General features: G+C 35.8%; 3 protein-coding genes and 1 non-coding gene across 5 annotated transcripts; 2 read left to right on the top strand and 2 right to left on the bottom strand.

Moving 5' to 3' along the window:
• Nucleotides 1-46,475: 46,475 nt before the first annotated feature.
• On the top strand, nt 46,476-49,198 carry PMP (putative type 1 membrane protein). Its single transcript, XM_079008211.1, has 11 exons — nt 46,476-46,677; nt 46,755-46,826; nt 47,235-47,330; nt 47,414-47,489; nt 47,567-47,665; nt 47,740-47,822; nt 47,934-48,041; nt 48,134-48,271; nt 48,340-48,445; nt 48,535-48,737; nt 48,835-49,198. The coding sequence occupies exons 1-11, from the start codon at nt 46,603-46,605 to the stop codon at nt 48,901-48,903; spliced, it is 1,125 nt and encodes a 374-aa protein (XP_078864337.1). The 5' UTR covers nt 46,476-46,602; the 3' UTR covers nt 48,904-49,198.
• A 925-nt stretch (nt 49,199-50,123) lies between these two features.
• Nucleotides 50,124-52,576, top strand: PTAC5 (plastid transcriptionally active 5). Of its 2 annotated transcripts, XM_079008209.1 has the most exons (7): nt 50,124-50,857; nt 50,975-51,070; nt 51,208-51,300; nt 51,387-51,609; nt 51,882-51,919; nt 52,048-52,134; nt 52,396-52,576. In XM_079008209.1, exons 1-7 carry the CDS (start codon nt 50,237-50,239, stop codon nt 52,420-52,422), a joined length of 1,185 nt encoding a protein of 394 aa, XP_078864335.1. In that variant the 5' UTR covers nt 50,124-50,236; the 3' UTR covers nt 52,423-52,576. The 2 variants fall into 2 exon arrangements, with proteins under 2 accessions (XP_078864335.1, XP_078864336.1); XM_079008210.1 differs by lacking the exon at nt 52,396-52,576 and having other exon boundaries at nt 51,387-51,628; nt 52,048-52,229.
• A 391-nt stretch (nt 52,577-52,967) lies between these two features.
• Nucleotides 52,968-53,039, bottom strand: TRNAC-GCA (transfer RNA cysteine (anticodon GCA)). The gene has a single exon. It is a non-coding gene; the product is annotated as a tRNA-Cys (tRNA).
• A 660-nt stretch (nt 53,040-53,699) lies between these two features.
• LOC145059992 (uncharacterized) lies at nt 53,700-69,126 on the bottom strand. The gene is made up of 11 exons (XM_079007738.1): nt 69,023-69,126; nt 68,854-68,930; nt 65,011-65,560; nt 64,775-64,913; nt 64,585-64,692; nt 64,277-64,489; nt 64,091-64,198; nt 63,759-63,953; nt 63,577-63,661; nt 61,943-61,999; nt 53,700-53,758 (listed from the first exon to the last, which is right to left on the bottom strand). The coding sequence occupies exons 1-11, from the start codon at nt 69,124-69,126 to the stop codon at nt 53,700-53,702; spliced, it is 1,695 nt and encodes a 564-aa protein (XP_078863864.1).
• Between the last annotated feature and the right edge of the window lie 2,963 nt (nt 69,127-72,089).

Below are 72,089 nucleotides of genomic sequence, written 5' to 3'. Positions count from 1 at the left end.
ATTTCAGAAAGAAAACCAACATTCAATTAGTAAACCAAATTTTCCCCAGTGTTCATTATCATGCATCACACAGTTGGAAGAACACATACATAAAGTTATACACATCCATGGCTGACAATGGCGGAAACACATAATTAATCTACATTCTTTAAACCCACATCAATTACTTAATCATCACCGGAGCAACTCTACTACCGCCATTAGCCACTAAAATCTTATTCTTTCACCTGTTGGAATCTGGGTTTGCACCACTAGGAACTTCATGTGCAGCTGCAAGAAACCATCCAAGATCACCGGTGGTGACGGTGGTTGTAGGTGGTGGTGAATAATCCAACAGGTGTCTCGCTGGAATCTCGAGAGGATGAGAAAACAGAGGAAAAAGAAAGAGGACACCAATGAAAAGAACGAGCTTTGGGTTGCTGCTACTAACATCCGCCATTAAAGCTGAAATTTGAAGCTTAAAAAGCAACAGCACCACCAAAGAAATGTGTGAAATATCAATATCCATGAACTTTGGAAGAAACCCAGTGTTTAAAATGAAGAAAATGCTTAATAATTTTGGTGTTTGGATAGAGAAATTGGATTCAACAGACTCTTTGTTTCATTACTATAAAAGAAATTTTGAAGAAGACAACAAAAACTTGCTATTGCTTTTCAAAATTTCCAAGTTTGTCCTTTTCTCAATTGTTAATTTACCAAAAGATCCTCTAAATTCAATACCATTTTTTTGTATATATTACTAATTATTTGTACTTTATGTGAAATAAGCACGTAAATGTAAAAGCTAGGTACTGATTCTAGACATGTAGGCCTAACAAAAGTGTTAGGTATTGTTAAGCAAGCGTAATCAAGAAAAGCATGAATATACTACACAAGAATTTACTTGGTTCGGCCTTAGCATATAATTTAAGTGTCACTATGTCTCATGCCTGTTGAAACATATCGTTACCCGTCACATGGTCTACGTGAAGCTAACGAGTAATCTATATCTACATATGTATGCGTGGTTGAAAGTATTATGTGTGTAGAGATATTTTGATTTGTTTGGGATGTCGATGACATGGTTGCTGACATGGCCGCTGATGTGGTCGTTGACGTGGTCTGCATGGATGAAATGTTGAATGATGTGCACTACATGTGTCTTAAAAATATGTGGGGAAATAGTATTATTTTTTAAGAGTAGCCATATATTAAAACGAAACTCTAGCAAAGAGCTAGAGGAAAAAAAGGAAACATTACAAATTGTGTAATGGGTAGTACATCCAATCAACCCATTTAAAAGTATGCTTAGGAAATGTATTGCTAACCCAAAGAAACGAAAACTCTCTAATAGAATAAAAAAATGTATCTTTTCGCATCTTACCATCTCCACAAACATTGTTATTACAAAACCTCCATATGTACCAAGTCGAAGTAGCAACAACATCGTCAATAACATTCTTCTTATGTGTGCTACACTTTAGTGCATCCACCTGGTCAAATAAATTCATAATAGAATCCAACCGATTAAAAGTAACATCTAACCACTTCAAAAATGGCATTCCAAGTCCTAGTTAATAGTGTTTTTATGTCTAGGTAATATTAATATTTGTGTAGATATTGGCTTTGGCATGTTTTTGGTAAAAATATATTTACATGTGGGTATTAAAAATGATGTATATACATTCACAATATTGTCCGTTTTAGGCTCCCGACACGAAAACTTCTTAGGGGGTCACCCATCCCTGGATTGCTCTCGCCCGGGCACACTTAACTATAGAGTTCTTATAGGATCTGTTGCCCTCACGGCTTTAAAACACGTTGTGACAAGGAAGGTATCCAAACCTCTTATAAGGAATGTTTAGTTCCTCTTCCCAATCGATGTAGCGGTGGGTTGCACCTTGATGCAGAACTTATGGGCCTTTCTTATATGGAAACTTGGGACAGAAAAGGCAGGAAGTAGCTCGAAAGCCTTTACCCCTCCTGGAATTGTTTTAAATTTTATCTAGTTTTTTGCTTTAAGTTTTATCTCGTATATTTTATTATTTGAATTACGTCCTTATCTTCTTTTTGACTTATCTGTTGAATTAGTTTTCTATGGGGCGATAGTTTCTATAAGACAAGTTTGAACAATTGGTTTAGGGGACTTTTTCTGGAATGAATATATTAATATTACAATAGACGACGATCTCTTTTGGGTTTCTTTCTCTTTCCTATATTGCAGCCTACATCAGTTGGTATCAGAGCCATTTCCAACCGCCCCCACCACCATGGCGCGCAGAGGCCGACGCGGAGGCTTTGTTGATCGTGATGCTGATTTAGATGATGTGTATAGACGTGAGGATCTCACCAGACTTTGTCAACAGGTAGAAGCCCTAACCCGATCTGTGGCCACGCTTCTCGAGCAAAGGCCACCTGCAAAAACCTCCCAAAATGGATCTTATATTGATGATGAAAACCCATTTGCATCAGATCACATCAACTAGGAGAGAAACTCACGTTGGGAATCGGCTTTCAAAATGGAAATCCCTGAGTTCCATGGCAACATCAACGCTGACGAATTTCTTGACTGGCTTGTTGCGGTAGAAGAAGTTTTGGATTTCAAGGTAGTTCCCGGGGATCATCGGGTCTCTCTCGTAGCTACACGCTTTCATGGCCGTGCGGCTGTGTGGTGGTCCCAAACGAAGACACAACGAGCACAAAACGGAAAAACGAAAATTACATCTTGGGAAAAATGAAAAAACATATGAAAGTTGCCTTCCTCCCTTACAACTATACCAGAACGTTATACCAGAGCCTGCAAAACCTTCTTCAAAGTACAAAATCGGTCACAGATTACTCAGTTGAATTCTTTATGCTCCTCGCCCGTAATGAAATCACAGAAACAATGGAATAGACAATCTCCCGATACATCGGGGGACTACGCGTTCAAATTTAGGTCGTGTTAAACATGTTCGATCCTACAACAGTAGCTGAGGCGCATCAACGAGCCTTAGCTATCGAGAAACAACAAACACGTCGTTTATCCAACCCGACTATTACAGTTACACAACAGCCACGCCCTATTTCTACCAGTGTACCGCGCACAAACCCGACAGCCACCCCGACCCCACTTAATGCAAACCCAACCCCACCCTCTACTGTTAGTGGGAGCCTTCGTTGCTTCGATTGTGGCGAAGCAGGTCATCGGCGGAACAACTGCCCACGTAACCAACGTCGCAGTTTATTAACCAATGAGCCCTATGAGACCTTCGGAGGACCGATTTATGACACCGAAACAGAAGTAGTGGAGGAAATTAAAGAGGTCACAGGTGACGTAGGTCAGACACTCGTTCTTCGCTGGAACTTCCTCACCCCACCAATCACGACGAAAGTTGGCTACGCAAAAATATTTCCCAATCGACCTGTACCATCGGCGATAAAGTTTTTCGTTTTGTCATCGATTCAGGCAGTTACGAGAATGTCGTTGCTGAAGATGTAGTTAAAAAGTTGGGTCTTGAACCAGAAAAACACCCAAAACCATATAAGTTAGCTTAGCTCAACACTAGCACAAATGTAACCATCTCCCAACAGGCCCTAGTGAGTTTCTCCATTGGCACTACATGTCGGGACAAGATTATGTGTGATATTGTTGCAATGGATGCGTGTCACTTACTTCTGGGTCGACCGTGGCAATTTGATAGACGCTCGACACACGACGGATTCACTAACACATATAGTTTTTTTTCGGGGGTAAAAAAATTATGTTACTCCCATCCAACCCAGCAACAACCCCATCTCGACGGCCAACTACAACACTTATGTCACGGTCAGAATTCGAAGTTGAGGTTTCTGAAACCGGCATCATTTATGCACTATTTGGCAAACCCATCTCCGACATTACCCCGATTCCAGATTCTGTTCAACCGCTAATTGTCGAGTTCGCCGACGTCTTTCCACAAGAACTCCCATATGAACTCCCACCCCTCCGTGACATTCAACATCACATCGACTTCATACCTGAAGCGACTCTTCCTAATCGTGCTCATTACCGTATAAGTCCAACCGAACACGAAGAACTTCGCCGACAGGTCGAAGAACTCCTAAAAAAAGGTTTGATCTGTGAAAGTCTTAGCCTGTGCGCAGTATCTGCCTTACTTACCCCCAAAAAGGATGGAACCTGGCGCATGTGCATTGATAGTCGTGCTATTAATAAAATTACCGTTCGTTACTGTTTCCCCATTCCACGGCTCGACGACCTTCTAGACCAATTAAGCGGTGCTTGTGTTTTTAGCAAATTGGATCTCAAGAGCGGGTACCACCAAATCCGCATTCGACCCGGCGACGAGTGGAAAACTGCATTCAAAACTCGTGAGGGCCTATATGAATGGTTGGTCATGCCGTTTGGGCTCTCGAACGCACCGAGTACGTTTATGCGTGTGATGAACCAATCCCTACGCCCATTCATCGGTAAGTTCGTCGTCATATATTTTGATGATGTTTTGATCTATAGCACTAATCCAGAGACCCACATGCGTCATCTTCGTGAGGTTCTAAACGTGTTTCGTAATCATTCTTTCTATGCTACAATCAAAAAATGTGTTTTCATCAACGATCTTGTATTGTTTTTGGGGTATGTTGTCTCTGCATAAGGACTTAGTGTCGACGAAACGAAAGTACAAGTTGTGGTTTCTTGGCCACAACCGACTACCGTGACAGAAGTACATAGTTTTCATGGACTTGCATCATTCTATCGACGTTTTATTCCACATTTTAGCTCCATCATGGCTCCCATTACCGAGTGCATCAAAACAGGCCGTTTTCATTGGACACCTCAAGCAACGGAGTGATTCGAATTAATTAAGACCAAGATCACTAGTGCACCAGTCCTCGTGCTCCCTGACATCAATCAACCGTTCCTCCTCCACTGTGATGCCTCGAAGGTCGGTATCGGTGTTGTCCTAAGCCAATCAGGTCGCCCAGTTGCTTATTTTAGTGAGAAACTCACAGGCCCAAAAACCCGTTACAATACATACGACATCGAGCTCTATGCGATTGTGCGCGCTATCCAACACTGGCGACACTACCTCTTTCAAAAATAGTTTGTTCTTTATACGGATCATGATGCGCTCAAACATCTCAACAATCAAGATAAGATATCATCATGTCACGCCTCTTTGTTTGCCTTTCTCCAACAGTTTACCTTCTCAATCAAACATAAAGCAGGAATTTTAAACTGTGTGGCCGATGCATTGAGTCGACGACATACTTTACTCACTGTGATGCGTGTGGAGATTCCTGGTTTTAATATGCTGACCGATCTCTATGCGCTTGATCCGTTCTTCTCCACTGTCATACAACGTCTCCAGGAAGGAAACCACATAGAATTTTCATGGTCAGATGGCTTTCTTTTTCATAACACACAATTATGCATTCCCGATAGTAGTTTACGCCTCAAGATCATCCGCGACTTACATAATGAAGGCCATATCGGGCGTGATTGTACTCATCAGCTAGTGGCGGCTTCTTATTTCTGGCCTTCTTTAAGGAAAGATGTTGCTCGCTTTTTCGATCATTGTCGAACATGTCACTTAGCCAAGGAAAAAGCTACAAATGTTGGTCTCTATATGCCCTTACCAATTCTGACACAGCCGTGGGTAGACATTAGCATGGATTTTGTGCTTGGTCTTCCATGCACACAGCGAGGCCATGACTCCATATTTGTAGTCGTCGACAGATTCTCCAAAATGGTCCATTTTATTCCGTGCCGGAAGACAACAGATGCGGTAAACATTGCATCTCTTTTTTTCCGTGAAGTGTACAGACTATATGGCCTTCCAACATCGATCGTCTCCGATCGTGACACTAGATTCCTAAGTCATTTTTGGCGAACACTGTGGCGGTTGGTAGGCACTCGCCTCGACTTCAGTAGCACGTACCATCCTCAAACTGACAGCCAGACCGAGGTCGTGAACCGGTCGCTTGGTAATCTCCTCCGATGTCTTGTCGGGGAGGCTCTAAAAACATGGGATTTGAAGCTCTGCTAAGCAGAGTTTGCGCACAACCATGCCACTAATCACAGCACCAGATTCAGTCCATTTCAGATAGTTTACGGAGTAGTACCATGTTGCCCTTTGGATCTCACTTCAATTCCTGATCAGACTCGCGTACATGGTGATGCAGCAGCACTTATCGAGCAGCTCCAGGCGAACCACCGTGAAACGGTTGCTCATCTCGAGGCAACTACTGCCAAATACAAGGAGGTTGCCGATAAGAAATGGCGACAAGTCGACTTCGAGGTTGGAGACTTTGTTTGGATTGTCCTTACTAAAGAACGTGTTTCATCCCATGAATACAACAAGCTTAAACCAAAGACAATCGGGCCTGTCGAGATTTTGGAGAAAATTAACTCCAATGCTTATCGTTTCAAGCTTCCATCCCACATCCGCACAGCAGATGTTTTTAATGTTAAACATATTATTCCATATACCGGTGATAACTCAGACGATGAGGTGGCACAAAATTCGAGGGCGAATTTTCCTGCCCATGGGGAGAATGATGCAGAACTTATGGGCCTTTCTTATATGGAAACTTGGGACAGAAAAGGCAGGAAGTAGCTCGAAAGCCTTTACCCCTCCTTGGAATTGTTTTAAATTTTATCTAGTTTTTTGCTTTAAGTTTTATCTCGTTTATTTTATTATTTGAATTACGTCCTTATCTTCTTTTTGACTTATTTGTTGAATTAGTTTTCTATGGGATGATAGTTTCTATAAGACAAGTTTGAACAATTGGTTTAGGGGACTTTTTCTGGAATGAATATATTAATATTACAATAGACGATGATCTCTTTTGGGTGTCTTGCTCTTTCCTATATTGCAGCCTACATCACACCTGATCCCACATCGGCTTAGAAGGAGAACGAAACATTTCGTTATAAGGGTTGTGGAATTCCTTCCTTGTCACAACACGTTTTAAAGTCGTGAGGGCAGCAGATCCCATAAGAACTATGTAGTTAAGCGTGCCTGGGCGAGAGCAATCCAGTGATGGGTGACCCCCTGGGAAGTTTTCGTGTTGGGAGCCCAAAGCGAACAATATTGTGATACGTGCCAGAGGGCGGTGTTACAAATGGTATCAGAGTTGGGGCATGCGTCGATGTGTTCGACAGGGATGTCGAACCCTATAATGGGGGTGATGGTGGGTTGCTCCTGTGGTAAGGAGCAGGTCTTTCCAGTTGACGGCCGAGGAGGCTCGCATGACACCAGATGTGGTGATGGGTATGTATCTTCTCCTTATCTATTTATTTATATTGAATTGTTGCTTATATTTTGTGTTTTATTTTAGAATCATTCCTCATGAACGGAATTTTTGCTTTGGTGTTGTTTGATTCAGGAGCTACCCTATCCTTTGTATCCCTTGCGCTTAGCAAGAGGTTTGTCGAAGCTCCGGTGGAGCTAGATTGTCCATTAAATGTCGAGATCGCAGATGATAGATCTGTTCGGGTTGCGAGGGTTCATCAGGGTTGTACTCTTTAGTTGTTTAGTGATGAGTATTCGATTGATTTTGTTCCCGTTCCGTTGCGTGTGAACAAGGTTATTATGGGTATGGATTGGATGAGCCCCAATGAGGTGGTGATCGATTGTGAGCAGCAGTTAGTCCGGATTCGAACCCTAAGTGGGGGAGAGTTGGTGGTTCAGGGGAGAAAGCTCATAGTGGACCGATGTTTTGTTCAGCAGCGAGGGCCAGACGCTATTTTCAGCAAGGTTGTTCAGGATTTGTCGCCTATGTTATGGATAACTGGGATAAGGTAAAGGGAACTATGGAATATATGCCGATTGTACGTGATTATACCGATGTGTTTCCAGAGGATTTTCCTGGGGTGCCTTCAGAGAGGTAGGTTGAGTTCAGGATTGATCTGGTTCCAGGTGCGACTCCGATAGCCAAAGCACCGTATCGATTGGCTCCTCCCGAGATGCAGGACTTATCTACACAACTGCAGGAGCTGTTAGACAAGGGATTCATTCGATCGAGCAGTTTGCCATTGGGAGAACCGTTCTTGTTTGTGAAGAAGAACGATGGGTCTCATCGTATGTGTATTGACTACCGGGGGTTGAATAAGGTAACGGTGAAGAACTGTTATCCACTCCCACGGATTGATGATCTTTTCGACCAACTTCAGGGTGCATCTTGTTTTTCCAAAATTGATTTGTGATCTGGTTATCATCAGAAGAGGGTTAGCGAGGAGGATGTGCAGAAGACAACTTTCCAGACTCGTTATGGTCATTACGAGTTTGTGGTGATGCCTTTTTGGCTCAACAATGCTCCAGCCGTGTTCATGGATCTCATGAGCGCGTATGCAGGCCGATGCTGAATCGGTCTCTGATTGTATTTATTGATGATATCTTGGTCTATTCCAAGACTCGGGAGCATCACGAGGAGCACTTGAGGGAAGTATTAGAGACTTTGAGGATGGAGAGACTTTACGTAAAGTTCTCCAAGTGTGAGTTCTGGTTGCGCGAGGTGCGATTTCTGGGGCACCTTGACAACCAGAGTTATATTCTAACCGATTCGGCCAAGGTCAAGGTTGTGATGCAGTGGGAGGTTCTGAGGTCTCCATCTGAGATTCGGAGTTTCCTTGGTCTTGCAGGTTATTATCGAATATTTATCCAAATTTCTCCAAGATAGATGTTCCTTTGACTCGTTGACAAAGAAGAAAGTTACATTTCGTTGAGGGCCTAAGCAGCAGGAAACTTTTGAGATCTTGAGACAGTCGTTGTGCGAGGCGTACCCTGCCGGAGGTTGTTCAGGATTTTGTGGTTTATTGTGATGCGTCGTTCATGGGTTTGGGATCAGTGTTAATGTAGAGGGGTTGAGTGATCGGTTACGCTTCGAGGTAGCTAAAGCCTCATGAGGCGAATTATCTTACGCATGACTTGGAGCTAGGGGCTATGGTTTTATCCCTCAAGATTTGGCGGCATTACCTCTATAGGGTCCGTTGTACCATCTATACGGATCACAAGAGCCCGGTACCCTTAATGGATCAGCTGAATCTGAATATGAGACAACGCCGATGGTTGGAGGTGGTGAAGGATTATAATTGTGAGATCCTTTATCACCCAGGGAAGGCCAATGTGGTGGTCGATGCTCTCAACCACAAGGCAATCGCGGCTCCGATTAGAGACATATGTTTGAGGATTATCGTGATTACTCCACTTTTGGAGCGGATTCGTGAGGCTCGGGTCGAGGTTATGAAAGAATAGCATCGAAAGAGTGAGCATATTGTGGGTCAGGTGGCTTCCTTCGAGTATGATAGTCGTGGATTGTTGACCCTGCATCGGCGGGTTTGGGTTCCGTATTAGGGAGGTGTGGGTCAGGTTCTGATAAAGGAGGCGTAAAAGTCTAGGTTCTCCATTCATCCTGGGGCAACGAAGATGTATAGGGATCTTCGTCCTGATTATTGGTGGCCTTGCATGAAAGGGGATGTGGCTTGGTATGTGGAGCGGTGCTTGACTTGCAGGAAATTGAAGGTCGAGCATCAGCGACCTCATGGAAGGATGCAACCGTTGGAGATCCCTGTATGGAAATAGGAGGATATTACCATGGACTTCATCACGAAGTTACCATGGAATTCGTGTGGAGTGAATTCGATTTGAGTCATCGTGGATCAGTTGACCAAGAACGCACATTTTATTCAGGAGAGTATTTCTGCAAAGAAATTATCTGAGATTTATATCAGGGAGGTTGTGGAACGTCATGGGGCGCCGGTTTTGGTGGTTTCTGACAGAGATGTCCAGTTCACTTCCAGGTTTTGGATGAGGTTCCATGACGATTTGGGTAATCGTCTCCATTTCAGCACAACATTCCATTTGCAGACCGATGGTCAAAGCAAGCAGACTATTGAGTCCCTAGAGGATATGATGCGGGCGTGTGTTTGGATTTGGTGGGAGTTGGGATACATATATTCCCTTAGGGGAATTTTCGTATAACAACAGTTATCACGCCAGCATTGATCGACCTCCTTTCGAGATGCTCTACGGGAGGAAATGCAGGACCCCGATTTGTTGAGGCGAGGTCGATCAATGGGTTATGGGGAGTAACAAGGTGGTACTCAAGTCCATTAAGCTACTTTTGCAGGTTCGAAGTAGGCTCCAGACAACTCAGAGTCGTTAGAAGAGTTATGCTAATAGGCTCCGATCACACTTAGAGTTCCAGGTGGGGATATGGTTCTCCTAAAGTTGTCACCTTGGAAAGGTGTTATCCAATTCAGGAAGAAGGTCCAGCTAGGCCCCAGGTGTATTGGTCCTTTTAGGGTTTTGGCTTGGGTGGGCAGGGTTGCATATCGCTTTGATCTTCTAGATGAGCTCGGTCAGATTCATAACACGTTCCATATCTCTCAGTTGTGGAAGTGTTTAGTGGATGATTTTATAGTGATACCGTTGGAGGATATTCAGGTGGATGACCACCAGAACTATATTGAGAGACTGGTGGCGATTCTTGGTCTGAAGACGAAAACCTTGAGGAACAAGGTTGGTGGGTTAGTGAAACTGCAATGGCGGCATCACAAGGGTTCAGAGTAGACTTGGGAGCCGGAGAGTAGACTTGGGAGCCGGAAGATGAGATGAGGGAGCACTATCCGAAATTATTTGGAGCAGCAAGCTTCAAGGACGAAGTCTGATTAAAGCGGGGGATAATTTTAACACTTGAATGTGGTATGTTTCCATTTAACCCTTTTTATTGTAAAACATTGCATTGAGGTCCTTATGGCTAGTACGCTTGGTGTACTAGCTGGAGTTTGATCGTGGGTTTGAACCACGTAAGTTGGGGGTACATAGGTTACGTTGGGCGTACACTGGCCAAGGGCAAACCCTAATTCTTAGGGTTTGTGCCCTTTTTAAAATTCATTGGTAACTCGATGTTATAAAACGTGCATTTGTGTATGATTCAACAAGTAGTAGAAAAAGCATATGAGTCGAAGTTTATTTGTTCCTTCTAGTCCTTGGAGGATTAGAAGCGATATCTGGGCCCCTCGATGATTTTGTTTTGACCTATGTACCGGGCCCGGTCAGAACCAAATTGATGTGTTCAGTTTAGTTCTATGTCAAACAAATCGGAAATCGGGAAACAAACTGCTAGACAATAAGTACGACATTGTTCCATGTATTTGTTCGGCTGATATCTAGAACAGAGGATTATATGATCACTTATCTTAAATGGCGCATCATCATCTCAGTTCTGCGAGACTTTGAATGAGCTACGATTGTTGGTCGGTTCTTGAAGTCATACATGTAACTATAGTTATTAGACTTATCCAAGTGGGAGACTGTTGGATAAGGTGTCTAAGTCCATAAAGATATTTAGTATGTACTTGACCCGACTTGGCATGGTCCATTTGGGTTGCATCGACATCTCAACTATTGGATAGACAAAATGAGAAAAAAGACACTTACGATTGGTTAATATATTATAAGTTCTAATATATTAATATGAAATCATATTATTTAATTAGTATTGATCAAGAATTAATTTGGAATTAATTTTGTGATAAAAAAGAGACTAATTAAATATATGGGGATTGATTTGTAATCATTCATTCGTATATAGTGGGTTTATAGTTCATGATTCACTATATTGGGCTAGGACCCATTGGGTGCTCCATGGATGCTCCATGGAGGTTATAACCCATGGATCATGGAGGAAAATGAAAAGCCATGCACATTAGGGTTTACATGGTGTAACCCTACATGTGGCACACTATATAAAGAGCTCCATAGCTAGCAAAATCAGCCACTAAGACAAGACAAGGAGGGCTAGCTGATTTTCTGATCAAAGTGTTCTTCTCTCAAGTTATTCCAAGAGTTGTGGTGTTGTGTGAAACATTTGAGGAATCACACTTGAGGTGCTAGGCTCACATAGTCTTAAGGAATCCAAGCAACTACAAAGGTATGTCGTTCTACTAGTTTTATATTACATGTACCCCATGCCATGCTAGTTAGGATGTAAACCTTGGAAAATTCTTATTTGCATGAATATTATATAAAACATAGATCCAAGGTTTCTAGGGTTGCATCTACACCATAGGAGTGTTAGAATGCTCAAAACCCATCAAGGATTAGTTTAATTGATTGTTGCTATTCATCATAAATGACATGAAACATTATTTCATTTCATGCTTGTTCAAACAAGGTTTTTAGTACTCTTGATGATTTGAATGGTTCAATTTTAGTTTATAAGAATGGTGTTTTATATTTGAAGTTTTACCTTGTAATGGTGTCTATGAAAGAATGTCTTATGTTGATAGCTTAGGCAATAATGTTTTTCACATTGATTCATCTAATGGTTTAGACAAAGCATGCTTACGGCATTGTTGTCTTGGGAACATTAACAAGAAACACATCGCCTAACTCTACAAGGATTGAGTGTTGGAGTCATTTGACCTAAGGCCAAATGATGAATGTGAATCTTTTCTTTTGGGCAAGATGACAAAATCACCTTTCATTGGAACTTGTGAAAGAGGTGAACGTTTGTTGGACCTCATACACACATATGTTTGTAGGCCCTTCAGACCCACCACAATAGATGTTAATCAGTTTTATGTAACATTTACGGATGATTATAGCAAGTATGGTTATATCTACTTTATCAAACATAAATCAGAAACCTTTGAAAAGCTCAAAGAGTTTAAACATGAAGTCGAGAATAAATTAGGCCGTAAGTAAAGATGCTCCGATCTGATAGAAGATGAGAGTATCTTAGTATCGAGTTCCACGACTACCTCAAGGAATGTGGAATAGTTTCACAATTGACTCCTCCTAGGACACCACAGCTTAATGGTGTGGCTAAGAGGCACAATCGGAAATTGTTAGATATGGTTCGTTCCATGATGACTCGAGCCACTCTTCCTATTTTCCTTCTAGGGGTATACCTTAGATACAATCATCCATATCCTAAATCTTGTCCCTACTAAAAAGGTTGCCTAAACACCTCACGACATGTGGACAAGGAAGGTTCACTCATTAGCACATATCAAGGTATGGGGTTGTGAAGCTTTCGTTAGACGAGTGACTCATGACCAGCTAGCAGCCAGAAATAAGAAGTGCATTTTCATTGGTTACCCACAAAAGTCTTTTGAATATTTTTTCTACAAGCCTAGTGAAAACGTGATCTTTGTAGCACGAAGATGAGTCTTTCACGAGAGATATCTCATATGCAAAGAGGACAGTGTGAGCACAATTGACCTTGAAGAAATTCAAGAGTCAAACAACGAAGGAACCTTAGAAGACACTAGCACTCAACCATAGGAAGAAATTCTAGTTGAGCCAATTGAAAATTCATTACCACTTCGTCGTTCCAGTAGAGTTAGCATGCCACCTAAGTTCTATGGTTTCCATATAACTACAGATGGTGATATGTTTATTAGTGATTATACACTGGTAAATTTGGAAGAACCAACTAACTACAAGGAAGCAATGGTAGGCCCTGAGACTACAAAGTGGAAAGAGGCAATAGACAATGAGATCAAGTCCATCTATAATAACCAAGTTTGGAATTTGGTTGATCATGTGCCCAGTCGCAAGGTAGTCGAGTGCAAATTAATCTTCAAGAAGAAGACCGACATGGATGGAAATGTGCACACATTCAAGGCACGACTGGTTGCAAAGGGCTTTACTCAAACCTCAGGGATTGACTATGATGAGACCTTCTCACTAGTGGCTAAGATAAAATCTATTAGGATAATGATCGCCATAGTTTCCTTTCATGATTATGAAATTTGGTAGATGAATGTCAAAATCGCTTTCCTTAATAGGAAGTTGGTTGAGGATGTTTACATGAGTTAGCCAGAGGGTTTTATTGATGCAAATTTTCCCAATAGCGTGTGTAAGCTTAATAAATCCATATATGGATTAAAACAAGTGTCTCGTAGGTAGAATCTTTTTTTCCATTAGAAAGTCAAAGAATTTGGTTTTTCTAGAAGTAAGGATGAGTCATGTGTGTATGTAAAGGCTAGTGGGATCATAATAAACCTTCTAGCATTGTATGTTGATGACATACTACTTATAGGAAACAACGTTCCAACCTTACAAGTGATGGGTTCCGAGCAAAAACATCATTCCTATGGTGTACATGAAAACCCTAATAGCTTTTGGATCTAGTTTGTCTAATGAACATGCAATTGAATATCCAAAGCTATAAACCCTAGATCTAGCATACAATTAATCATATTAACACAAAATAGGGTTTAGATCTAACCTTTGATTGTTATATAGCAATAACAATCTAATCCTTGGCTTCAGAAAGCTTAGTGTCTCAAGTGTTGCACCTCTAATGGAGTCACAAACACCACTAAGCAACAAGATGAAGAAGAGAAAAGAGGGGAGGCACCAAAAACGGATGGAAACCCTAATCCAAGTGTTAGCCACGTTTTTGGTGCATAGAGGGCCTTTATATGCATGTAGGCTATTAGGGTTTACAACTAGGAAACCCTAATCTGGCTGCTTAAGCCCTAAGCAGCCCATGGACTCCTTTAACATATCCCTTAGACGAATTCTTAATGGGCTTCCCATAGAATTCGTCCAACCTATATTATTTAGGTAATCCATAGCCCAATTGCAATTATCTTATAATTACAAATCCAGTCCCCCTAAGTTTGATTAATCTCTTTTAGCCACAAAATTAATTTTTAATTAATTCTTGACTAATATTAATTAAACAATATGATTTCTCCTTTAATATATTATTCTCATAATATATTAATAAATTATAATTAAACCTTTCTCTCCTTAATTCATCCTACATATTGCTATGGTGAAGGCAACCCAAAAGGACCATGCTCATAATCGGGTCAAGTACATACCAAAATAGTTATGGACTTAGACACTAATCCAACAACAAGAAGTGAAATCTTGGCTTGAAAAGTGTTTCACTATGAAGGATCTAGAAGAGGCTTCCTATATTCGCGGGATAAGAATTTTAAGAGATAGGAAGAAAAGACTAATTGAACTTAGTCAAGGTACATACTTGGACAAGGTACTAAAACGGTTTAGTATGGAAAATTCCAAGAAAGGGGAGCTACATGTTCAAAGCAATGCCAAATTGAGTAAGACTCAAAGATTACTCAAAGCCCAAGTATGGATGGGGAAATAGTTGATATGAGTCGAGTCTCTTATGCTTCGGCTGTAGGATCAATCATGTACGCTATGACATGTACTCGTCCCGATGTGTCATTTGCTTTAAGCATGGTCGATCACTATCATGGAAATCCTGGCAGGGCTCATTGGACAGTAATGAATAATATTCTCAAGTATCTGCGAAGTACAAAGGATATGATTCTAGTCTTTGGAGGCAGTGGCACACCCCGCTAAAGCGGAAACACGAGACGTGATAGTACAAAGGGTCTCATAACAAAAGGTAAAAGACAACACCAACCATAGTATTGAAAACATTATAATTTACAATGAGTTTGAACAAATTTTAAAATAAATTTCATTGTATTTGAAAAAAATAACACATGCAAATGCTCCTACATGTGATGTGTCCCTAAGTGCCATCTTATAGATGAGTTCTTGAAAAAGCATGTAAAATGAGTGGTTAACTACTGAAACAGTTGGTGAGCTCACATGTTTATAGCATAAAATAGTTGAAATCATAAAAATCAAAATATTGATAAAAGTTTCCATAAACAAAATTACACTTCTAAAATGAGTAACTAAGTTCTTTGTCATCATGAGAAGTTAAGTATGTTGCCAAAATAAGATACAAAGTTCATATTGTCATGAGAAATAAAGCTCGTTTCTAACATAAGAAACAAAATCTATTTGTGCAAAGTGATCAACTCATGAGTTCACAATCCAAGCCTAATGACTAAGGGTGCCTTCTTGAATACTAAGTCTATCGCTAACATAGGGGAAAATACGGTAAAATGCACTCGGAGAACCGCATGAGTGAGGAGTTGTCTACCTCTTAATAGCTTTATCCATAATGACCATGGGCTCAAAAGAGTTAATGAATTGTGTGGAATGATTATAGGGACTTTACTGCAATACATGCCTCACGAATCAACAATTGCAAACACATAAATAGAAAATCACATTTGATACAATTTAAAATAAGTACAACGAATATAATTGAATAACCGACATGTTTTTCCACCCCAAAATATTAAAAACCAAAAATAGGGGTCGTGAATACTCACAACTATTTCATGATGATGCTAACGATTCCTTGGACTACATTCCACCCGTACCAATACCGATTCTTACAATGATGTTACACACTAATGAGTCTCTAATCGAAATCTATTACTAATATACTTACTACCACAATAGAATTGTACTAATATTGTGTCAAATTTGGTTTTGTATAAGTTGGAAACATTTTTCTATAAAATTCAGATTTCTAAAAGTAAATTTGTCTAACAACAAATTTAAATGGAAAACTCCATTTTCGCAATGTTAAATTAAATGTAATGTAATTATAACATTTTAAAAGATGTTTCAAAGGTTAAATATTCAAAATCAAACCAAAACTATTAAATAATTTCTCAAACTTTATATTTCAGTTTTAACTGAATTTAAAGACCTTAAGATAAATTTTCTTGAATTTTTGATTTGTATAACTATTTTCACCATTTTAATTCCTTGAATAATCATAAATTCACGTAAAAATAGTAAATGATAATGAGAAATTATTAAAAAAAATTTATAACTATCTCATAGTGTCCCTAAACTAGGAAAAATATTAAATGCCACTTTTGATCAATAAAACCTGGTTTTTGTAATTTAATTGTGTTTTACACAAAGAAATTATAATTAAATAGAAAATAGCATGTAAAAATCACAAAATTTTTTATTTGTGTTCCAATTGTAGTCAAAGACTTCCAAAAAATGTTTCATGAATTTTAGATATGTATAGATATTTTTCCCGTATTTAAACACTTGAATTCTCACAAATTCATGGAAAAATAGTAAAAAGTTAAGACCAATTTCCAATATTTTTGTACAACTTAAATACAATGTATGTAAGCTGGAAAAAAATATCAAAATTGATTTTCAAATAGTGGAGTCTATTTTTTGGATTTATGTATATTTAAGCTTAGAAAGTTAGAAATATAGAGGAAATAGTTGAAATAAATCCTAAAACTTTTTGGGTAATTTATATACAGTGTTTTGAAGCTAGAAAGAAAATGATCAATGAATTTGTAAACTGTAAAACCCATTTTTATAATTTTAGATGTGTTTAATGCCAAGACATTCGAAATAAATAGTAAACAGTGAGTAAAAATAATCAAACTTTTTAATTTTGATAAACTATAATGTAAGACTTTTTGGTAATTTCTTGTGATATTTAGAATAGTTTAACTATTTTTTCTTGATTTATTCTCTTAAACAAGTATTAATTCATGAAAAAGTATTAAATAGTAGATAAAATTGCTAAAATTTTAATTTGAGATCATACTATAACAAAGGGTGTCTTGGTAAATTTTCATGATTTATGGAAAAGTGTAACTATTTTTTCCCGATTTAGTCCATTAAATACACAAAAATCATGGAAAAATAGAAATAGGTTATGACAAATTCTAGAAATATTTATCTGAGTGTTATACAAGATAGAAAAGTTGTGAAAATCTTTAGATCTTCACTTCATATCTCATAACTTTATTTTATGATTTATTTGAGTTAAACACAGAAAGTTAAAAATTATATCAAACAGTAACAAAAATTGGTGAAACTTCATGGAAGATGTTTATTTACTTTATGGGTCATCCAAAATTTTATCCAAGATTTATAGACCTCATAAAGTATTTTATATGATTTGTCCCCTTGATGTTTTTTCCAAAATTATAATAAATCAAAAAAAATGATTTAACACTTTAAAATTTCTAGTTCATCATATTATGTTACTGAGTTCCTAAGAAAAATTAGGTTTTAATAAATAAGGATTTTTAGATATTTTTTTCTAATTAAAATCTTTCATGCACATATTTAAAGCTTTTTAACAACAAACTTTGAACATCTAGCATTTAGGCTTGAAGATCATCACATCCATGTCGTTTCAAGGACCATGCATGGTTTTAGAAATGTTCAAAGGTTGTTTTTGAAGAAAACTTAGGGTGCATGTGGTGATTTCCACAAAAACTAGTAACAAAGTGTGTTATTTTGATTTTGACTTAGGTTTAGGTCATGAGAATTCACCATTTGCAACATGCATGTTGTTTTTGGGTGAAATCCTACCACAATCATCAACAAAATCGTATGTATGTAGGTACATGATATTTAAATAGAATGGTGTAGGAGAAGAAGAAAATACAAGAAAACATGTAAAACTTGAAAGAAAAGTGAAGGTGAAAGAAGGATTTTTGTGATTACCCCTAAGAACAACGCTTGAAGATGAAGATTTAGTGCTTGAGAGGTGTTCTTGAATGAAGAATTTCGTGGTTTTAGATAGAGATTTGAGAAAAAGTTAGTGGTGGAAGAGTTGGAGTGAGATAGAGAGAGAGAGAGTGTGTGTGTGTGTGTGTGAGAGAGAGAGAGAGAGAGAGAGAGAGAGAAAGAGAAAGATAGAGTGAAGAGATAGAATAAATGATTGAGTTTTTTGGGAAGAGGTGTATTGGGAAGAGTGGTGGCTGATTTTTGGAAGGAGGAGAAAGTATTTCTCTCTCATAAATCCCATTCAATTCATTTCCCTGAAATATTTATAAATTTCCAAAGTTTTTTTTTTTATAAAATATGCTTAAGTCTTGATTTGTTTAATAATCATTGTTAATTTACTCATAAAACATGATTAAATGGTTAACAATTAAATTTTTCTATCATTGATTATATCCATAACATAATTATTTAAGTTATATATAATGAGGTTCATAACAAATTATATGGAGTTTTAGATGTTAAAGTTTATAAATTTGGGTTTTAGGGCTTTTTAGGGTTTTGGGATTTAATAAATATTTGGATATAAAAAAATTGAATTTTTTGAGACTTCAAGTTGTTTTTAAGTCTTATAACTCATTTACAGTTATAAATAATGCTTGAAACTTGTTTTTGTTGGTTTATTGGCATTTCTATGTAGTGATTATGAGATTAAAGTGAAATTGAAGAATCAAGTATACTAGTCCTAGTTTTCAACTTTGACTTAAGTTCCTATGAGACTCTGACCTAATTTCTACTGCTAGGCAAAGTGTACGATATATTTACATGAATGTACAAAGATGGTCGAGTCAAGGAATGACCCAAATTTGGATAGTTGTTATAGTTTAAGTAGTTATAGAATTCACATATCAATGTGAAATCTAAGTACACTATCCCTCGTTTCTAATTGTTTCCAAGTTTCTAGTAGGTTATGACTTAGCCTCTAGCAACTAAATCTAGCATGTGTCGTGCCTATACGTAATACGTGTAACTAAGTTTATTCAAATATAGTACTGACTCAAATTTTAACGGTTGTCACAGGCAGTGATACGTTGAGAGTGATTGGGTATAGTGATGCCAGCTTTCAGACAGATAGAGACAACTTTCGTTATCAGTCGGGTTGGGTGTTTATATTAAATGGTGGAGCGGTTACTTGGAAAAGTTTCAAGAAAGACAGTGGTTGATTCCACTTATGAATCAGAGTATATAGCGGAAAGTGAAGCATCTAAGGAAGCAGCTTGGTTAAAGAACTTCATTGGAGATCTTGGAGTATTTCCAACCATTCAGGAACCAATGGGGCTTTTCTGCGATAATGAAGGTGCGGTTGCTTTGACTAAAGAACCGAGAGACCATGGCAAATCAAGACATATTGACAGGAAGTACCATTATATCAGACGTAGAGTAGAAGAAGGTCACCTCATTGTGAAGAGGGTATCATCTGAAGAGAATCATGCAAATCCTTTAATGAAGGCTCTAAGTAGGGTGAAGCATAATCAACATGCTAGGATCAATGGTTTAAGAGATGATATTACTTTTAGTAGTTAGATGAGTTGTTTGAAATTTGTAACAAAATAAATGTAATTGACTTTTGGTGATTAAATAATAGAGATTATTTATGAGTTTGTTTACTACCTTTGTCAATTACTTATTATTGTGTTTTGGTTTGCATTTTTTACTTCCTGAATAATGTAATTATTTAAATTCCACGGTCGCTTAAACTTTGGGAAGTAAGTAGTGAATTAAGATTGTCATGAATTGGATTGTAGATTGTCTAAGGAGGTTAGACATCACAATGTGTATTGCTACAACATTCGTGAGTACTTGGAAATGGAGATTTAAGTATTGGATAAACCCACGCTCATAGAATTACTTCATAGATTATATCACGAGTAATTGTGAGATGATAATATCTTATATTCTTGAAACGAAGATATATGTGTTGTAATTTACAATTCGGTTGTGCATTGGAGTTGTGAAAACGCATCAGCAACATGAAGTTATAAAACGCAGTGTTATGTATGATTTGGTGAGTAAAGGATACAAGCATATAAGTCAAAGTTTATCCATTCCTTTTTCCCTAATGGGAAAAGCGATATCTTTGGGCCCCACGATGATTTGGTATTGACTTATAGTGTTGGGCCCAACCATGACTCAGTTGATGTGTTTATTTTGAAGTCTTATGTCGTCATCATAAATCGGGAAATCAAGAAACAAAACTTGGACAATAAGATTGATTCTAATCCATGTCTCATGTTTGTATGATATCAAGTAGAACGGAGGAATGTTTGATCACTTATCTTAGGACTAAATGTTTGTTTAGTTCAGAGTTTGACTGCTATGGAAGCATTCTTTGTTGTCTAATTTTGAAGTTATACTAGTAATTGCAGTTATAGACTTATCCAAGTGGGAGACTATTGGATTAGGTGTCTAAGCCAATAACTGAATTAGTATATACATGAATTATTAGCAAAGTCATTTTGGGTTGCCTTCAGACCTAGTAATTGAATAGGATGACTTTTAGAGCGGGAGTGTGATTTATTGATTTATTATATGTAATAAATAAATTTATTAATATATTATGAAAATAATATATTAATTAGAAATCGTAATATTTAATTAAGAATTAATCATAAATTAATTACAATTAATTTTGGGATTAATTAAAAGTGCAAGGGTTAAAGTGTAACTGTTCAATAGTTGAACAAGAGAGGTTCCAGAACCTTCCTTGGAAGGGGTGGATGGTTTTAGGGTATTCCAGGGCATCTGGAATATTCCTTATAGATAAATAGGAAGTTGGATAATTACCAAATTGAATTAATATTAGTTTATTCATTTAAGGGTTATATAGGGTTTCCAAGTAGCACTATAAAAGGCACCCTTGGCTTTCAAATTTTGGCCACTCCTTTTCAAAGACCCAAGCCTGAAATTTACATCTTCCCTTTCTTCTCTCTTCAAGTCTCCTAGTTGCTAGGGTTGGGTGTGAACCATCAGAAGCACGAGATTTCTAGTGCTTGCTTCCAAAAGCTTTAAAGAAGGGTTTTAGATTTGTTTATTATAACAAATCAAAGGTATGTAATCTTCCTTCATGAATTCTAATTTCATTAGGGTTATTGTAGTTTAATAATTCATAGTATGTTGCATTTATGTGTAAGACATAGATCCCTTAGGTTACATGTGCCCTAATACGATTAATTGTTAATTGTTTTTCCACTTAGATCATTGTTGTTGTTACCTATGTTTTCCATCAAGTTTGTCATGGTCCATGTCAGCACCACACCAGATTTGCCACATTGGATCAAAAACTTGCCATTTAGATGGCATAGGTTGCCACACTTGTCATGTTATTCTTTTTAATTATTTTATATTAAAAATAATCAATTTAACCAAATTAATTTAATACTAAAATTTCATTAAACTTCAACAAAAATCACAACAAACACACCAAAAAAACTTAGAATTTAAATATAAAAACATGGAAATTAAAATTACCAAAGCTAGATAGACCTAAATGACATCTTCATCGGAAAATTGACCATCCAAATCATCAACTGGTTCCGCGTTAAGATCGATGTGGTTGACGGTCCAAATATGTTTCGTCAAGTCTCTATGAAGAACATGATGCGTGCCAAAATCATAAATTATTACCCTCCTCGCTTCCAACCTCAAAAGCTTGTGTTGGTGGAACAATCTCTTTTTCGTTATACTCACATATTGCATTTTCTTTATTTTCGAGAATCATATTATACAATATGATACAAGTATATATCACCTCACTCATTTTCTTCTCCTCCAAATAAGGTGGGGGATATTTAAGAACATGCCAATGTTTTTTCAGAGCACCAAACGCTCGTTCAACATCCTTTCTCTCCTTCTCTTGAGCTCTCTTAAACTACAAACATTTGCGATCATTTGGACAATATAGTGACTTCAAAAAACAAGCACACTCTTGATAGATCTCGTCCACAAGATAATACTCGTTCCTATACAACGTTCCAAACACTTGAAAGGAAGAATCTTTTGTGGTCCCGTTATACATTTCGTCGAGTAACGGAGACATTTTAAGAACATTAATGTCGTTGAGGGAACCAACTGAACCAAAGAATGCATGACATATCCACAAATCCTCTAGGGAAGTCGTGCACATTTGAATATATGCACCATACAATTATTGGACGTCACTACAAGTTGGTTTGCACAGATATCGTAGACCATATAATCTTATGATATACTTACAAAATTTGTGAAGGATTTGTCGTCAATAAGTCTGGAACTTACATTCATTCACACTAGTGATCTACATCTATTTTAAATCTCTCAATGTAAAGTAGCTTCACATCGACACATGTGATACAAATAAACTTGAGTGGTCAAGTTGGGAAACCTGGTGAGTACATAGGGATTTCAATCCCACAATGTTATATATATATATATATATATATATATATATATATATATATATATATATATATATTAGAACTCACAAAGTATACAATTTCACCATATATAAGCAACTCTTACCCCACCCCGTCGATCCTCACAACGACACTATCCATACTCTCGGAACATAAAATTTATCTCTTTACTTAATACATACTCCCAGATCTAATCCATACTCTCAGACTAGGGATAATTGTCTATGTCTAAATCCATACTTCCGGATTACTGACAAATAACTATGTCCTATCCATAGTCTCGGACTAAGGACAACTAACTATGTCTTGATCCATGCTCCCGGATTAATGACAAATGAATGTGCCCAATCCATACTCTCGGACTAGGGACGAATGACTATGTCTAATCCATGCTCCTGGATCAATGACATAATTTAAAGTTCTATTCTTCGTGTATATCTCACTCGTACTCATAAGAAGATACTACCTAATATTTCTCATAATTAATTTAGATTTATTCTTTATCCTAAATCATCATATATTATCAGGTATGCTCTTTAACACGTACTTTAGGCAAAATCAAATATTTCACACATAAACATACATTTAATACTTCAATCAATACTTGTATTAAAATCATGTTCATGAAAGGGATTATGCACTCACTTGTTAAGGTGGAGATTCCGAACTCAGACAGCGCTTTGCTTCTTAAAAATAATTTCCTTTGACGAAACTTAGTATTATTACCACTAGATTTTAGTCTAATATTTATTGCGACTAATTATTAGTCTAGATTCATCATTAACTCAGAGTCTACTTCATGATGTTGTCGGATTAGTGTCTAAGTCCATAACTATTTTGGTATGTACTTGACCTGATGGTTCATGGTCCTTTTGGGTTGCCTTCACCAAAGCAACTTGCTAGGATGAATTATGGAGAGAAAGGATTAAATATGATTTATTAATATATTATGAGAATAATATATTAAAGGAGAAATCATATTGTTTAATTAATATTAGTCAATAATTAATTGGTAATTAGTTTTGTGACTAAAAGAGATTAATTAAACTTAAGGGACTGGAATTGTAATTATAAGATAATTGCAATTTGGGCCATGGATTATCTTATATTAAGGAGTGGATGAATTCTATGGGGAAACCCATGGGGAAATCGTCCAAAGCCTTAAGGAAAGGAGTCCATGGGTTGCTTAGGGCTTAAGCATCCAATTTAGGTTTCCTTGTTAGATAACCCTAATAGCCTCTTATATATATAGATCCCTTATGACCCAAAAACGTGGCTAAGACTCCTTCTAGGGTTTCACACGTTTTAGGGCAGCCTCCATCCTCTCTCCTCTTCATCCTCTTGCTCTTGGTGTTTGTGAACCATTAGAGGAGTGACATTTGTGACTATAAGCTTTCTAAAGTCAATACAAGGAGGAATTGGGATTGTTATTGCTATATAACAATGAAGGTATGATCTAAACCCTAATTATATGTTATATTAATTATCATATGCTAGATCTAGGGTTTATAGTCTTGGATAACTTGCATGTACAATAGAGAAACCTAGATCCAAGCATTAGGGTTTGTATGAGCACATAGGATGTTCTTAGGACCAAAACCCATCAGTGGTATCAGAGCCTAGATTGGTTTCTACTGTATTGATGCTTTGTATGTTGAAAAAATTTGATTTTTGTGTTTCTGGGGGCTGAACTCGCCGAGTTTTTTAGATGAACTCGCCGAGTTCATGCTAACTCGACGAGTCCATGCCTGACTCGACGATTCGGCTGGTCAGAGTGAGGGAAAACCGGGATTTCTTGCTGTTTTTGCTTGAGGATACTTGCCTTATCATATTAGATCAATATAAATCCGATTTTTTTATATATATGAGTATATTCTTGATCTAATTGAAGATATTTATCAATTAATAAAATATTTGTTTCCTTATGTGATAATTGATTAATTATTTTGATTAAATTGGTAAATTGTTTTGCAAGAAATCACTAAATAAATCAAATATGGATAATTATGTGATTAAATGTTAATTTAGATTATTTGTTATTTGATCCTTGTGTTATGAAATGTTTCATATTTTCCCCTTTAGGTTTTATAGTTTAAATTTGACCTTAAAAGTTTTGTTGTTTTGAAATTTAAATAGTTGAAACCCTAATGTTTTGAAAAAGGTTTCAAAACTTGCCCTCAAGTTTTGGAATTTAAATTTTGATTAATTGTTTAATTTTGATGTATATTTAAATTCTAAACCCTAATGTTTTGAAATGTTTCAAAACTTGCCCTCAAGTTTTGGAATTTAAAAGTTGATTAAAAGTTTAATTAGGAATGTTAAATTCTAAAAACCTAGTATTGTTTTGAAAAAATTCAAATCACACCCTTATGGTTTTATTAATTAATTAAGGTGTATAATTAAAAGAGGTTTAATAAATCCATAAAAGTTTTGGTTTACAATTTAATTGAATTAAAGGTATAATTATTAAATTTGACCACCTAGTATTTTAAAAGTGTAAAATATACCCTATACCATATATAACATTAAAAGTCTAACATTATATATATGTATGAGTAAAAGTCAGTCTTACTGTTAGTAGGCCTCATTCACGAAGCTGGTCTATAAGGGGTGTTTAAGGAAATTGCCTATAAAATGGCGATTGAATGGGTATCCACTCTTACCCACCGCACTCTTGACTAGTGGAGGGTCGTTAGCCGAACGGGTAGGATAGGACGAAACCTTCCATTATAAGTATAATGAATTACAAAAGTAACTAAATGTTTTACAAATTCCCAATCTTAGTTACTTAGGCAAAAGTGAATTGATGCAATTCCATGAAATTACACTTTGTGCCCTTGCGGAGACGTTAGTGGAGCGTGTGTGGTTTACCGGCACACTAAATGGTTCTAAGCAAAGGTAGCAAAGGGTGACTCAATGTTTGTCATAGTTCGGTGGAGCATGTGTGGTTTATCGGCACATCGAATAGGTGACTGTAACATGTGAGGGCACCATGTAAGTTTGCATGGTTATTCACACCCGCTTTGTGATCCTCGGCATCCCAGTCACAAACAAGAGGGGCATATCGAGATTTAAACATGTCATTGAAATGTTCAATGAATCTCATACGATCTAGGAGTTTTCATAAATTTAAAACTTCAATTTTTTTTTTGTTTTTCATGGTGGAAATTAGTGAATCGTCATTCACTAACCTTCAAATGTTCTGCAATTTGGGTTACGGCATCCCTCTCCCGAGTTGTAGCATATTGTGTTGGGTCCTAGCCTTAGTATCTCATTTGGGTGATTTACTAAGGACTCGCTCAATCAACTAACTTGAATTCGTTTTCTCCCGTTTTGTAGATGTCAAAGTTCGACAACTATGGTCTTCCCAAATCCCGTGGAACAAGCATTCCACATGAAGATGGTATTCCACGATTCGATCGAGGAACAAGAAATCATGCTTCACTTCCTCCACCTCCTCCAATTGTTCTCCCTAACCCACAAGATCGAAGAATTGAAAGGTTCAATATCACTAAAGCCCTATTGGAAATGAAACATGAAGATGGTAAACCCGTGTGTGCCCACGTTCTAGGAATGAAATCACACATTGATAGGTTGATAATGTTGGATGTGTCATTCCCGGATGAGTTGGCTATGAATTGGGTTTTGCAGTCACTTCCTGAATCATATAATGAGTTCAAAAGAAAGTATTATATGATGGATCATGACGACAACCTCATTGACCTAACTTACATGCTCATTGCTGCTGAATCAGAAATGATTTGGCGAAGCAATGGAGCGTATTTGTTGGGAAAGTCAACCGACCATGCTTCCGAGGACGCTCTAGGAGAACCGACCTGCGTTTTCTGCCAAAAGAAAGGGTGTTGGATACAAGTCTGCCCAAAGAGCCTGAAGAGTCCAGAAGATGGGAGAGTCAAAGAGTATGGTTGTGCTTCAGGTAAAATCCAATATCTAACTCCGTTAAGTTCCTATTCATTGATTCTTAATACATGATGTGATAAGATTGCATTTGAATGTTTTGCAGGATCGGTGAAAAGAAAAGAAGTTTGGTGAAAGAGCAATATGAATCTAATCACAAGGAATGGATCTTGATCGCATGGACTTGAAGATTAGATTTTGAGCTTAGATAGTTATGATAGAGTTGTTAGAAATTTCCTTTTGAAATACATAGTTTTCAATGGATTTTGCATTGTAAGGACAAATGTTTTCCGCTGCTTTTATAAATAAAATAAATTTTGGTTTGACTTATTTATTTATTTGTTTATTTCCTTGCAATGAAATCCTTATGAAAATTGATGTTTGCATATTTCTACATCGAATGGATTTGATTCTTAATTATGATGTTTTGTGAAAAAGTCGAGAATTTACCAAATAGGGAGAGTTTCTCATCGCCCAAGTTTCAATTGGATATAAATTTGGAATCACGCAACTTGGTTGCATGATGAATGAGCAATTTCATATTTGGAAATTAGACTAATTCATTGACAAAGTGTCAAGTGAAGGACTAGGAGATCGAGTACCCAAAGTTGTGTGTTGATCAAGATATTCGTCATGATTTACTAAAAGTTTAGTAAATATGATTATACTTATAAGATTAAGTGTGATTCGGAATTGATTAAAAAGGTTTAAATCAATAGCAAAACGAATAAGAAGAATCAAGTAGGCAGAAAGATAAAAGTTTCTCCATTCTAAGAAGAAGGGAGAGTAGCTTTTATGCTTTATGATAGGTCTTAATGATTAAGAACCATATCTCAATTGATCCTCTAAGTGAGTCTTAGTACAATTATATGTCTAAGAAGAGGAATCAAGGATTGAAGAAATGGTTAAATCAAGAAGTCAATCATACTTCGTTCCAATAACAAGTCTTAAAGTTAAGATTGTGACAATGAGTGACAAGTATTAAGATGGTTTATAACATTCGTCAAATGTAGAATATGGAAAAAGGTTTTCTTATTCTTGCACATTTGAAATTGGTAAGTTGTGATGTCTTGGGTAAGACAAAGACCAACTAGGACCAATTTGTGAAGTGTTTTGATAAAAGCTACACTAACTCTTGAATATTTGTTTGTCAAGAAATGGTTATTGACAAGAGAATCTTATATGTCAAGGAGTCAGTGGGAGTCTTAATGGTCTTGAAAGTTTCAAGAACAAATCAAATAAACCTTATCGATCATCACTAGCATAAGAGTTGAGGTTTACAACCTATCGTGTTGACATTATTTCTGTGCCACTCCAATTGAGTTAATTATGCATGTGAGTTCCATGAGTTCTCATTTGAATGCATAAAAGGCAAGGACCTTGATAAATGAAAAGTACATTGATAGGAAAGGGTGAGCTACTTAACTACTTGGAAGACATGGTGGGCAGCTGTACTACCATAAGGCAAGAAATCAAGATTAAGGAAGTTCGGTCCATATGACTTTGAATTTGTCGTAAACTTTGGTTTTGACAAATTCACATGGATAGGAACACATACGCCGTTTAAATCTAAGTGTCATAATATTTCCTCCTTCATGAAAATGACTGTGAGGAAATACTTTCATTAAGAAAGATTTTAAGAAGATAGTGATTGTAAAATTGTATTCTCGAATTCGATTATGGTTACGGTATCCCTTTCCATAATTTGAATTGTGAGGTTTGGCAATTGTTTAGACACATATATGAACTATCTAAGGAAAAGGTGTATAAGTTCAAGAAGCCTTGATAAAAGATTATCAAAGCACTAAGTATTAGAAACATGAACTTAAAAATTTCAATAAGTATTGTTTTTCTTTCTGAAAGTTAAGTTGTTTATGAATGCATGTCAAAGCTAGTGGAAGCATAAGTGTTATGTTTATAATAATCATCATGATAGTGGGAGCATAAATGTTATGATTGTATGATTATTAAGGCAAGTATTGCAAGGTAGCAATATTAATTATAGAAAACAAGATTCATACTTTGCAAAGTTGTAAGGGTTAAATAGTTCTTTTGCTATAATTAAGGGAGAAAATATTATGCTTCATTTCAAATCTAAAGGGTTAAGTTGTGGAATGTTAATAAATTTAGTCAAAGGTACATAGCGTGTTCTTAAAATTTCGATTATGATTACGGCATTCCTCTTCACAATTCGAATTTTGAGAACATAGCAAATAAAACATTATGGTAGAAGATTGATGAAGTATCAAATCTTTATGTAAGACATTTTGCATTGTGTCCCATACGCTTCGGGTATAGGATCGATTGCAAATGCTATAATATTTGACCATTCTAAAATTTTCCAAATGTCTAGCGCATTTAGAGGGAAAAAGGACAAGAATCGGTTTTGACTAAGATAATTAAACAACTATCAAAGGACAATCCAAAGTTCGTCGAGGATTGGTCGCTTGTGAGTAGTTGGAAGTATAGTATTGGAAAATATGGAAATGTTTCCATATTGGATGGACCATATCGACATTATTATGAATAGATAAGATTCTATTAAGAATGAGTTGTCATATGGAAAATATGGAAACGTGTCCATATTGGGAATTGAATATTGAAAATCTATGACTAGATTAGAAACATTTATGCAAAAAGGATGTTCAAAGAATGTACTTTGAGTGAGAGACATCACGTTTATGGAATTGTCTTGTAACAATCTCCGATAGAGGACTTTGTAATATCATTGGCAATAGTCTTTGTGACTTTGGTGCAGTGACATTACGAAAGGATCATTGCATAAAATGTTAGAATCTAGCATATTCTATAAGTAGCAAGAATTTGATATTCTTTCGCTTATGGAAAAAGGATTTGGAGTTGTGAAATGAGTATGATTGGAAATGTGTTCAATGTGATCTATTTCACAAAGTAAGAACCATAGGTAAACATTGTGTGCATGCTAAGAGCATGGGACAAGTGTAATAATTCAAGTAAGAAGTTGATTACCCGAAATGACAAATAATGAGTAATCGATATGGTGATAAATAAAAGGTGTTTTATTTATACTCAAAGGTTTGAGGCCATATGGGATTAGTATTATTCTTGTGTTTCACTTTGCATGTTTTGACTTCCTGAATAATTTAATTGGTTAAGAACAGTCAAATTATTCGAACGGACCACATTCGTTCATATGTTGGAAGTAGGTATGAATGAAGATTGTCATGAATTGGTGTGTGGATTGTCTAAAGAGTATTAGACATAAGCAAATATTTGCTGCAACATTCATGAGTGCTTACGGATATGAATTTGAGCATTGGATTAAACCCACGCTCACTTGGATCACTCCATGAATTGCATCACGAGTGATTAGTGAGACGATAACATCTTATATTCTTGAAACCGAGATGTGTGAGTTGTATCTTGTGAATCGGTTGCACATTGATAATATGTAAACGCACTAGTAAATTGGTGTTATAAAACATATTGTTGTGTGTGATTCGGTGAGTGAGTGCAAGCAAGCATTGAATCAAAGTTTATCCGTTCCTTTTATCCAAAGAAGGATAAAAGCGATATCTTTGGGCCCCTCGATGATTTAGTGATGACAAACGTAAATGCTCGGCCGGGCTAGGGCTAATTTGATTTGTTCAATTAGTCAATCGTCATAAATCGGAAGTCGAGAAATAGTACAAAGAGAATGATTTGAAATCATGTCTCATACGATATCTAGAATGGAGGAATATATGATCCCTTATCTAAAGGACACGCGTATCTGATTGGATCAAAGTTGACAGCGGCTTTGGAAAGCTACGATTGCAGATCAGGATCTGAAGTCATACGCATAATAGTTATTAGACTTATCCAAGTGGGAGACTGTTGGATTAGTGTCTAAGTCCATAACTATTTTGGTATGTACTTGACCCGATGGTGCATGGTCCTTTTGGGTTGCCTTCACCAAAGCAACTTGATAGGATGAATTATGGAGAGAAAGGATTAAATATGATTTATTAATATATTATGAGAATAATATATTAAAGGAGAAATCATATTGTTTAATTAATATTAGTCAATAATTAATTAGTAATTAGTTTTGTGACTAAAAGAGATTAATTAAACTTAAGGGACTGGAATTGTAATTATAAGATAATTGCAATTTGGGCCATGGATTATCTTATATTAAGGAGTGGACGAATTCTATGGGGAAACCCATGGGGAAATCGTCCAAAGCCTTAAGGAAAGGAGTCCATGGGTTGCTTAGGGCTTAAGCATCCAATTTAGGGTTTCCTTGTTAGATAACCCTAATAGCCTCCTATATATATAGCTCCCTTATGACCCAAAAACGTGGCTAAGACTCCTTCTAGGGTTTCACACGTTTTAGGGCAGCCTCCATCCTCTCTCCTCCTCATCCTCTTGCTCTTGGTGTTTGTGAACCATTAGAGGAGTGACATTTGTGACTCTAAGCTTTCTAAAGTCAATACAAGGAAGAATTGGGATTGTTATTGCTATATAACAATGAACGTATGATCTAAACCCTAATTATATGTTATATTGATTATCATATGCTAGATCTAGGGTTTATAGTCTTGGATAACTTGCATGTACAATAGAGAAACCTAGATCCAAGCATTAGGGTTTGAATGAACACATACGATGTTCTTAGGACCAAAACCCATCAGATCTATCAAGTAAGAAACAACCATGTAGGATCATATCGGAGGTATGGTCTGTTTGGTATACGAAGTATACTGTTTGGAAATCCCACTTTAAGCACCTCACTAAATTATAGCCTAGACATCATCCCCGTAAGTAGATCAGTCAGTATAACGACTTTGAATCACTGATAAATCTTATTTATATGTTCATAATAACCATATTATATTTAAATATAAGCTATATTTAAATTAGGGCAGACGTATCTCACTTACATCGGGTTTTTCTAAAAACCGGGTTCCGCGGGAGTAGAGCTTCTAAGCCGAAAAGCTCTTTTACTCAGAGCCTTCGGGCGCTCCGGGTCTTTCCTCTATCACCTTGAGGTAACTAGGTATTTAGAGGGGTTTTGGGAGTCTAGAGAGAAGTTAAAGAGAGAAAGAAAGGCTTATGGTGTGAAGAAAATATAAAGAATTCATCATTTATTTATAGGGTTTTGATCATAGAGTAGGCCCTAAGTTTCGTCTGTATCTTCTGCATATGAGATCCGTTTTCTACGTTCTTTATATCCAGGCATCGGTATTTATGAGTACTACAACTTTCATTTAGACCCCGTCGACTATTTCTCATTCTATCTCCGATTTACAAAACTGTATCGAATTTATCACGCTCGAAGAGTAAGGACTAAGTTTCGTCCATATCTTTAACATACAAGGTCTATTATCGGCGTTGTTTATATTCATGAGTTGGTATTTACGAGTAATACAACTTTCATTTAGACCTAGTCGACTAATTCTCATTTTATCTCGGATTTACAAAACTGTATCAAATTTGCCGCGCTCGAAGAGTAGGGACTAAGTTTCGTCCATATCTTTCGCATATGAGCTCCGTCTTCGAATGTCTTTTTATTGTTGAACTCCTATTAACGATATCTTCATTTCTTGTTTAGATTATTTTGACTAAAAATCGATCGATCTAAAATTCGAATTTCGGGCTACATACTGCTATGCAAAATCTTAGAAAATTCATAACTTCCTCATACAAAGTGTCACAACTAGCATTTTAGCTAGTAAATTCCATTCCTATGTAACCGTTCTCTATTGTAAAACATGCACTCTAAGTAAATCTCACTCAATGCTCATTTAGATTCATCAATTATGTTCAACAAAGAGTTTAAAAACCCTAAGAATCCCGGTTTGAGTCCATATTGGACTAGAAGTTTCTTATTGGGCCTAATGGACCAATAAGCACCCAATTCAACTTTATTGGACTTAGAATCCCTAATTGGATCCTAATTGGACCTAATTCATAAATCTAAAACATTTTGGACCATTTGGGTCTAGAATGATTCATTCTAACCCTAATCTACCTTATTGGGCCATAACTAATCCAATTAACCTTAGTGAGCCATAAGCCCATTATTTTATTCTATTTGGGCCGTGAATGCTTCCAAGAGCCCAATGGGATGAAATTTTTTATGTTTAGGATCCAAATACCTAGCTAGAGTTAATGGGCCCAAGCTACTCCACCCTTTCTACTTGGCCCAAAATCTCGGCCCATGTATAAACAAAAAAAAGGGAAAAGATAGAATTAGAGGGGGAGTTGACTTTGGAGGTGCCACCTCTATTTTGTTCATCATATATCCATGCAAGGACCCCCATACATCCAAGCTAGTCAACTCACTACTTCTCTCCCCTCTCCTCTTCTACTCTTGGCTGAGAGCCAAAACACACACACACTTAAAAATTCTCTCCAAACCTCTCAAAAATCATCCTCATCCTTCCTCCAAGATCTCAAAAATTTGCTAGGGTTCTAAGGATTCTAATTCAAGCCATTTAAATCTTTGGTAAGTTATTGTCAACCACAAGTATCTTTTTTCATCTTAATATGAAAAACTCCTTCTTACATGGTTTTTATTCCATGATCACACCTTAGAAGCTCCATAAACTCGAGATCTACATCAAAGGTGTGCTAAGACCAAAAATCTTTTCCACTTCTTCTTCAAAAACCAAACATCAAGCAAAAAGGTGAGTTCATACCCCTTTTTCGGTTTTCATATGATTTTGGGGGAGAATGCAAGTAAAATGTGTAGATCTATGTGTTATATGCATGTTTTGTGTGAATTCTTAGTTTGTTTGGTACTAATGTGTTAGATCTTTACCAAATCTCGAAATTTTAAGTATTATTTATCAAATATCTATGAACTATGACATTATATACGTTACATTATGAAGCTAAGAGTGATTACATGTTTAAGATACAAAAGAATTCAACAAAAACCTTGTTAAAGGTCAAAATTGTCAAGAAAACAAAAGATAAGGGTAAAAAGTGAAATTTATGTTTTTATAAGGGCCAAACAGGTCCTACATGAAAGGTATTTTTATGCTAAACATGCTTTTAAATGGGCCAAAAATGCAAATTTTAGCTTAATGGGCTAAAACTTTTGGGCCTCACGGTTTTGGGCCCAATTTGCGAAAAAAATAAAGTTTTGGGGTTAAAAATGTTATTTGGCCAAAGTTTGAGTCATAAATGTAAATAAACCAAATTTAGAGATGAAAATAACAATTATTTTCAAATTGGACCAAAAATGTAAAGTTTTCCAAAATTGGGCCGAAAGTGTAAACTTTTACAAAAAGGGGCTGAAAGTGTATTTTTCTGCAAATAGGGTTCTAAATGTGAAAATATAACATTTTGGGTTAAAACCGTAAATTTATAGACATTTGGGATAAAATTGCAAACTTTTATAAATTATGGACTAAAGTGTCATTTTTACAAAACTTTGGGCCTAATTTAAAAATTCTGAGGATTATTGGCCAAAAATGTCGTTTTTACAAAAAGAAGATTTTTATCATTAATATATTGAACTTCGAGCTAAAACAAACAATGGAATAAAACAAAACGAACGAAATACAACAATAACTATTTATTGGGCCTAATATACACGTTACTTGGCCATTGGACCCTAAGGGCCCAATTAAGTGTATATTGAGCCCATTGTGTTCCATGACGTGTTTATTGGGTTTTGCGACCCACTTACATGTTAATTTGGGACTAAGTTATGGACAATATGTTTATTGGGCTTTTGTGGCCCATATACATGTCTATTGGGCCCAAATTACCCTCTTACATGTTATTGGGCCTTTGTGGTCTAATTACATGCTAATTGGGCTTGGAATAGAATTCATATGCTAGTGGATCATAAATATACTGTTGCATAATCATTGAACTTTGTATACTTATATATGTACCGTTTGAATACAAAAACATACCACATATTCGTAAACATTAAACATAGTACAAAGGGGGTTGAGAATCTAGTGAGACATGTCGGTTGACAACTCTGAGTGTACAATCGTAGCATGTAGTTATAATCAGGGTTTTCTGGTAGGAAAGCGGGAGTTTGTGTATAGATCTATACGGGGTGACCCCCCACGCCTTAGCTGTTCGCTACAGCTAGACTAGGCTAGTCTAGGGCGACAAAATCCTTAGCAAGACCGGCATTTGGAAAAATACCAAGACGGGGCGACCTAGTCATTATCATGCATGGTTATAACGGCTCATATAGGGATTCGATACCAAAAGATTAACCTTTTGAAGATAAACTCTTTAATTGTGTCAATGCAAAACGACTTACTTAACGATACAAGAATATAGATGTTGTTATAAAACAGAAAATATCGGATTTTCTGGGGAAAATTCATTTACATTTATCATTTATTCAAAATACAATGAATCTAATCTACACTCATATAAGTTATAACTATGAAAATTCACATATGCATTTATACTTGATTTTCACGTCATTTTTAGACATTTTACAAAAAAATATCGGATTTTTCTGGGTTTTTATGAAAGATACAAAGACTTTTACTCAAACATACTTATGAACTGACCAACATTATATATGTTGACCGTTTTCAAAATAACTTGTATTCTCAGGTAATCGTTAAGCCGGAAGATTTGCAAGTGTGTATGGTTTCGTTTATGTAATAGCATTTATCGTATGTAACAGCCCGGATTTCCAGGTATCTTTATTGTTTATGATTTTGGTGTTTTGAGAGGGGACTCGGCGAGTTGGAGCCCAGACTCGCCGAGTAGGATCGCAATTCTAGACGCAGGATTCGCCTGGACTCGGCGAGTCCAAGATGTGGACTCGGCGAGTCCGCGCTGTTTAATGAAACCCTAATTTCTCGGGTTTGGGACCTATTTAAAGGGCCTTATGGCCGTCATTTGTACCCAACAGTACATAGAGAGAAACCCCAGAGTGCTTTAGCGATTTGAGAGAGAGAAAGGAAGCATTTCTTTACCCTTGTGTGTTGTTTAGCAAAGAAGAGGGAGGTTCTAGCCAAGAGGAAGCAAAGGAGGTTGCTATTCTGTGGATTTGAAGCTTAGATCATCGATCTAAAGGTATGATTTCGGCTCATCTTCTGTTTTGTGAAGTATATTTGGATTTAGGGTTTCTTGTGGCCTTTGTTGGGTTGATTTGATGGCCAAATAGTCCCTTGCTAGTGATGAGGCTTTGGATCTGGATTCATAGAGGTCCAGAGAGCCTCATTCATCAAGCTTTATGAAGAACAATGGAGGTTATAACCTTGAGTTGTGATATTTGTTGATAATTCTTCATATATGGACATATAGAGGTTGTATGTACACCAAGTTTGGGGCTTTACGTGGTGAAGCAGTCTAGGAAGGCCAGATCTATGATTTGATGGAACAGATCTGACCTTAGAAGCGAGTTTGAGTGATTGCATGGCATGGACTCGCCGAGTCCGATGAGCAGACTCGGCGAGTAGCTTGAAGATTGCCTTGGATCGTCCAGTGAGTGGTCCAGTCGAGTCATGGTTTGACTCAGTGAGTCAGGGCGAGTTAGGGAAGGGTGGTCAAGTGGACTGAGTCGAGCTGGGACTCGCCGAGTTGTTCTTGAGACTCGGCGAGTTGAGTCGGGGTGGCCCCGCGATTCTTCCAGGTGGAACTCGTCGAGTCAGGGGGAGTACTCGACGTGTAAGAAGGGAATCCTAGAGAGTTGGTGAAAACGTCTAGACTCGCCGAGTTGCCCTTGTGCACTCGCCGAGTCCGGTCAAAGTTGACCGTTGACCGTTGACCAGAGTTGACTTGTGTTGACTTCTTAGGGATAGTCAACCTTAGAGATAAAAAGTGTTAATTAGAGACATATGATGTTATAGGAGGATTATAGCTCGGAGGATCGGGCACGAGGGATTTCAGGATTTGTGAGTCATCGAGATACGCGAGGTGAGTCTTCTCACTATACTTTACCTTGAGTAGGTAACCAGAGTTATGTGACAGAGTACTGTATGTTATGTATGCTATATGTTGTACTGCATTATTTCTATGTGATTATGCTGTGCATGTTTACAGAGTTGGAACCGGAAGGTTCCTAGAGTTAGAACCTGAGGGTTCACAGAGTTTGGGTGCACGGACCCATAGAGTTATAGCCTAGAGTGGCTAATATGTGTTTTATGTGTGGTATTTTGGAGAACTCACTAAGCTTTGTGCTTACAGTGTTAGTGTTGTTGTTTCAGGTACTAGCGATGACCGTGGGAAGGCGCCGGCTTGATCCGTACACACACAAGGGATTTTTATGTTATGAGATCTTGGGATTTTTATATGGCATGGATTGAATTTAAAACATTGATGTTCTTATGAATATTAAATGAATTATGTATTTATAAAATGTGAAAAATTGTTTTGAAATTTACGGTGTTACATCGTACTTTTAACAACTTATTTATTTTAACAATATACTTGATGTGAACAATGCTAGTTGTATTATGTAATGTTGGTGATGATCGTGTTATGATTCATGTATATTCATTGTGATGATTATTCAATTGTTAGTCACACGAGCCCCCGGACGTTTCCGCCGTTTGGTTCGGGGGTGTGACACAAAGTCAGATTTGGATGTTCTTTTTATGAACGCTCTCATTTTAATGTATACTATACCTCTCATTTAGATCTCTAAGGCTAAAAAGTAGTTTATCAAAAATTCATTTTTTACGTTACGCGGTGTCGTGCCGGTTTAGCCGCAGAACTTCGAGAAGTCATAACTTCTTCGTTATAACTCGGATTTCGGTGTTCTTCATATGTACGGAACCCATGTGACATATACTATAACTTGGTTGAGATTATTGATTATAAATAATATTCCATCAAAAAGTCAATTTTGACACTCATTGTCTCTAAATTGACTAGCACGAATCAGTGAGCGTTATACATGTACATATTATAACATACAAAGTTTATACTAATTGCTAGAAAAAGCAAAAAACCTTCATTTATTTGTTTACTAGGTGTAAGACCTATGTATTACATGGGTTCATTTTAGTGAAAAAAATATGAAATTCTAAACATTTGAGAAGTTTGAATTTATAAGAAAAAATAGAAAATATTTAAATATTTAAATTAAATTGTTTGTTTTTCTTTTAAATTAAATAAATAATTTAGATAAATAAATAAAGGAAACTAATGAAACTTTAATTTAGAAATTTTGAAATTAGAATGAAGTCAATTAATGAATTAATGGAATTGATATGCATTTATTATTATATTAATTTCAATTATTACATTTAAATATTATGTGGAAATTAATAAAATGAAAAAAAAAACCATAAAATGACATATGGAAAAAACTAATTAAAAATAAACACAAAATTACATGTGACCAAATCAATGAAAATGTGACATGTGGTAAAAAAGTTCTTTATTTATTAGGGATGATTATTGCAACTTACGTTCATACTTTCAAATATTTCTATTATGCAACTATATATTTTCAATGTTTGCGTCTTTGATAATATTTCCAATGATTTTGCATCTAAAAAATAGAATAAACATTTTTCTTTATATCATCATATTTTTGTAAATTATTTGAATAAATTTGTCTATGAGGGATTTTTTTCGATTCGCATTGGGCCCAAAATATGTTTGGACCGGCTTGGATGGAGGCTGAAGATGAGCAACCCTAGCTTCCACACTTTTCTTTAAATACCCGAAATTAGGGTTTTCACGACACAAAGTCGTCACGTCGTGGCCAAGGGATGCCACATCGTGGTGAGCGATTCTTACGGGTTTGCCACATCATGGGATGTTTTCACCACGACATGATCACTTCTAAAGTTAAACATAAATGAGAAAATGACAAAAATAGCCACTTACACTAATGAGATTACAAAAATAGCCAAAAAAAAATCAAAATTACAAAATTAGCCCACAATTTCGCAGATGGAGATGCCCCATCTGCGAAATCAGCATCTCATCTGCGAATGTACAAGCACCTAAAGCACAGCTGTGCTTTAGGTGCTTGTACATTCACAGGTGCTTTTAATTTTTTTTTTTAATTTTTTTTCTGTATATATAGGGGTAATTTCGCAGATGGAATAGGTCCATCTGCGATTTACTCTCATTCTATCTGCGAAATTGTGGTTTTTTTTTGTATTTTTTTTACTTTGACTATGAAATGAATTGGTTTGACTACGAAATCATGTTGCTATATAAAAAGTTTTGTAGAAAAATATCATTTTGGTTGTTATTTGTTTAGGAACTTTCTCTACAATTTGCTTAAAAAATGATTGAATATTTGGTTTGTCTTGTAACCGGTGGGAGATGGCAAGTTAATGGAACTAATCTGGAATACATATGTCCACAGGGAGGTATTTCTGAACTTGCTTTGATATTTTCTGAGTATATTAGTTATAGTGATTTTGTATCTTTGGTAAGAAGCAAAATTGGTTTGTTAGACAAATATAGAATTAGTCTTCGTTTCCACCATCCTGAATTAAATTATTATATAGCTATAGTTGAAGACATGGATGTTAGAATGTTGATAAACGTAATCAAATGTAGTGGAGGAAGGGTTGTGAAAGTGTTTGTGGTGGTTGATGAAGTTGAGGAGGTTAATGGGGGTGGTGAAATTGGAAACCAGCTTGTTGGTAATTTATGTAGTTATAAAGGGAGCAACGATCCGATAGGTACTTTCAATACTCCTAGTGTACCTCAGTTTCACAGTGTTGCTGAAAATGTTAATGTTAGTTATTCACCTATTCACTATGTGGATCCTGAGAATTACAAGCATGTTGGTGATGATGATGTTGGTACTTATCTTGACGATGTGGGTGGTCGTTGTGATGATGTTGCCGAACAAGAAGTTAAAGTTATAAGTAGGCGTGTGGTAGATAAAACTAAAAAGAAAAAAAATTCAAGTAAAAAAAATGAAAAAAAATCATGTTTACGGGCATTATGTTGATGTTGGTGATGTATGTTTAGATATAACCGAGCTACAAAGCAATTCCGATAGAGATGAGTTGGGTGATGAAGTTAAAGCTAAGTTTCCCGATAACCTTTTTCACGGTATGCCCTTTGTACCAGCATGGCCAGTTGATATTAATGAAGATATCCCAACACAGATGGTAGACATGAATCTTCAAAAGATTCAATGTGAGAGTATATTTAAGAACAAAGAACTTTTAAAGCGGTGTATTGGTAAAAAAATGTCTTCGAGAAGGTTTCCAGACGAGGACAAGTAGATCCACCAAATCAAGGTATGAAGCTGTGTGTGTTTCGAAAAATTGTTCTTGGTTACTAAGAGCAAAAGCAATTAAAAATTCTGATGGACTTTTCCAAGTGAATAAATTTGTTGATGTACACACATGTTCTTCAACATTGTTGCAACCTAATCATCGACAAGCAAACAAATATGTTTTGGGTGAATATGTTGTTGATGTATTGGCTGAAGACTATAGTAGAGTTTATCGGGGAAAAGAAATTGTTAATGATATGAATGCTCAATTGAATATCAATATCTCATACCATCGGGCATGGCGTGCGAAGCAATATGCATTGTTGTCGTTAAGGGGTACGAAAGAGGATTCTTTTACCAAACTTCCGGCGTATTGTCACAACTTGGCCAAACATAATCCGGGTACTGTCACACATATTAAAACAGATGCTGATGATCGCTTTGAGTTTTTGTACGTCGCACTTGGTTGCTCGGTTAGTATTATCATATTATATTAATTTTTTAATATTTATTTTGGTGTATTTGAATAGATATACAATGTATTGTAGGTATGCGCTTTTGTCAATTTTTGTAAGCCGACCCTAGTAGTAGATGGAGCTCACCTAAAGGGCGAGTTCAAAGGTACCATGTTACTTGCAGTTACTAAGGACGGACAAAACCAAATATTACCGGTTGCATATGGTATATGCAAAAATGAGTGTACCGATTCTTGGACATGGTTTTTTCAAAAACTACATGATTGCATAGGAAATATGCAGGAGCTTACAATTATATCTGATAGGTCTCCATCTATAGCAACATTCGTTGCCAACATTTTTCCTCACGCTCATCATGGAATATGTGGTGTCCATTTGTATTTCAACATAGTATCTAGATTCGGCAAGAGTAAGACGGTTAAAGGAATTTTTTGGGAGACGTGTAGGGCGTACACAGTTGATGCTTTTGATGCTGCCATGGATGTTATGAAAAAGACAAACGAACCAGCATAGGAGTACTTAAAAAGTATAAATCCAGAAACCTGGTCAAGGGCACATTTTAAAGGGAACCGATACAATCTTATGTCGTCCAACAGTGCGGAGTCTATAAATGCATTATCTAGACACGCACGTAAGGTGCCAATACTTATGTTGATTGATTGTTTTCGTGCTACAATGCAACAATGGTGGTTTGAAAGACGTAACAATGGTGTCACTCAGTATGAAAAATTTAACTTAGAAAGTAACTCCGATTTAAAAGAAAAAGAAGGCTAATGGCATACTGCAATTGCGGAGGAGAACGTATTGTTAGGATTTCGGGTACAGCTAAAAACTCAGGAAGATTGTTTTACGCTTGCCCATATTTGGTATCATGTTGTTAACGTCATTCAAATTTAAACCGTCGTGTTTACATGACAAAAATTTATTTTCTTACTGTCAATGTTAAATTTAACAGGGACCAAAATGCGGGTTTATCAGTTGGGTTGATGAAGAGAAGGATCAATCATCTATGGTAATAGCTAAAGTAGCTAACTCTAATAAGCTCTTTCAATCAGAAAATAAGAAGTTGAAGATAGCGTTGGTTTGTAGTTGGGTGTTGTTCTTGGCAGTTCTTGTTTACAAGTTGTAAGCTTTTCAATATTGTTTTTATGGTTTTGAAGTTGTTAGGTCAATAAATTGTTGTATTTGTAACGTTAAAACAAATGTTGTAGTCGTTCTTATGTTGTATGTATTGATAAGTAATTAGTAGGTCATTAATTTGTTGTAATTGTTGTAACGTTAAATTTTTTGCCATCCGTTGAGTAAACTGTAAAAATAAACTAATAATCAAATCCAACATTAATTTAGATATACAATAATATAATCCAACTACATAGGACCAAGACTAGACCCCCAAAAAAAATTTGCCATCCGTTGACGGAACTCTAAAGCTGCATTTTTTGGGTCAATAAGAACACGTATTGGTTGACCTGAAACAAATTGCTCCATAAACATACAAACAAAAACACCGCAATCTCCCAAATGACTACTTTGTTGGGGAACATTTTCTTCATAAATGAATTGCATATTCAATGGAATCCTTGGGATGTTCCTCCGGGCCCAATACTTAATCTTGTCCAAATAATTTGTCACCCGACGTTCAAATTTGGAAAAGATTCCTTCAGATTTGAATTTTTCATAAGCCCCTCTACCAAGACTGTCATAAATATGCACTTCCATTGACGCTAATCGTAGTTCCCCAAATAGCCAATGATTAGGGGATGAATGAATCGGCAATAAGACCTGTATAAGGATCAGAAAATAAAATTATGTTTTTTTACATCACAATACAAAAACATAACAAAAATAACGATATTATTTTCAATATAAACAATTAAGTTTACCGTATCAACATCCCACCAAGCAACCATGAAGTTGGGGTACGTAGCAATACCAGTCATAAACGCCCTCCGGTCCTGTCCTTCTTCCAAAGTATGAGAAACAAAAAAATTTGGAGGCATTATTGTATGTCGGTCGCTCTCAAACCGTCTCTCCATCAATAGTCGGTACCAAATGGTTATATGTTGCACACATGATAGTTTTGTTATTGACTAAAAAACAATTAACTTTTAAAATAATAAATTAACAATTAATTTACCGCTGACTCCAACCATCCGTCGTGTGTATGCCCAAACAATGAGCTCCAAAAATCTCTATCTAACACGAAATTAAACAAACGATGCTGGACATCATATGAATGAAATATATAATTTTGGATGACAACCTCACCGCCTGCTACGTAAGGTTGCAGGCGCAACATGGAGAAGTCATGAGCAACACCAAAAACTGGAGGAGGAATGGGGCTTGTTGATTTGATATCAACTTTCTTTTTTGTTCTTCTTTTTTGCTTCGGTGTCGTGTGCAACTAAAAACAATATTCAAATGTTTAAATCTATATATTTCAGATAATTCACATAAACATAAAATCATGAGTTTATAAATAAAACGAATACCTCGGTGTAAGGAGGGAACAAATATTGTGATGGTTTTCGAGTCCTCGGTTTATCGGGTGTAACTTCTTTGCCATCATACTCATCAAAATAATCTACAATTCCCGTTATTATTATTTCGTCTTCGTCCGGCACATCATCATCAAATTTGTTCCCCGCATTGTCATTCCTCTCCTCTGACTCCTACATTAAAAATAAAACTTTATACTTAATAACGAAATACACATAATTTAATAAGCAATAAGATCTAATTAAATAAATGATTTAATCTACTAAAAACAAAATATAAATTAATGTAACTATAAGAACCTCTTTAACTTCACTATAATCATTTACATCAAACACATCATCATCAAATTTGTTCCCCGCATAGTCATTCCTCTCCTCCAACACCTACATTAAAAATATAATTTTTTACTTAATAACGAAAGACACATTATTAAAAAGTAATTATTAAAATCGTAAAGGTAATATCTATAACAACCTTGTCGTCTTGAATATCACCAAAAACATTTTCAGTTGTATTGTTTTTATTCATCACTTCATCTTGCACAACCTATATTTTCAAATATAAAATATGAACACAAGTATTCATATATGTTAATAAAATTTAAAAAATAATGTAGCGTGTAACTAACATGTTCATCATATTTTCTTTGTGACACTATCGGATCATCAAAAGTAATGTCGTTCCAAAATTGTTCAGTATTCACTTCTTCAACAAAAACCTCTGTAGGTTGTCGGTTCATAAACACATGCTGCTCCAGTGCATGTAGCCGTTTCAACACCTCGTCTAGGTTGTGTTTCCCACTGCCCCGACCTCTACCATGAGAGCGACCACTGGACGACATACTGGACGGAAATTCGTCTTGTCTCCTAAAATGGTCCCGTACTGGGGATGGAACTGCTTTCCCTTCACCATATACATACTCTTGAAATGACATATAATAACAAGATGTCATCTCACCATCACCCGGTAACATGTTTTGTCTTGGTGGTTGCCCCTCCTAAAAAATTAAACATATTAAAAATACATATAAAAGTATAATAATCAAGTTTATTAATAATAAACGAAAAATTTATAAACCTGTATTTTTGACCAAATCTTGTTCACGTCAACCCATTTCAATTTTTTTGTTCCACTCCATCGTTTCATCCGAGGCAAGTCTTTATTTTTTCTCAATACAAATCCACATGCACGAACAGCCGAAATCATCTCATATATCCATATCTACAATTTTTTACAATTACAGTAATAAAAGTTAAAATTAAAATAAAAAACATAACAATAAAACAATTTAAATATAAGAAAATTTTTATACCCTTATTGGAGCCGTAAATCCTGAGACGGAGTACTTTAAAGTTTGACGACACTCAGAAAGTGATAAATAATTATGTATTTTGTTCCATGTATCCTCAAGGTCAACATAAGTAAAATCTCAGAGATAGCTACCCCAAGCGAAGCTAACAAAACAAAAAAACAAAATTGGTTATTATATAAATTATAACTTTAATAAAATAAAACTTTTAACATAAACAAAATATACCTGTTTTAGAGATCCAAATTCTCAGCCAAAAAAAAACAATCTTGTGGCACCCGATCATTAACTTCTTTACCCAAAGAACCTTCACACAAAATGTATATCAAACATTCTATAACTGCATCAACGTCGTCAAGTGCTAGGAATGTTCGATTTAAAATTAAACGTTTCGGGTCGCCGATTTTCACCGAACTATTAATATGGTTCGGAAATAGCCGTTCACGCAATAAACATCTTTTTTTACTGCTTAATAATTTTTCCGACCCTTTTCTCCCAATGTTTTTTGGATACTCCCCAAAATTGAAGCCGGTAATCAAACAAAACTCTTCCGGCCCATAAACCATTTTCGTATTGGCTACTCGAAAATATAATCGTTTTATTCCATCTGGAGATAAAACAGGGTCCGACTGGATCTGATGAAGGAACATTTTATGAAACAATAATGCGTCCCCTTGTAAACGAGGGACATCAATAAAATAACCAAATACGGTATCTCTGAAAATGACACGTCTGACATCATCTACAACTTCAAATACTTCATATATGTTACCGCCCGAGCCTTTTAAGTTCGCAAAGGCTTTCGTATTGATAAAACTAAAATCATGCTGCAAAAAAAACACAAAAACAAATTAGAGAACTAAAAAATATTTTGTTTTTAAAATATATGATTACGAACTGCAATAAGTACATAAACAATTAGTAATGCAAATACAATTTCTTAATTAATAATTTATATATTTCCGATAAAAAACAATAACATACACATATATAAACAATTTTCCAAGTTATACAACAAATATATTTACGATAAAAAAACAATATCATACATAATTATATAAACATTTTATTAAACAAATTTTCAACTTAAACGACAAATTTTCAACTTAAAATAAATTTTCAACTTAAACAAATTTTCAACTTAAACGACAAATATATAAACAATTTTTATCTTTCTAATTAAAACTAACATTTTATAACCATATAAACAAACAATTTTTAAAATAAACCGATAACCAAATTAACAATTTTGCAAGTTATACGACAACTTTATACAAATTTTCAACTTATACGACAAACACAAACAATTTCTAACAATATATATATACGACAAATTTTCAACTTATACAAATGTTATACTTATACGACAAATATATATACAAACGACTATTTTGCACATACTATAATTTAACTATTTTTCACTTTATATAAACAATTATACGATAAGAATATACAAGTTTTCAGGTTATACAACAACTAAACAAACAACAAAAATAACAAATTGTAAACATTATCTACGCAGTCTCTACTTGTACATTTAAACAAACACTAACAAAATAGCATTTAAACTTCAAGTATACTAAAGAAATATTAAAACTATCAAACACAACAAAATTACCCTTTTTTAACACTAAATAATACAATAAATGATAAAATAAAAAAAAGTTTAAACATTAAAATAGTTAAAATCTAACCATATTTGCGGGATTGTTGACATAATCCTTCATTTTCTTCAAAAACTAGCCAAAATTCCGAGAGAAGCCCAAAGATAGAGAGAATTTTTGTGTGGAGAATGGTGAAAAATTGAGAAAAAAAAACGTTTATATAGTGAAAAACAAGGGGATTTCGCAGATGGGCTTCAATTTCGCAGATGGCACATCTCATCTGCAAATATACAAGCACCTAAAGCACAGCTGTGCTTTAGGTGCTTATACATTCGCAGATGAGATGCTCATTTCGCAGATGGGGCATCTCCATCTGCAAAATCGTAGGCTAATTTTGTAATTTCGATTTTTTTTGGCTATTTTTGTAATGTAACTAGTATAAATGACTATTTTTGTCATTTTTTCAACATAAATTAGAATTAATTACCTCCAGGGATGTTACAATTTGGCTTAGTTTTTTAGAGGTAAAAAATGATATAGAAAACTGAAAATCTAAAAAATCTAAGATTTTTAGCTTTTGAAACTCTTTTATTTTATCTCTAAAAAAAAAAACTATTTAAAAAACGCTTTTAAACAGTTCAAATATTTTTTTTTAGCTTGTTAGCTCCCACTAATAAGTTAATTTGACGAAAACACCCACGAGCACGTCTTATCATACATTTACGAGTGACGTCGTTTTAGTCAGATTCGTTCCAGACGTGATCTTCCACAATTTGATTACAAACATCACGGTTTAGCCAAGACATATAGATCAGTGACTGGTCTTCAACATCATCTTTCAATACCTTCGATTTCATTATCTTCAATCGATGGATTCTCTATATCATCGTGGATTCTTTTTAATTTTGCTGATTTTGTCATCGATATTCTGCTTACAATCTAGGGTTTGTATACCTAATCGTTCTCATCAATTAGACATTGATATTGATCGGCGGATAATAACCGTTTGTTTTGGATGTAGGCTGATGGAACTGGTTCAGTTTTTTTCCTTGATAGCTCGGTTCACCGGTATCTTCGATCTCCATCATCCGAGGTAACTTCATTGGCGATTTTCACTTCCATTTTGATGTACGCAGTAGGTCTTATTGGCAACATTCATCGTAATTACCATTCGTTTTCTACATTTACGTTGTTTTGGAGCTGAATCGACAAGATATTGGTAGATTAGGGTTCTGATTGCATTGTTGTATGGATTCTATTCTATCTCCCTCTGCTCTTTATGTATTTGGAAAATGTTACACTCTTCATAGCAAATTGGTTACAGAATACATATCACAACGCTCAAGAGGGTAGGCTTTAAATTGATCGTGCACTTGGATAGAAAGGCATATAATGGAGTTATAATAGACAAGATGATATATGAAAGTCAAGACTTTATATATGCCTTTCTAGAAATTCATTGTTAACCATTAATTTTGTTTGCTTGGATTTGTTTCTGCAGCCTGAATCAATGTTGCTTCCAGATGTTGGTGCTGCTACATCAATCTTGCTTGGTGTTTCACCTCCTTCTACACTTTCCTCTGCAAGCTCAGAGAAGGTGATGACCTTTCTGGGCTCTTGTTTCTTCTTCTGATTATTCCTGTTCGATATGAGATAATTAATTCCTTATTGATCTTGCAGTTGAACGAGGTGCTCATGCCTAACCCCTTTGAGAGGCCTCGTGCTGTGTTCATGCTAGAGATAGATGGAGTTGAAGGTGTCTAAATTTCTGTAACACTTCATTAACTGCTTGTGAATCCATCTAATTATCTCAATTTGTCATGTCACATGCAGATATGCAACTTGAGTTTGGTCCAGATGGTGATGTTTTCAGCAAGGCTTTCAAAAGCAAAGTTTCTGTTGATGAAAATGATGTTAATATCCAATTTTCAGGTATAACATATTGTTTTTCATGTGTTTAATAGTTTTTTTTATGGATAATAAATCATTGTGGTGCAAACTTGCAGATGAAGAGGAAGTATCACTTGTCTCCTTGAATGAACCCCTGCCCTCATCTTCAGAATGGACAAACAAAGACTTAATGGATTTTGTTAGTTATCACTTAACTTTCATTCACATATGTCATAGTCCAATGTGATTCTCTCTCTCTTCTCTCTTCCCTTTTGACTTTTATTTACATTCTTTTTGTTTGGATTTCCAGGCTGGTTGGTTGGGTGGATCATATGTTAGTACTGAGTTGGACCCCATGAATGGAGAGCTGATTGTACCTTTGTCTAACAATGCTCAATTAAAACTTGATATGTCAAAGGTTTTATTTTATTTTATTCTATTCTATTCTTGGTTTCTTGTTTATTGTGTTAAGCTTTTCTCTCTTATATACCATTTTATTTACTAATGCAGCAAGCAGACAGAGAGTTTACAATAAGCCTCATCACCCTCATCTACAATGTCCAAAGAACAGTGCAAATGCATGAAGATTTATCAGGAAATATTCTTAGTCCAGCAGAGTTGATTAAAGGAAGATTCGATGGAATTAAGGTGATAAACAGTTAATTTCCAACAGTTTTTGATTCTCATCTTTTAATTTTTGTATAAACATGTTGCAGGTTTTGAAAGTGCAATATGGAAATGACGATATTGTCCAACAAGGAGTTGAGTTATTGGTGGCTTCATTATCCAAGATATATGATACTTTACAAGCAGCATACAAAGGTCTTGTTCTTTATGAAGCTACTAATATAATGTATTTTGAAAAATATAATTATATTACTTGTAAAGAAAATTGGTGAAATTTTGTGTAGGTGAAATTGTTGGAGTTGTTCTTTTGAATGATGGATCTTCTGATGAGACAATTTTGAATGTGAGCTTTGGTTCACCTTCTTCTAGAAGGTTGGACGAGACAAAGGGAAAACTTGATCCAATTATAATTGCACAAGTGTTTCTTGTTAGGAGAACCCTTGCATGGATTACAGGAATCATTCTTATAATTGCCACACTTCTAGGAGTAAGTTTCTTGTACATATTTTTATTACTATTGATAATTTGATTGATTCATGTATTATTTATTTATTAAAATGTTGGTGTGTTTTATTGTTTGTTAGGTACATTTTCTGATGAATATGCCACTCACACGAGACACCCTTTTGTATTCGAATGTCAAGCTTGACTAAAAAGTTTGACATGAAGAGGAGAATCATTATTTCCGTATTAATTGGGATGATTTTTATATTTATTTGGTTATGTTTTTATAGTTATCTTTGGCATTTGGGATGATTTGGAGATTGATGATGAGTAGGGAGTAGTAGTAGTACATAGCAAGTGAAGTAGCAACCATTTGTGATGATGAATGGATGGATCTCTTTATGTATTTGTATGCCAAGTTTTGAATAATGATGTATGTCTACATTTCATAATAAAACATCAACAAAGGCATTTTATTCAAGAATAAACTTTCTTGTTGGTTTATTGTTTTGTTGAATGTAAAATAGATACAAAATAACTTTATTTATTTTATTTACTTGTCATGTCGTATCAATCTGTTTACTCAAACATGTTGAAATTTCTTACTTAAATTTGTTTATTTTGTGTCGAGTTTATGTTGGTTTATTGTTTAGGGTTTAGACTTTGTAAATTGTCGTAATGGGGTTAAAACATTAATTCTATTGAAAAGCTTGACCCTAACATTAAGATTCAATTTTTGTGTTGTGGTGAAGTGTTAGCTTGTTTTCTTAAAATAATTTCGTATGCTAATAAATTGTTAAATTACATCAATAGATAAAAGGATAAAAAAATTATAGTAGCAGTTAAATGACTTAAAACCTTAAATAGGTAAAATACCCATCGATAAGCATATATAAATGTATTTATGCAAAAATATTAAAACCATCAATTTACTTGTAAAGATGCTCATAGATTCACAATGAAATATGCGATCTTTGAAAAAAAATTGCAATTTTTCATTGCATATCTTAATATCTTAAACATATGTTTAGTGGAGCAACCGAAAACTGATAACTAAAGAGATAGTTGTTGATTGACTTGATACAAAATTAGGTTTTTTATGATTAATAAATAGTATATTTGAAATAATTTTAAAAAAGTATAATGGGCTTGTTGAAATTGTAGTATGAGTAGTTTAATAAAGAGTTAAGATCATATTTGGTCTTTATTTTTTTTAAAGTTTACAATGTTTAATTTATAAGTTATTTTACATGAAAACTTATAAAATAAACTAGCTGTGGCCAGTGAAAAGCAACCTAAAAAATTAATACTGAAGTTTCGAAATTACTTGATCGTACATGCGTATTTTAGTGAAGTAGCATTTGGTGCACTTTAGGTTGAGGCCCATCCAAAGTATCCTACATGTGGTAACTCTTAACCGATCACCAAAATATCTGAAACAATTATCTCAAAAAACGAACAAAATCGCCAATCCAAACCTCCCCATACTTCTCCCTCCTTTTTTCTATCTGCAATCATCGTGTGCGTGTTTTCTCGAAGCTTATGTCTTCTTCTCTTCCCCTCAGCTTTAATTATCTTCCTTCATGGCACAAATCATCAACAACTCCTTCAGAATTCAATAAGAATGTCTTTAGCTTCTCAAGTTTCTCCAAACCCATATCCCCCTCCCTCTCAAAATCTCACGTTTGCTTCGCATTTAGCAACAACAGCTCCGAATACGAACGGGAAGAAACCAGATGGCTCCGGGAAGAGCAGCGGTGGATGCGGGAGGAGCAGCGGTGGATTCGGGAGGAACAACGATGGGAGGCTGAGAGAGAGTCTCTATTGAATGAAATCAAGGCTCTGAAACTCCAAATTGAGGAGCTGCAACATGAAGGAGCTAATAATTCCATTTCGAATGTTACAAATTTGTTGCATGTGTTGAAGAAAGAGGTGAACCAGATCGCGGAGAGTGGGTCTAGTGCTTCACCGTTGGTGGTGGAGGCAGCTGCGGCGGTTGAGGATGCTGTAGAGGTGGTGGTGAAGGAGGTGGTTAGGGTTGAAGAGAAGGTAAAGGAGAAGGAGGTGATTAAGCCTGCGGAGGAGGTAAAGAAGAAAGAGGTAACGAAGAAGAGGACAACATTGAGGGTAGGATCAGAAGGCGATCAAGTTCAAATGATGCAGGTTTGCTTAATTCAGTTGCTTCCATTTCGCATCTCAATTGTTAACAACTACAAGTTTTCAAGTATTCTTCCACAATCCGAACAAAACTGAGTCGTTATTCACTGTGGTTTCTGACAGGAGGCACTGCAAAAATTAGGATTTTATTGTGGGGAAGAAGATGAGGAGTTTTCTAGCTTTTCAACTGGCACAGAGAGAGCTGTAAAAACATGGCAGGTGAATCATTAATTCCAATCTTTAAACAGTTATGCACTTTTCCAGTTTTTGTATAATAAATCGAATAAAAAACGACTTTATCTTTATGGCATTTCCCAATTCTAAATATGACATGATGCTTGATTTGTGCTCAACAGGCTTCCATTGATGTGCCTGAAACTGGAATAATGACAGCAGAGCTTCTTGAAAGATTATATATGGATCAAAAAGACGAAAGTTCTGGCTTCAAGGTGAGCAAAAAGGAAACAGTATCTTTTAGTGGTACTGAAATCTTGAAACACCACAAAGGTTAATTTGGTCTTTTCGTTTGCTTTAGGAGAGTGGAAATGGAGTTGTGGTGGCTTCCATAACACCAGTACCAGAAACTCCTTCGAGAACTGTAAACGAATATACAGAATCCGAGCATCGTGTCTTTCTTCTTGGAGAAAATAGATGGGAAGATTCTTCAAGGCTTACAAACAAAAACAATATGAATAGCAAAGGCGTATTAACCTCAAAGTGCATTACATGTAATGGGGAAGGCCACTTATTGTGCGAAGGTGCTCTATTTTTATTACGGTACAAGCTTTCTAGGGCTATTTTCGTCTTTTTAACCACAAAGATGAGGACATTTACGTCTTTTACAACAAAAGAGATTGTCAGTCAGGGGCCCACCTTTTTGGGTTGGACAAAAATATGCCATTTATATTAGTCTCGGTCATAGTCCAATACAACAGTCAAAACACAGTACAGCCTGTTATGTCATGTCATGTCAACTGTATCAATTGTTTCTTTATATTAATTATATAATCTGACATGTTATTCGTTGCAGAATGTGATGGGACTGGTGAGCCAAACATAGAGCCACAGGTTAGCACATATTTTAAAGCTTGTTTATTACCAAATTTATTTATATTGATGTGGTTTTCGGGTCTTTTTATATATGTATATATTTTTTGATAAAAGCTTTTGAAGGTTAATGTTGGGTTTTGGTGCAGTTTTTGGAATGGGTAGGGGAAGACACGAAATGCCCGTATTGTGGAGGCAATGGTCATACAACTTGTGATGTGTGTCAAGGCTCAGGAGTGAGTAGTATATAAATCAATATTTTGGAGATTGAAAATTATGGTCATACTATATACATCTATGTCTTTATATATAGTATTCATAATTATTATTATCTCCTAAAATACAACATAACTTTAGAATTCTAGACATACACTTTTAAAGAAATGAAATTCGTAGTCCAAGTGTGTTATTAAGTGCTATCTGGATAAATGATGTTTAAAAAGAGAGAAAAAGTTGCCACAAAATATATAATGACTTTGTGTGTTCATATGTTTCAGATGCCCCTTGGATCAATGAGAGAGTAGAAGCAAGTAGCAACATAGTGATCGTTTATTTTTCTTAACGAGAGTAGTCATATTCATGATGGGTTTTTTAAGTTAAAGAGTGTTTTCCATAAAAGTTGGGTCTATAAGGCACTTGTGTCTTGCAATCTTGAAGATTATCGGCTAAATTTTTATACACATTTATATCAAATCTGAACTTTGGTAACACAATAAACCAAAATTAACCATTAAAAGCACTACAAAATTGGAGCAAAGAGAATAAATCGATTCATGCATAACCCAATGAATGTGTGCAATTCATTGCAATCTAGTAAGCTCAAAGGATAGAGATGTTTGGTAGATACATTGCACCCGAATTTCTAACTTTCAGATTTTATAAATAAAAAAATCTTTATATTCATGTTTTAACATGGATATCTAGTTTTCTGCTTAGCACTATTAACTAGTGTAATAAAATGCTATAATTCGGTACTTTTCACAATGTAATGCCTTGATAAGGGAAAAAAAATGAAAAGTACAGTGTTGTAATTGTATAGAAAGAAATAAAAGTAAGACCTCTTAAAAAAAGGGCCCAACCGGGTTCGAACCGGTGACCTCTTGATCTGCAGTCAAATGCTCTACCACTGAGCTATGGACCCGTTTTGATGAATCATTTTAGCCATGTAACTATTTTACTAGTGATTGAAGCAGTATATACATAACTGGATAAAAACCATTTCTTTTTATTTTCATATTCCAAATTGTTTCATAAGACCACAAGGCATAAATTGGATCTATTTTCTTATAATCGAACTCATAACAATATAAACATAATACATCTTGTTGTATTCCCCTTCCTCTGCCCATTCTTTTACAATGAAATGGAAAAAGCTGAATAATGGTGAACTCTAGAAAAAAAAAGAGTAATTAGCAAGGAGTTATATAAACATAAACTATGCTGAAAAGAGAAGATAGCATCCTAGTCTTATCTCTTTCTATAGTTTTCTAATTAAAGCGTTGTACTTTCATTTGCTTTTATTATTATTATTATTATTTATTTTTGTTTTTTTTTTTGTTTTTTTTTTTTTTTTTTGCACTACACACATCAATTCATATGGACATATGGTTTAATGTTTCTCTCTATAAAGATCACGTCCAAAGAGTTATAATCCCAGTGAAAAGGCTAACATGTCATGTTAGGTTAATTTTTGTGCACCTTGTAGTAGAATTACTGGTCCCCACAAGGCCACAACCAGCATAAATAACAAGATAACCACAAAGCTACTACTTACTTAACAATGACATAGTTTCGACCCTTGTTAACTCATGCCAAAGGTCTTTATGAACGGATGCAAGTTTCTGGACAATGAAGGTGCTCCTGAATATAAAAATAAAAGACTAAATAATATTAATGTACACAAAGTAATGTTTAAATGATCAACAATTCATAAAACATAATGTTGGCCCATATCGAATAGAGTGTATAGCTGAATAGAGTAAATTGATTAGAAGTCAATGGAACAATACACTAGACACGACAAACAAGGATTCGTTATCAAAGTAATTCCATTAATCAAATGAAGATTACATATAGTTCTAAACGAGGGATAAATTACAAATTTGTAAGAACCCTAAATAGTGTCAACTTCACTTAAGCTATGTATGGGAGTTTCTTTTTGACCTTCGGCCCAACGAAACTTTATTAACAAGAAATATTATACGTTTTGAAATAAAAATAAAATAAATTTAAATAACACGAAATTGGCAATGTGTTGAGGCCCATTCTCACATGGAAATAAAATAGCTTCAAGCTTTTCTTCTGCGGTAAACACTGGACGATTGTCTTTCCTATATAGACATGCCACAAACAACCAACACACACGTTAACATGGTCGATTAATCACATACTACTAATCAGTATGTGTTATGGAATATTAGGTGTTATTTGTTTTCTCTGAGTCAAAATGTCTGCAGTCTGCGGACCACATCTGTAGACATCTGCAGTAGAAAAGGTGGACCAAACGTTTGCAGTCTGAAAAAAGAAGACTGTTTGTTTTTTTAACATCTGTGGGCTACCAAAATAAACTAAAATTTAAATAAACTGATTTTGTTAAACTTCAAAGTGATAATAGGGGTCGAAAACGAATTTTCGATAAAAGATTATTTAGAATAAATAATCTTAACCAAGTTGTAGAATATGTCTCAAGGGTTCCGTACATATAAAGAACGCCGAAATCCGAGTTATAACGAAGAAGTTATGGCCCGTCGAAGTTTTACGACAAAACCGACACGACACCGGGAGACGTAAATAGTGAATTTACGATGGAGAACTTTTTAGTTTTAGTAATATAAACAAAAGTCGTAGAATATGTTAAGTTGAGAGCGTCCATAAAAAGAACGTCCAAATCTGACTTCGTATGAGGAAGTTATGATTTTTCTAAGATTTAGCATAACAGTGCACAACTTGGAATTCGAATTTTAGATCGAGCGGTTTTTGGCCAATGCGACCTAAATGAGAATTGAAGATCTCATTAATAGAAACTCAACAACAAAAAGACAGACGAAAACGGAGTCCGTATGTAAAAGTTATGAATTTTTAAGGGACCAATCCTGTCCCGGCCTGTTAAAAATATAACTTTAAAAATAAAGTCAAAATTAGCCGACGGAGTCTAAACGAAAGTTGTAGGGTACGGTCCCGCCTACACGTGGATATAATCAACATCAAAAACGGAGTCCGTATGAACGAGTTATAAAATATAATAGCATATTTACGTATTAAAATAAAGTATAAATCATATATACGTACACATATATATACATATGTATATATAATCAGAAAAGGTATCGACGATGCAGTCATTATAAGACTAATGTTGAGTTCTTTCGACATTAGTTTAGTACAAATATCGTTAAATCTATTTAAAATAGTATTATAAAGGGTGTTTAGTTGTTTATATAACTATAAGGTCATTAAGTAATTATAGAGGGTAGTTTTTGAAAATTCAATTACTATAAATAAGAGGCTTGGGCTCTCATATTTTTTGCACCATTCTCTTGATTCAAGATTCTTTCTCTCCTTATCCCCCGAGCATTTCGATCCCTCGTGATTCGACTTCTCTTTCTGTAGTTTTAGTATAGTAAGGTGAGCGCTAAAGCGCTGCACGAATCTTTCTTAGAAAGATTCAGCGACGAAGTTCTGCCCCTGCAGAGCCCGACTCCTAGCTAAAATCCCTTTGTAAGTAAGTTATGTTTACCCTATTTTAAATATAGTTTATATTTAAAATTAGTATATTTGAGCTATTATTATGACTTATATAAGTGTCGTTATAATATCATTTTAACTACTCGCGGTACGGGGAATCTGGTTTAAAGGGCCACATAGGGTTGTTGGATGTCAGAAGTGCTATATGCCAAAATGGTCCTGCCCTCCGGTGTTTTATGTCTGGCCCCTGTCTGGACATTAGTTTCGACATTAGTTTAGTACAAATATCGTTAAATCTATTTAAAATAGTATTATAAAGGGTGTTTAGTTGTTTATATAACTATAAGGTCATTAAGTAATTATAGAGGGTAGTTTTTGAAAATTCAATTACTATAAATAAGAGGCTTGGGCTCTCATATTTTTTGCACCATTCTCTTGATTCAAGATTCTTTCTCTTCTTATCCCCCGAGCATTTCGATCCCTTGTGATTCGACTTCTCTTTCTGTAGTTTTAGTATAGTAAGGTGAGCGCTGAAGCGATGCACGAATCTTTCTTAGAAAGATTCAGTGAAGAAGTTCTGCCCCTGCAGAGCCCGACTCCTAGCTAAAATCCCTTTGTAAGTAAGTTATGTTTACCCTATTTTAAATATAGTTTATATTTAAAATTAGTATTGTTATTATGAACTTATAATAAATATTTGAGCTATTATTATGACTTATATAAGTGTCATTATAATATCATTTTAACTACTCGCGGTACGGAGAATCTGGTTTAAAGGGCCACATAGGGTTGTTGGATTTCAGAAGTGCTATATGCCAAAATGGTCCTGCCCTCCGGTGTTTTATGTCTGCCCCTGTCTGTACATAGTGGTTGGAAAGTATTGTTTAAACGCTTATATAATAATAATAATAATAAGACTAATGATTAGTCACGGTAAATATTAGACTAAAATCTAGTGGTAATAATACTAGGTTTCGTAGAAGGAAATTATTTTAAAGTAAACGAAGCGTTGTCCGAGTACCGAGTCACCACCTTCTCAAGTGAGTGTATAGTTACTTTCATCTTACACATAGATATGAAGTATTTTAATATAAATTATGTGTTATATGTGCATATTGTCTGAATACTTGTTGTCTATGCTGATGAAAGATTTTTATACACGTTTTAAATGATTTAAATTGTATACATATTTTATATATACGAATATGTTGGGTATGACATAGGTAGATGAATGATGAGAGATAAAAGATGATGTGAGTAAACATTGGCAGCTATAGACTTAGTGCCTAATAAACATCGGCAGCTATGGACTTAGTGCCTATTGGACAAATACTGGTAGCTATGGACTTAGTACCTGGTAGGAATTGGTAGCTATGGACTTAGTACCTATTAGATAAACACTGGTAGCTATGGATTTAGTACCCGATGAATAAACTATATCAGCTATGGAATTAGTGCTTTACGAACGAGTATTGGCAGCTATGGATTTAGTGCCAGTCCTATAACCCTGGAAGCAAGGGACTTCAGAATAAACGAATAGATGACTCTTAGGATAGATCCTTAAGAGTAAATAAGATAATGGGGATGGGTAATTGGGTTGATTGTTTGATTGTTTAAATATAATAATTATATTATTGTGGGTTGAAAACCCTATGTACTCACCAGGTTTCCTAACCTGACCCACTTAGTTTATTTATATCACAGGTGTTGATATGAAGTCACATTACACTGAGAGATTAAAGAGATGTAGATCACTAGTGTAAATAAATGTAAGTTCCGTTTATGCTTATGTTTCTGTATTGACAATGACATCCCAATGTTTTAAAATGGATAAAAATACTTTTCTTCGAAAATGCTTTGATAAAGTATTTATCATGTTTTACTGGGAACAAATTCCGCAACATTTTTATTAAAAGAGGTACTCTGATTTTTATAAAGCATAAACAAAATTGGTCTTTTCTGGCCGTGAAAATGGGGATGTCACAGTTGGTATCAGAGCATTAGTTTAAGCGAACTAGGAATTTGTAGGAAATTTCTAGACTTAAACTTAGAATGCTAAGCGATGATTGTGAGATGAGTGTCTGCTATATTTTAAACACAAGCACTAGTTTATTTTAGGAAAAATGCCTAAAATGTTTTATGTGCTAAATGTTTTATGTTATAGCTATAAAGATACCTTATATGCTATTATTTGTTCGGATCTACGGTCTGTTGCCGACTGGATCTGGAAATTTTATGTGTTCAGATTTCTAAATGTTTGATTACGGTATTAGAACTGGCATATATAACTTTTCGGCGTGACAAGGAGAACTATATGTCTATTGTAAATAAAATCTTTCCTATCTTAAAATTCTCGCCTCGGTACACCGAACGTCTTCTTGGGTGTACAAAACGTCATGGTGAAGACAGACTAGGAAATATCCGAGGAAGATGAAAACCTGAGCCTAAGAATGTGATGGGTCATGCATCGGTCGTTGCGCCTGCACCCAAACGTATCATAATGGAAAAAGTTCAGAAAGTGATGCGAACCATGATAGACTGAGAAAATAGAGGAAATGAGATGGATTACGATAGTGAATGATACCTATCGGAAGATATTATAAGAGAGGTATCTTGCCTTTAGAATACGTCTGATAAAATAGCAGTACGTCTAGAGAAGTTCGGTACATCTAAATGTACACATTTGATTGGCGGGATGATAGAACGATTGGTGTAATTCCTAAAGTTTTCCTATCATCTGGAATTTCCATCACCAAGCGAGTTGAAGCAGAATTGATGATTGAAGATACGCATGGAAGAAGTCCTAGTAGAGTCTAGGGAAATTTTTATGATTATTTGGACACACTCGTATGTGTCAAATTGTTTTGTGATTTTGGGACTTGGGGACTGCGAGACAATACTTGGGACGAGTATGAGTAGGTGTGAAAGGTAGTAGATGCATATACTACTGGAAGCACATGACTCACGCTTGGATCAGGGAAAGTCACAAGGTTACCAAGAAGCCAATAATCGATTCGGTTTTATTCAAGCATGTTGTTACCATTGTTTCGGTAATGACTAAGAAGATTGTTGTTATTCTGACCCTAGTGGTCATATCAATCGAGTCTGACTAAGAAGATTGTTGTTATTCTGACCCTAGTGGTCATATCAATCGAGTCCTACTAAGAAGAGTATGTTAAATGGTTCAGAGAACCAAGTCCGATGTAGCATCTGACTTAAGCTAGAAGCTTGAAGTGATAGACAATCAAAGTGATCAGTAGAGGTATCGCGATAGTTGCTTGTAGCTAGGAATGCTACATTTTAAAATATGATTATATCGCATTTGAACAAGAATGAAGGCATAGTCTGTTCTGGAATTTGGCTCTAAAAGACCTGAGTCCAAGCGATGCATCATACGATGAGAGGTCATTAGAACATAACCCATCGGTCTATTATGATAATAGAAGGAAGAAACTTATCTCAAGTTTGTTAAAGAAGGAGTCTCCAATAAAGATCGAGATCGTGACTGAATGTCTAACATGAGATAGAGAGCCGGTTCAAGATCGGGCACCGCCTGCAGTCAGGAAGTCTTAGAGTTAGATACTCATTCGAAGAAACATCAAACTTATGGTTATTACTTCAGATGAAGAGATAACGTATGGAGTCATCATGTGAGTCCTGTTTCGTTGATGATTCTGGGACGTAGTCATCCTAAGGGGGAGATAATTGTAACGCACGTAGATCCGGGCTAGTCAATTTAGAGATAATAGGGGTCGAAAATGAATTTTCGACCAAAGATTATTTAGAATAAATAATCTTAACCAAGTTGTAGAATATGTCTCAAGGGTTCCGTACATATAAAGAACGCCGAAATCCGAGTTATAACGAAGAAGTTATGGCCCGTCGAAGTTTTACGACAAAACCGACACGACACCGGGAGACGTAAATAGTGAATTTACGATGGAGAACTTTTTAGTTTTAGTAATATAAACAAAAGTCGTAGAATATGTTAAGTTGAGAGCGTCCATAAAAAGAACGTCCAAATCTGACTTCGTATGAGGAAGTTATGATTTTTCTAAGATTTAGCATAACAGTGCACAACTTGGAATTCGAATTTTAGATCGAGCGGTTTTTGGCCAATGCGACCTAAATGAGAATTGAAGATCTCATTAATAGGAACTCAACGACAAAAAGACAGACGAAAACGGAGTCCGTATGTAAAAGTTATGAATTTTTAAGGGACCAATCCTGTCCCGGCCTGTTAAAAATATAACTTTAAAAATAAAGTCAAAATTAGCCGACGGAGTCTAAACGAAAGTTGTAGGGTACGGTCCCGCCTACACGTGGATATAATCAACATCAAAAATGGAGTCCGTATGAACGAGTTATAAAATATAATAGCATATTTACGTATTAAAATAAAGTATAAATCATATATACGTACACACATATATATATATATATATATATATATATATATATATACATATGTATATATCATCAGAAAAGGTATCGACGATGCAGTCATTATAAGACTAATGTTGAGTTCTTTCGACATTAGTTTAGTACAAATATCGTTAAATCTATTTAAAATAGTATTATAAAGGGTGTTTAGTTGTTTATATAACTATAAGGTCATTAAGTAATTATAGAGGGTAGTTTTTGAAAATTCAATTACTATAAATAAGAGGCTTGGGCTCTCATATTTTTTGCACCATTCTCTTGATTCAAGATTCTTTCTCTCCTTATCCCCCGAGCATTTCGATCCCTCGTGATTCGACTTCTCTTTCTGTAGTTTTAGTATAGTAAGGTGAGCGCTAAAGCGCTGCACGAATCTTTCTTAGAAAGATTCAGCGACGAAGTTCTGCCCCTGCAGAGCCCGACTCCTAGCTAAAATCCCTTTGTAAGTAAGTTATGTTTACCCTATTTTAAATATAGTTTATATTTAAAATTAGTATATTTGAGCTATTATTATGACTTATATAAGTGTCGTTATAATATCATTTTAACTACTCGCGGTACGGGGAATCTGGTTTAAAGGGCCACATAGGGTTGTTGGATGTCAGAAGTGCTATATGCCAAAATGGTCCTGCCCTCCGGTGTTTTATGTCTGGCCCCTGTCTGTACATAATGGTTGGAAAGTATTGTTTAAACGCTTATATAATAATAATAATAATAATAATAATAATAATAATAATAATAATAATAATAATAATAAGACTAATGATTAGTCACGGTAAATATTAGACTAAAATCTAGTGGTAATAATACTAGGTTACGTCGAAGAAATTATTTTAAAGTAAACGAAGCGTTGTCCGAGTACCGAGTCACCACCTTCTCAAGTGAGTGCATAGTTACTTTCATGTTACACATAGATATGAAGTATTTTAATATAAATTACGTGCTATATGTGCATATTGTCTAAATACTTGTTTTCTATGCTGGTGAAAGATTTTTATACATGTTTTAAATGATTTAAATTGTATACGTATTTTATATGTACGAATATGTTGGGTATGACATAGGTAGATGAATGATGAGAGATAAAAGATGATGTGAGTAAACATTGGCAGCTATAGACTTAGTGCCTAATAAACATCGGTAGCTATGGACTTAGTGCCTATTGGACAAATATTGGTAGCTATGGACTTAGTACCTGGTAGGAATTGGTAGCTATGGACTTAGTACCTATTAGATAAACACTGGTAGCTATGGATTTAGTACCCGATGAATAAACTATATCAGCTATGGAATTAGTGCTTTACGAACGAGTATTGGCAGCTATGGATTTAGTGCCAGTCCTATAACCCTGGAAGCAAGGGACTTCAGAATAAACGAATAGATGACTCTTAGGATAGATCCTTAAGAGTAAATAAGATAATGGGGATGGGTAATTGGGTTGATTGTTTGATTGTTTAAATATAATAATTATATTATTGTGGGTTGAAAACCCTATGTACTCACCAGGTTTCCTAACCTGACCCACTTAGTTTATTTATATCACAGGTGTTGATATGAAGTCACATTACACTGAGAGATTAAAGAGATGTAGATCACTAGTGTAAATAAATGTAAGTTCCGTTTATGCTTATGTTTCTGTATTGACAATGACATCCCAATGTTTTAAAATGGATAAAAATACTTTTCTTCGAAAATGCTTTGATAAAGTATTTATCATGTTTTACTGGGAACAAATTCCGCAACATTTTTATTAAAAGAGGTACTCTGATTTTTATAAAGCATAAACAAAATTGGTCTTTTCTGGCCGTGAAAATGGGGATGTCACAGAATGAGACTTGTATTTTGTACTTGTGACAATGTGATCATCCATATAGACTTGAACATAAATTGTAACTAAGGAGGAATGGTGAAAAAAATAACGATATGTCTGATTGGCAAGATTTGAACCCTTGAGTGATGAGATATGTTTTAAGTTTGGTGAACCAGCCCCTCGATGCCTGCTTAAGACCATACAGTACTTTATCAGACGACATACATGGGAGGGTTTGGTGGTATCAATAAACACTTGTGGTTGCTTCCTGTATACAACTGTGACATCCCCAATTTCATGGCCAGAAAAGATCAATTTGTTTATGTTTTGTTTTATAAATCAAAGTAATCTTTTAAAGAAAACAGTTGCGGAATTTGTTCCCAAAACAAAATGTGATAAGAATTTATCAAAGCATTTCTTTAAAGAAATGTATTTTCATTAAATAACAAAATCTCGGGATGTCATGTTCCGATACAGACCAAAAGCATAAACAATATAAAATAGACCTTACAACTGTTATTTATAACTACTGATCTATAATCCAAAATCTCTCGTCAAGTCCACCAACTAATACTCTTGTGCCATTACCTGTAATGCAAAGAAAACTGAGTGGGTCAGGCTTGGGAGCCTGGTGAGCATATAGGGTTTTCAACCCACAATAATATAATTATTATATTTAATCATCAAACAATCAACCTAATTACCCATCCCCATTATCTTCTTTACTCTTAAGGTTTTACCCTAAGAATCAACCACTACTATAAAAACAGCCTTTTATGAGGCTCATTGCGCGTCATAAAAGGCTCAGACGACGCGCAAATGTGCGTCAAGGAAGGCCCTGTCATAAAGAGAGACGACGCGCATTTACGACGCTCATTTACGACGCGCAATTACGACGCGCGTTTACAACACATAATGCGTATCAAGGAAGGCCCTGTCATAAAGGAAGACGACTCGCATTCGCGTGTCGTAACCTTACGACGCGCGTGTTAATGACACTCAATGCATATCAAGAAAGCCCCTGTCAAGAAAGGCCATGTCATAAATGAAGATGACACACATTTTTGCGTATCGTAAATTTAAATGTTTAAAAAAAATTATATATTTATTAATTTTTAAATTAAATTTGCATTTAATTTCTCATAATAGAAATAAAATACTTTTTTGATAGATTTACTAATTTTCAAATTAAATAACACATTAAAAGTCTCATAATACAAAATAAAATGCCATAAACAATAAAGATAATTCATTGGACTAAGGACCATGTTAACAAAAGAATATAACATTATATACCATAAGTACCCTCAAGTAATCAATCTCTTACAATGTTACTACAAATACCCTCAAGTAATCAATGTCTTACAAAGTTAAGAGACTAAGTTGGTATGTAACATGGCACTAAGAAGCCCAATAATTGTTTGTGTTTTTCCTGTTCCTGGTGGATCCTACATGGACAAAAGGTAAGAATTAACATTTTCAAAGTACAATGCCTCAATAAGGAAATCAATGGTAAAAGGCAAATCTGAATAAGAACAAACTTTATACATATATACATGGAAGTATTGTAATACACAATAACAACAACAAATACCAAATTACCCTTTGCTTACCTTTTCTTATGGCCACCTCCAAAAGTGAGAATTTGATAAAAGATTTAGGTCATGCATTCTCTCATCAAGCTCTGTATCCAAAAGTGAGAATTTGATAAAAGATTTAAAAAGTGGGAAAATATCAAGAATATAGAGGATAAGTTCGTGTGTCTGGTCATCACAAGTTTCTAGAACCTTCTGGACAACGTAATTTCCAAAAGGATCTTTCATCATTGCCTATAGTTTTGTTTTGCATTACAACAAACTCAGTTACCAAAAAGACAATTAATGTTTTTTTTATTTTTACAAAAAAAAAAAAGAGAGAGTTGCTGACCTGTAATGGCTCATTTTCATCAGTGGAACCAAGCATTTCGTTTACAAGAAGTTGGCGTTCATCTGGGCTTCCATAAGTTAAGCATTTCTCAACAACATTTGAAGCAAACTTTTGCAGACTCATCTTCACTGTTTCTCCTGCAATCTTGTTGATGATAGCTGATCGCTCATGGGGTTTACCATGTTGTAGGACATGCTAATTATAATCAAACAATAATATTATATCAATTAATTCAATCTCAAATCACAAATAAAAACATATATATATATATATATATATATATATATATATATATATATATATATATATTCAAAAGGTGAGTGAGTGAGTACCTGAATAACATAATTTCCATATTGGTCTTGTGCTAGAGTACAAACCCAGTTCATGATTTCATCCATTACAGCTTGTGTATTTCGATCATCACAGTGCTCCAATACCCTCTGTTCATTTTACATATAAGAAGAAGAAAAAAAAAAGATAATGAAAGTTATTATTTTTTTAAAAAATATATGTTTTACCTGAATGACTCGACATCCATAAGGATGTGATGAAAGAGAAACAACTTGTCCAAAGAAAGAAGAAACTATAAACTGAACACGATGTTGAGGCACACATTCAATACATTTCTGGATTACATGATTACCATTCTGATCACGAACACATTTCATGATTGAACCATCAAGCTCAGCCACCATTTCTGTCTGTTGATCAACTTCAACAACCTCCAATGCCTGAGTATAAATCCATGTTATGAATTATTCATCAATATGGGATGACTGATCTGTAAGAAAGATTATGTGCTTTTTGACAAATAAAAAAAATCTACCTTCTGAATAACTCTGCAACCATACATTTGAAGGCTAAGAGGCAAAACATGACCGATGAGTTGACCAGCTAACTCCCTTCTTTGACTTTTGGTCCCATGCTCAAAGAACTGAACGTGTATGTACAAAATGTTTAATTATACAACACTGTGAAAGAATTAGACATGAAAGGATGATGAATGTACCTTTTGCATGTATGACATAATTTCCAAACACATTAGTCATCAAACTACGTGCATGAGGGACAATTTCGGGAAATATTATATTCTTTTCTTCAACTGTGGCCGATTCAAGATTCTGCTGAATAAACCTGCTTCCATATTTATCGGTACTATAAATAAAAGGGAAAAAAAGAAAAAGAACAGAGTCAATGATGCATAAGTCATAACTGAATATGAATGAATAAGAGTAAGGCTTAGTTTGCATACCTAAACTCAATCACATGATCAACAACATCAGAGAGTTCAAAAGACTTGTTTTTGTTGTTCTTGAGCTCATCCAACAATGAAGAAACATATCTTCTATCTAAGCTCATATCACCTTCCAGATTCCAAGATCCAGAAACTCCACCCACTGAATTTCTAAAAGCAGGAGCAAATTGTTGTGACAACTGTCTGGATCCAACTGATGAATGTGTAGAATTTTCAAGTAAGTTTCCTTGATATGGAATGCCATGATTATATGTGGGATTCCCATATAGATGATTTAAGCTTCCAGATCTTCCAAAAAGTGGTGAACTGTATTGTTGGTTATGTTGAGCAAGCAGTGCTTCAAGATACACTTTCTGAAGAGCCTGCATATCTTCATGGCCATGTGAAACAACAAAATTATTACATCCCAAAGGAAGATTAGCTGAGTGTGTGTTGACCATGCATTGACCATGTTGTGAACCCATGATTGGTGAATGAAAGTTAGATACAGGTGGGTAGTTACATCGCCTCAAAAATTGCCCTTTTCCAGCTGTGTTTAAAGCTGAAGCTGAAAATACAAATTAAAGAATGTAAACATTAATTAAAGGATTAAGTTTATGGATTTATAAAGTCTAACAAATTACCCGAAGCAAGGTGATTAATCGGAGCAGAGTATCTAGCAGGAATCTGACTAGAACAAAGAGTATAGTGTTTTTTTTAAATACCTGCAATGGAACTATGTTGACAACAGGCTGTAAGCAGTCAACAACAAGAGGAACTTGAATTACTTTGCAATATAAAACACCTTCAATGCACCAAAGGTAAAAAATAGTAGGTTCACCATCATCCTCACATCTGTTAATTCTAAAATCTTTATCCCAAAGAAATTTCCTTTATAAAAAAATCTTTCCTTTTACTAAAACAAAGGTGAAGAAGTCAACAATGGCATGACATTCCATTTTGGAATCCATGACAGCAAAGTAAACAACTGAGTACACCACATTACATGTTTAATCAATTAGAAAACTAGAAAAATAGATAGTAACAAAGTGACCGGGCACCACACGTAAGTGTTATCAACCTTGAATCTCAGTCCAAAACCCATAAAATTAGTTTTTTTAAACAGACATGAAAATGATAACCATAAGCAATATACTGCTACTTATCATAACCCATATCATATATTCTAGATAGAAGAGATGAAGTAATAGTAAGGCGTAAGCATCTGACTAAAAAATATTTAAAAATGAAAAGCTCATAAAAGAAATAAATGAATTTTGGATTTAATCCCTTTACCTGGATAGATTCCAGATTAGCATTCAGACAAGAAACAAATAATAGAGTTGTAATTTGGACTTAAAATTTACTGTTTTAGCTATTCTATGTCAATTCTTTCATTCATGTTACAATTAGAAAATCACAGGCTAGCTTATATGAAAGTTTCAGGGATATGTATTATGCATAATGTCTCTCCATACATACTGTAACAACGTAAATTTTTCAAACAATTTTTTTTTTCCATTTCAAAATAAAGTATTTTCATTCAAAACAAGGCATAAACATTCCAAGCGTCATGTCAGAATACAAATCATATGAATCCCAAGATCACAAAACATCTATCAGTGTGTACAGATCACGCCGGCGCCTTCCCACGGTCCTCGCTAGTACCTGAAACACATACACAACAACTGTAAGCATAAATGCTTAGTGAGTTCCCCAAAATATAACTTACGCACATACGCCTTTCCAGGACCTGACCTTCCGATCCATGTGTCTCAGGGGACTTCCGTCCCTGCTGGGTAAACCTTCCGGTCCTACCCACGCCAACCTTACGGTCCACAACACAACGCCTTCCGGCCCATAACATAATCGCCTTCCGGCCCTTAACATAATGCCTTCCGGCCCACATAACATACATAGCACGTATAACAATTAACTTATCACATATAGCACATATATCTCATATCATATCCGACCTTCCGGTCACACAGTCAAACCCTTCCGGGTACAGTATAGTGAGAAGACTCACCCCGTGAATATCGAAAGCTAGCAAATCCCGAAGTCACTCGTGCTCGATCCGCCGAGCTACAATCTCCCTATAACATCATACATCTCTTATTAACATTTTATCTTCTAAGTTTGACTATCCCTAAGAAGTCAAACATAGGTCAACTCTGGTCAACGGTCAACGGTCAACTTGACCGGACTCGGCGAGTGCACATGGGCAACTCGGCGAGTCTAGACGTATTCGACAACTCCCTAGGATTCCCTTCTTACTCGTCGAGTGCTTCCCCTGACTCGACGAGTTCCACCTGGGAGAGTCGTGGGGCCACCCCGACTCAACTCGCCGAGTCTCAAGAACAACTCGGCGAGTCCCAGCTCGACTCAGTCCACCTGTCGACCCTCTCTAACTCGTCCCGACTCACTGAGTCAACCATAACTCGGTCAGGACTACACCCTGGGTGTCCTCAAGGATAATCTTCAAGCGACTCGTCGAGTCTGTTCATCAGACTCGGCGAGTCCAAGCCATGCACCAGCTAAAACTGGCTTTTGCGGTCAGATCCGTTCCATCCATTCATAGATCTGGCCTTCCCAAGCTTATTTGTCATGTAAAGTCTCAGTCTTGGTTGCCATGCAATGCGTACAAGGCTTATTTTGGGGAAACAACCTCTAATATGACCACCTTAGCTTCTAACTCAAAAGGATGGACATAAAGCTAGTCATATGGGGTCTCCTGGACCTGCTAAGGCCCATATCTAGGTTCCATATCTCCATGGAACCTTTCATACTTCCAATTTAAGCCAAGAAATGCAAGAAGAAACCCTAGATTTGATATATCAACACAAAACACAAAGTTTGGCTCTGAAGGTTACCTCAAGAAGACTCCCTTGATGAATTAGCAACAGATCCAAGCTCCCCAACTCCTCAAGTTTGATCCTCTCCCTCCTTTCTTGCAATATCACACAAAACGGTGAACAAATGGCCTCCAAATACACTCACAAGGGCTCACAGTCGTATGGGGGCTCTTAGGGTTCAAGGTGGCCGCAAATGAGGGCCATAAGGTCCTTTAAATAGGGCTTAGGACCGGGAAATTAGGGTTTCATTAAACAGCGCAGACTCGCCGAGTCCATATCCTGGACTCGCCGAGTCCAGACGAATCCCGCGTCCAGAATCGCGACCCTACTCGGCGAGTCTGAGCTCCAACTCGCCGAGTCCCCTCTCAAAACACAAAATAATCAAATCAATAAAGATACCTGGAATTCCGGGCTGTTACACATACATACACTTCATGTCACATGAGTTATCTAAAAGATTCATGTTTTTTTATAAAACATTGAAATATTATCTTTAAGTTGTTGAGCCTCCTTGTACCCCTGTATCATTCAATCACAAATAAGGTGGTTATGATGGATTCTTAGCTAACTCGGTCATATTTTCAACAAACCCTTAACCAAATCCTTCATTACATATATTTTACTTTCCTTTTTCTCTATCTTGTTCACCTATATCTCCAATACCCCTTTTCACCCTAATGTGTCGATCTCAATGGAACATTTTTAGCTAAAAAGTAAGAAAAATGTATTGACAACTCATACCATTTTGCAAAAAAGGCACATACATGAAGACAGGGGCCATGATTCGATAATCAAATATTGCAAAACTCAGTGAAGCAAATAATCAAACACTTAGTGGGCAATAAAAATCCAACACATTAAAATAAAAAAATAATAAAAAAAAACTTGCACCAGACATGGAAATAAAAAATAAAAAGAAGCTTGAACACAATAAAAAGGAAGTAAGTAGTTGGGGATGATGATGAACAGTTAGTGATGATGGATTTATTTTCAACATATGATTTACCTTGAGATCCAAAATTAGCATGAAGAATAGGAATCACTCTAATAACCCTGTTGCAAAGACTTTCCCACATCATTATGCTTGTCAAAATAAGAAATTACATCAATGAAACTATAAAATAACATGCAGTTTAAGAAGCAATTAGCGTTAATTTTGAATTGGGGAAACAAACCTTAGTTCTTTTTTCTTCGCCATGGAAAAGCACACAAACGGAAGGATGTGTATGATGTTTTCCTTCAAGATCTTCGCCTTCAAAGGTACACGATTCATCTCCATTTTATCATGCTTCCCTTCCGATTCCTAATCGAAAACCATGATTTCTAGAGCTTGAACTTTAGGAGGGGGAAGGAAGGAAGCATCGTAACTAGAGCAAGAGGGAAACAAAAATGGAGGATAAAAAAGAAGCGGGTTTTCAAAATGCTTGGGGATTTCATTTTCCCCAATATCTACTAAAACCCTGGCCTAGCACGTGCTAGAGAGAAGGGAGGTGGCGATGGCTTAGGGTTTACAGAGAGACGGGAGGTAGAGAATGAAGGGAGATCTAGAGGAGTGAGTATCAGAGAGAGGAGAGTGGATTGCAAGGATGAAAGATAGATAGAAGATTTCAAAACAAGGCGGGTTTTCAAAATTTTGGGGATTTCGTTTCCCCCTTGTCTACTAAAAGCGCGTTTCATTAAAATTATAAAGTGACAGGTAAAGACGACGCACGTTTAAGATAAAGCGCCCTCCGTGTTTTTAATTTTTTTTCTTGAGACACTAAATTAAGGGCACGCAGTAATGCGTGACGTAAATCCTAAATTTTTTTGAAGAGATGACACTATTTTAAGGGCACGTCCTTTTGCGTATCATTAATCAGCGCGTGTTGTAAAAAGCGCGTCATTAAAGGTCTATTTTCTAGTAGTGAACTATCCTTCATTCATTCATTCCTAAGGATTTACCTAAGGAATTGGCACGAAGTCCATTGCTGCCAAAGTTTATCTATCAGGTACTAAATCCATAGCTATTAGGCGCTAACTCCATAGTCACCAAGGTTCACTTAACAGGCGGTAACTCCATAGTCACCAAGGTTCACTTTAACAGGCGCTAACTCCATAGTCACTGAGGTTCACTTTAACAGGCGCTAACTCCATAGTCACCGAGGTTCACTTTAACAGGCGCTAACTCCATAGTCACCAAGGTTTATACAATAGGCGCTAACTCCATAGTCACCAAGGTTTATCTACACGGTACTAAATCCATAGCTACCAAGGTTCTTTGTTAGGCACTAAGACAATAACTGCCAGGGTTCTTTGTTAGGCACTGAGACAATAGCTACCAAGGTTCTTTATTAGGCACTAAGACAATAGCTGCCAAGGTTCACTCATACCATCTTTCATCACACACCAACTATATCATCTACCCATGTTCTACCTAACATATTTGTAGATATAAATACATATACAGTTTAACTCATTTAAAAACTATATAAAACATCCATACCACACTCATCTCAAATAAACAACAATATATAAACACATAACACGTATTTCATAGCAAATACTTCATATTTATGTGTTAGAAGAAAGTAACTACATACTCACTTGATAAGAAGATGATCGGTCAGCACTACATCTTGTAGAAGTAGTATTCTTTAGTAGATCTGGAAGATCTTCACAAAAATTGGCTTCTTGTGGGTAGAGCTTCTGCTCGGGAATTTTTACTTCTCGGGATCTTCGGGGCTTCGGGACTCGCTTCGGGTCTCAGGATGATACCGGGGCTTCAGGGGGTTAAAATAGGGCTTAGAGAGGGTATCGGGAGTGAGAGAGATGAGAAGGAGCAACCAAAATCGCCTGATCCTCGATTTCTATTTATAAGGCCAATTTTCTAGGTTCACGTCGTGAGTTTTAAGTGCTCACGTCATGAGGCTTGATCGTCACTGCATGCGTCATCACAAGTGGGGTCTGACAGAGTCCAGGTGACGTTTTTCTGAGTTCACGTCGTGAACACAGTGTTCACGTCGTGAGTTCTGACATAGGGTCGGATTTCATGCCCAGAACTTCATAAATTCATATCTTTCGCATACGAGCTCCGTTTTTGACGTTCTTTATATGCACGCATAGGTAAAAAAAAGATCTACAACTTTCATTTAGACTCTGTCGGCTAATTTTGACTTTATTTTTATTATATTATTTTTATATTATTTTTAGTAGGCCGGGATAGGAAAACTCCTTTAGAAATTCATAACTCCTTCATCTGAACTCCATTTTCATCTGTCATTTTACCGTTGCACTACTATAACGAGATCTTCAATTCTCATTTAGATTGTTTCGACCAAAAATCACTCGATCTCAAATTCGAGTTTCGGGCTGCATACCGCTAAGTCGAAACTTCGAAAAATCATAACTTCCTCATACGAAGTCAGATTTGGACGTTCATTTTATGCACGCTCTCGGTTTAATGTATTCTACGAATTTTATTTAGACCGCTAAAGCCAAATATCGCTCTAACGTAAATTCACTATTTACGTCGCGCTGTGTCATGCCGGTTCTGTCGCGAAACTTCGACAGGTCATAACTTCTTCGTTATAACTCGGATTTCGGCATTCTTTATATGTACGGAATCCTTGTAACATATACTACAACTTATTTAAGATTACTCCTTCTAAATAATATTCCATCAAAAAGTCATTTTTGACGTTTATCGTCTCTAAATTGACTAGCCCGGATCTACGGGCGTTACAACAGCCTCTAGTAAATCTCCATTAAGAAAAGCGTTATTTATGTCAAGTTGGCGAATACACCATACTTTGGAGATCTCTAGAGACATAAATAACTGAATTGTTGTAGGTTTGATATCTTGACTAAAAGTGTCGAAGTAGTCAATTCCATGCTCTTGACTATACCCCTGAGCCACAACACGAGCTTTATGTCTCTCAATGATACTGTTGGAGTTACCTTTGATCCTGTAAATCCATTTGCACTTGAAAAGGTTAGCATTAGTGGGACAAGGCACAAGGGACCATGTATTATTGTTCACAAGGGCTTGGTACTCGAGTTGCATAGCTTGTTGCCAACATGGAAATTGAATTGCCTATTTGAAGGAGGATGGCTCTATAAGAAGAATATCCAAAATTGAGATTTCATTGAATAACATAATACATACATAGACAAATCAGATCCTATATAATCGAATGATATATAACAAGCTACAGGGACTTAGTCCTCTTGGTATTATCTACAACTAAATTTGTAAATATATAA

This window comes from Lactuca serriola, chromosome 6 (assembly GCF_051521515.1).
Source record: "Lactuca serriola cultivar US96UC23 chromosome 6, Lser_US96UC23_V15, whole genome shotgun sequence".
Lineage (NCBI taxonomy): Eukaryota > Viridiplantae > Streptophyta > Magnoliopsida > Asterales > Asteraceae > Lactuca > Lactuca serriola.
The sequence above is the reverse complement of the archived record's forward strand: the minus strand, read 5'-3'. Positions and strand labels throughout refer to the sequence as shown.

Bases quoted from the DNA above. Each gene is read 5' to 3' on its own strand.
- LOC145059992 (XM_079007738.1), bottom strand. From the start codon at position 69,126: ATGGAGATGAATCGTGTACCTTTGAAGGCGAAGATCTTGAAGGAAAAC. The intron at 64,199-64,276 runs GTAAAACATATA...TAAAATGAACAG, and splicing joins ATGGATGTCGAGTCATTCAG to AGGGTATTGGAGCACTGTGA. The intron at 62,000-63,576 runs ATATTCTTGATA...GGGCTGGTTCAC, and splicing joins GACACACGAACTTATCCTCT to CAAACTTAAAACATATCTCA.
- PTAC5 (XM_079008209.1), top strand. From the start codon at position 50,237: ATGTCTTCTTCTCTTCCCCTCAGCTTTAATTATCTTCCTTCATGGCAC. The intron at 51,301-51,386 runs GTGAGCAAAAAG...CGTTTGCTTTAG, and splicing joins ACGAAAGTTCTGGCTTCAAG to GAGAGTGGAAATGGAGTTGT. The intron at 52,135-52,395 runs GTGAGTAGTATA...CATATGTTTCAG, and splicing joins ATGTGTGTCAAGGCTCAGGA to ATGCCCCTTGGATCAATGAG.
- PMP (XM_079008211.1), top strand. From the start codon at position 46,603: ATGGATTCTCTATATCATCGTGGATTCTTTTTAATTTTGCTGATTTTG. The intron at 46,678-46,754 runs GTTTGTATACCT...TTTTGGATGTAG, and splicing joins TATTCTGCTTACAATCTAGG to GCTGATGGAACTGGTTCAGT. The intron at 48,042-48,133 runs GTTTTATTTTAT...TTACTAATGCAG, and splicing joins TAAAACTTGATATGTCAAAG to CAAGCAGACAGAGAGTTTAC.